Below are 72,089 nucleotides of genomic sequence, written 5' to 3' on the forward strand. Positions count from 1 at the left end.
AAGCAAAATTGAAGAGTAATTCTAGGATGGAAGTTTGACCTTAGGGTTGACTTCCAAATATGTAGGCTAGATTGGTGATTCAAGAGTTGGAAGCCCCCAAGAACACTAAAAGGGATTGGAATATAGCGAAATTGTCATGAAATCAACACTCATTCCACCAAACATAGTTAGTTTAGTTAGCTTGTGGTATTGACTCTTGGGTATTTTTAACTAGAGTACCTAGTTAACATAGTTCTTTTTTCGCAATTGAATTTGGCTCTAAAGAATGGTATTAGCTTTGAGAGCTTGTTCAATTTAACAATCCACACTAGCTTTAAGACACAAACCAAAGACATCAAGGCTTCTTCAAAACAATAAGTTCAGAGCTCATATCAGAATCACCAAAATTGAATTACCTAGACTGTCCAATTGAAGTCCAATTCAAGAATAGTCTTTCTCCAATTAATCACAATCAAATTGGCACCTAGCAAATCAAATAAACCAAAATTTCTCAACTAGGCACAACATTTCTAAGACCAAAGTTCAATTAGAAACAAACATAATTAATAAGTAAGTAAATCTGCAACAGTTCATACGAAGTAACAAACATGTGAGAATTTATGTGCAGCAAGTTTCCATAAAGCTGCCAAAATAGGGAATAGAGAACTCCATAAATCTGCCAAAATCACTTTATAAATCTTCAAACAAGTTAGAACAAGTTGATTAAATTATGTGCAACAAAAGTTAATCAAGCCTTGCTATAAATCTGCCCCAAGCCCCAAGTCCATAAATTTGCCCTAAGTCCATCTCAAACACTAACACTTGAAATGCATGGCCACCTTAATAAACCCCCTGCATTAAACACTACCAGGCAGGTTCGTGAACCATTCCCACTACACCGTAGAAAAATTGCGAAAAGGACAAACACAACCATAGAAACTCTTGGCAGCACTCACGTGAAATAAAACTGAATTTGAGTACTCAAACCAAAGACCAAACAAAACGTGAAACCAAAAACAACTATAGAACATGAAAACATTGATTTTAACTTAGTGCAACTACCTTTAGACAAACCAATCATGCGGAAAAAACCCAAAAGGACACATGCACAAATTTGTAAACATCAATACACAAATTTAACTATGTTCATGTAATAAGAGTAAAAGAGAAAAAGAAAGCCCATTCATTTCAAGAAAAAAATACATTCACAACCAACTACTCATTACATTAAGGCTACCAAGTGTTATTTATGAATCACAAAACATCAACATGTTACAACTCAATAAATACATGGAAACTAGAGCAATGCATAATCTAAAGTGAGTGAGTGTGATGCAGATGAGCCAAAAACAACCATAATAGAACCTATATGAATTAGTAGCCTATATGAATTATCTAGAAGCCAGATGCAACCATAACAATACATTCATAAGCAGCAAACAACCATTAGACAAGAAACACAAGCTAACCATGGGGTACAATATCAAAATTTAATAACAAAACACAAATTTGGCAGGGGGTACATTCTTAGACATTGCCATTTACCTTCCTTGACAGTACAACCACAAATTTAGCAGCCTCCCTCTCGCGAATATCTCTGCCAATGAATGGGGTTCCTTATGCCTCCCTCGCAGCATCTATGATGTTCTTAACCTACAAAACACTATATAATTCAGAACACATGGATGGGATGGCAAAAAGAAGACGAAAAACCCATACTCACCAACAACTTCTTCGTCAACGATGTGCCGACATGAGGATTACAACGATGCAGGGATTACTCTCAGGCAACAACGTGAGCAACGTTGAAGGCGTTGGCACCGACGACACTATTGTTCTTATCGGTTCTCTGGTGCTAGGGGATCTTCATCTAGGTGATAGAGATTTGAGGATGGAGTAGTTTTGATTTTGGGGGAAACGTTCTGATTTGGGGGAGGGAGTCTAAAATGTTTAAGTTTTGTAGTCGACTAACATACCAAAGAATTTACCGACAGATACAACTGTTGGTAAAGGTCATACAACCTACCGACATCATTATCGACGGATCAATGGTCTATTATGTTTTATCACCGAATTATCGACGGATACATCCGTCGGTAAATTCAACATTTACATCCGCTAGTAAATCCGTCGATAAAACAAATTTTCAAAGGCATTTATTTTGTCGGTAAATATCTGCCAGTAATACTAAAAAGTTTTTTTTGTAGTGATTCACCAACAAAATCCACACCAGCGTGCATCCAATTCTACTACATTGTTTTCGCTACTCATCCATGGAGCTTCCTTCTTTCATCAATCTCGCAAATGGAGGCTCATCAATTCTTATCTACGTCCAAAATTTGTAGGTAATGAAAAATTTTCGTAAGTAATTTGATGTTTTCTACAAACTACCTATGAAATCTATTTCGTTGGTAATAAGCTCATAGGTAATTTTATCTATGAAAATATGCATTCATAGGTAACTTACCAATGAATTACCTACAAAATTATTCATTAGTAATTACCTACAAAACTAAAGCGTTAAAAATTATCTATGAATATTACCTACAAAATATAGTGCAGAAAAATTATCTATGAATAGGAAAGGTACATGTCTAAGTACTCAAGTTACGTACGAAAATCTCCATAGGTAACTTACGAAAATCTTTGCATGTAATTTAGATATGAAAGCTTTCGTAGGAAACTTACATACAAACATTTTCGTGGGTAACTTGCTTACGAAATTTTTACACACTTATGAGTAGGTTATAAGTTAACATGCATCAATCACAATAAATGATTTATAACTTACATTTATAATTTACAATCCACCTACATTTATAATTTCTTAATTAATTTTGTAATTTAATAAAATATCTTTTATAATGATAAATAAAGAAACAGAAAAGTTATAACACTACAAAAAAATTAACCGACTTATAATTTCCTTCATGATGTAAGATAGCATGGTATATTTGTTCAAAAAGTATTGATACTTCTAATTCTACATCTAACTATCCAAAAATAAAAAAAAAATACACACTTAACTCGTTTTACTTCTTCTACTTGATCGTTTTATATTATTTGGAGATAGCATACCACTTCCAACATCCAGTGCATAAAATAAATAAAAAATATGAGTAATATTTTATTAAAATAAATTTACTGATAAAGGTATGAAAAGCGGTATCCATATTGTCCAACATCATATGCCAATGAAGAATAAGGAAACGATAGTCATATGACTGATCACCATAGTCATATGGTCTATATCCAATGAAGAATAAGGAAACCATTACATATATATTATATAAAACTATTGTACCATGAAATTATACTTCAAACAAACAAAAGGTAGTGACAATACCATCAAAAAATATGCAATCAGAAATTTAACATATCCCCACATGATTATTATAAAAATGTTGAGCCAGTAGCTAAATTATGGAAGAAGGATATACTCAATGGAAATTGTTGCAAAAGATGTGACACCAATATCATAGCCAAATAGTAGGCCACCAACAACTGGGAAGAGAAACCTGGAAATTTTTAAACGCATTTTAGGTAAGACTATAAGCATAGATCTCTTAAATTTCTTCTTCTCTTCCTCTCGAAGGAAAAATCACATAATTCGATATAACCATGACAAATATTCATATTATTCACTTTCTAGATTATGAATGAAAAGACATGAAGAAATTGAACGTGTGTATGTAGGATCATCATGGATTAAAAGACATGAATTCTTCACATATCCCTCAGTAGACATATATAGAAATATACACACTACTATACCTAATAGTAATTCCAGAATATTAGTATAATTGATGAATTCATTAAAGACAAATCACTTCAATTTGTATGATTTCAAATAAAAATAACAGACAACATAGAATACAGTGCATGGGTATATATACATTTATACACATGCCAAGAAGCATAAACACAATGTACGAGAGGAATTCCTAGTCCCTGTTAAAGGAAATATAATAAAGTGAACGTGAGAGAGAGATATTTGAACGAATGGACTGTTGTATTATTGAATGGAAGGCACCAGGCTATTAAATAGCTCGTACACAACTAAGAAAAACAAAAAAAAAGCCTACATTTAAAGGGCACACTTGAAACTGAATAAAAACTATCCCTAATAAAGTGGGATTTTATTGGACCAGTTCCTGATATTCTTTTAATTCGTTTGTTGTTGATTAAGGGGTACACCTGTAGGCCCATAGCACTTCCACTAGTTCTTCTGGCCATTGGCTCCAATCGCTTACGTAGTTCCACTAGTATAACCTTGTTTGCTGTCTCGGCTTGTCCATTGGTCTGTGGGTGTTCAACAGAGCTGGTTACATGTTTGATGCCAAGACTGGTATAGAATTTAGCGCGTTCTTTGTCTATAAACTGTCGGCCATTGTCGGTGATGATTGTATGTGGGACGCCATATCAGCATATAATATCCTTCCAAACAAATTGCTGGACTTGTTGGGCTGTAATAGTGGCTAAGGGTTTGGTCTCTATCCACTTGGTGAAGTAGTCGACGACTACTATTAAGAACTTTACTTAACCTTTGCCGGGGGAGAAAGGGCTGAGGATGTCCATTCCCCACTTTGCGAAGGGCCACAGGGATAGTATAGAGTGAAGCTGCTCTTATTTCTGGTGGATAAGGTTGCCATGCTTCTGGCATGGTATGCATTTTTTGACGAAGTCTTGGCAGTCTGCCTCTATGGTTGGCCAGAAGTAACCGATGCGAAGGATTCGGGTAGTCATGGTGCGTGCGCTGGAATGGTAGCCACATATGCCCTCATGTAATTCTTTAATTATGTACTGAGCTTGTTCTACCGTGATGCATTTGAGAAGTGGTTGGCCATATCCGCGTTCGTACAGGTCATTACCTATCATCGTGTACCTGGCGGCTTTAATTATCCAAGTTCTGTTAGCGTTAGGTGGAGGGTTACCGGTTTAGAGGTACTGGATGTAAGGAGTTGTCCAATTGTCGGCTTGGTGTTGGGTTAGGTTATGGCAAGTATTTGTGATGGAAGGGGCGGACAGTGTTTGCTACAATAGTGATCGGTGACGGGTTTTTAACTTGGTGCTGGCTAGTTTGGATAATATGTCGGCTATAACATTTTCGGATCTGGGAATGTGTTGGATGCAAACTTGTTCGAAGGCGGACTGGACGACTTTCCGGACCAAATGGTAATATTGTAGGATGGTAGGGTCTTTGATCTGGAACTTATCATTTAAATGGCCTACAATAAGCTTGGAATCGGTTTTGCATGTTAGCGACTTGACACAACCTCGTGGGCCAGTGATAAGCCGGCGAGGATGGCTTCATACTCGGCTTGGTTGTTAGATGTCTTGAAGGCGAAGTGGAGGAATTTTTCGATGAGGATGTCGTTGGGGCCTTCTAGCACGATGTCAGCACCTGCCCCCTTCGGGTTTAACGAACCATCAACATAAAGTGTCCATTGGTCCTCTTCAGGAGTTTGTTGGAGATCGTGGACAAAGTCTAGAAGGCATTGAGCTTTGATGGGACCGTGAGGTTCGTAGCAGATGTTGAATTTGGATAACTTAACGACCCAGGACGACATCTGCCCCGCAAGGTCTGGTTTCTGCAATATCTTCTGAATTGGGTAGTCAGTTTTGACGATGATGTTATGATTTTGGAAGTATGGGCGTAGGCGGCAGGCTGCGTGTGCCAAGGATAGGGCCAACTTTTCCAACATCTAGTACCAAGTTTCGGGGTCTTGCAGGGTTCTACTGACGAAGTAAACGGAATGTTGGATGTCGCCGAGATCTTGAACCAGCACGGCGCTTATGGTGTGATCTATGGCGGTGATATAGACCAATAAGGGTTGATGAGTATCCGATTTATGGAGGATGAGTGGTGAGGTGAGGGTGGTTTTGAGCTTTTGGAATATTTGTTCACAATCATCATTCCACGTGAACTTGGCGGATTTTTTGAGCAGCTGTATGATGGGTTGGGTTTGTTCGGCTAGTTTGGGAAGAAAGCGGAAAATGGACGTGAGGCGGCCTGTGAGACGTTGTACTTATTTGATGTGGTGGGGCTTCGCATTTCAATGATCGCGTTGCACTTTTCAAGGTTAGCCTCTATGTCGCGCTAGGTCAGCATGAATCCAAGGAATTTGCCATAGTCGACACCGAAAACGCATTTGTCGGGGTTCAGGAGGAGGTTGTATTGCCTTAACGCGGAGAAGACTGCCGACAAGTCCTAAGTGCTCTGGTGATGGCTTGGGGATTTGACAACCATGTCATCAACGTATACTTCAACACATTTGCCCATTAAATGGCTGAAGACTTTGTCCATCAATCGTTGGTAGGTTGCTCCTGCATTTTTAAGACCAAATGGCATGACCTTGTAGAAGTAGTTGGCGTCGTCTATAATTAAGGTGGTTTTGTTCATGTCGGATGCGGCCATGGGAATTTGGTTATAACCGGAGTATGCATCAAGAAAACTGAGGACTTTGTTACCGGCTGCGCCGTCGACAAGTCGGTCAATATTGGGTAAGGGGTAGGCATCTCTAGGACATGCTTTGTTGAGATCCGTGTAGTCAACACACATCCGCCACTTATCGTTGGCTTTCTTAACTAGGACCACGTTTTAGAGACCCAAGTGGTATAGTGGGCTTCTTCGATAAACCCCGCGCTTAGCAACTTATCGGCCTCGGCCTTGGCTGCTAGGCGTCACTCATCGCCAAGTTTGCGTTTTTTCTAGGAGACATAACAGGCCTTCTTGTAAATGGATAACTTGTGGGATGCCACTTAAGGGTCAACTCCAGGTAAGCCAACAGCTGACCAAGCAAAGAGGTCCGTGTTACCGACAAGGGTGGGTGTTATGATGTCACGTTGTTCAGATTCTAGCCTAGTACCAAGTTTGATGGTGTGGCCATTAGGGAGCTCCAAGGGGGTGGTTTCTTCAACAGGTTCAAGGCGGACATCCTGGCCTACTCTAGGGTCTAGATCATCACCAAACAAAGAGATCTCGGAGTCGGATGGTCACTCAATATGATTGGTTTGCAGGATGGGAAGCTGTGGACGTAGGCTGGCCATGTAGCATTCGCGTGCGAGGTGTTGGTCGCCATGAATGGTGAGGATGTCGCCAGATGGGGAAGGGAATTTCATAGCCAGATGAGGTGTGGAAATAACAACGCCAAGGGTGTTGAGTGAAGGTCGGCCAAGGAGGACATTATAAGATGTAGGTGCATTGACGATAAGGAAGCAGATAGGAATTGTCTTTGTTTGGGCGCCATCGTGAAAGACGGTGTGGAGGTCAATGTAGCTGCGGGTGGAAAATTTTTCCCTAGAAAAGCCATAAATCGGTTCATCATAGGGGACCATGGTGATGTCTGAGAGTTGAAGTTTCTGGTACGTAGCCCAATAGAGGATGTCGACGGAGCTGCCTTGGTCGACGAGGACTTTCTTAACTGCATAGTTTTCTATTTCAACGGTGATGGTTATGGGGGCATGCGGCGTTTGTGATGAGAATGTGTTATGTGGTTGATGGATTGGATATGGCAGAGGTGTCTCTTCCTGGTGGAGGAGGTGGATCCTCCACTAGCAAAACCACCAGAGATGGTGTTGATAATGCCGTGTAGGGAGGGTCGGCGGGGGTGACATCGGTGCGAGCTGGTTGGGGGTCAGGGTTTGCGGGTTGGTTTGGGCGTTTATCATGGCGAGGGTCGCGGGGAGGGCGTCGGTGGTCAGAACGAGGAGGATGTTGGGATCGAGGGGAGTGGTCATCTTTTCGGACAAAGCGGCGGAAATGGCCAGTACGAACCAATTCTTCAATTTTATCTTGGAGTGCTTTACATTCCTTTGTGGTATGGTCGTGGTTTTGGTGATAGCGGCAGTATTTAGTCATGTCCGTGTTGGGGGCGTAGTTGTCTTGCATGGTGGTGGGATGAGGTCGGCGTGTAAGGCTTCATCAAGGAGGTGGGATCTGGGAATATTTAGAGGGGCGTATCTGGTGAAGCGCGGTTGTCGGGGTTCCCGAGGTCTCGGATCAGGGCGGGGAGGTTGTGGAGTGGGGTTGGCAGTAGATGGGGCGTAATCATTGCAAAAATTTTTACTGAGAGTTTGCATTTCCTCCATACAAACGTAATCGACCGCACATAGTTTCAGCTCATGCATGGAGGCAGGTGGGTGCAGGTAGACGTTGGCGAAGGGGCCGGGTTGAAGAGTCGGGGCCATGCACTGAAGTATCATTTCTTGGTTGAGGTGTGGTGTGCGAAGGGCAGCCTTGCTGAAATGATCAATAAATGCCCGGAGCGTCTCGTCTCTTTCTTGTCTGACGTCGAGTAGTGAGATTGTTGTAGTTTGATGCAGGTGACTGCCAACAAAGGTGAGTGGTAAACATGTAGGAGAGGGTGTCGAAGCTATCAACGGAGTATGGGGGAAGGGTGGTAAACCATTCGAGGGCAGGGCCCTTGAGGGTGGTAGGAAAGGCTTTGCAAAAAACGGCATCATGGGAGGTGTAGAAGGCGACGTGGGTTGAGGTGTTCATCGGGGTCGATTTCACCAGTGTAACGCTCCAGCGTGAAGGGTTCCCACTGGGTGGGAAGGGGGGTGTTGGCGATGAAGTCAGTGAAAGGGTGACGGCGCCTGGGTTGGTGATATGGGAGCGGGTGAGGAGGGATGGGATGGTGGACGAGGGTGGGAAAAGTGGAGGTGAAGTTGTGAGGAGGGGTGTGGGTAATAGGGAGGTTGTGAGGGTTGTAGGGTGGGATATGAGTGGTGTGTAGGGTGGTGGGCATGTTGTAGGGCGGGATGTGTGTGGTGGGCAGGGTGGCGGCGGGGGTGGGAGCCACAGTATTTCCTAGGAGGGTGGAGTGGAAGTGAGTAGGGTGGGTTGAGAGGATGAGAGTTTGTTGGGTGGTGGTGAAGGTGTGCGAGGTAGGATTGTACTCATTTTCCTTTTCAGTAGGCTGGAAAGCTAGGGACCCTGCAGCATCAGATGTTTCTTTGGCCTTTCCCTTTTGAGTGGGATCGACTTCGATCTTTCGCCTTAGGCGAGAATTCTCCTGTTGCAATGCTTCCATCTCATCAGCATTGCGCTTCTTCAAGTCAGCCAGCTCCTGTTGCATCTTGGCTTGACCGTCTAGGATGGCGGCCAGATCCGGAGTGATGTTAGCAGGTCATGAGGGGTCTGCTTCAACTTGCTTGTTAACTCCTGGTCTGCTGCGGGTAGAAACCATTTTCGGAGAAAGCGGGTGGTAAAGTACTATCTCGTGCCCCATAGTGGGCGCCAATTGTTCCTGCAGAGAACAAAAAAGGTATGTCAGACACAAGTATTACCTTACTCTGGATCGCCATCTCCTCAGTAGGCTCCTTCCCGGTTGATATATATCGCTTATGTGTATCTCGGTGTGATCGATTTGGACTCGGGAGGGGTTACTTGTAGAAGGGACTCCGAAGTTCAAGTCAGCGAAATCTCTCAAAAAGTCAAATTTGGTGATTAGGGAAGTAATGAATGTGTATCTTTAATTCGTGGGGTCCATGCATATTTATAGATTATTAATGATGTCTGGCCACGTCATGGGTTGGGCCCTTGTTTGGGCTGTAGGTGGGCCTGGGCCCTAGCCTAGGCCCTTAGTTCGATTATTGTGGGACTGGTGAATCTTATTGAAATGTTCTGCTTTTGCCAAGTCTTTGGTTGTTTTCGTAGAGTTATCGGCCTAAGCCGGTTACCCTTTAGCGGCTTAGGCAACTATTGTTGTTTTGGTTTGTTTGATCAATGTCGCTTCTTAGCGGTTTAGTCCGGGTACCCTAGCATGTATATGGTGACTGTTATTATTCGGCTAGGCCGACTAGGTGTGGTACAAAAATAATGTTGTTTTTCATCAAATTTGTGTGCATACTCTCTGAAACAAAATATGACTATTCAACCCTAAAGACATGCCAAATTTACCATGAAAAGGTGCAACTCAATTACTTCTTAAAAGTAACTTTTTGTTTTTAATATTACTTGAATGACTAGAAAAAATCAATTTAGCCTTCGACAAAATTGGTGACCAAATGGGTAAAATCGGTAACTAACATCCTTAGTCACTGAAAATAAATAGTGATGAAAATCCTGATCATAAAACAGTTAGACACCAATTTTAAAATTGGTATTACAGTCGCTAATTGTTCAGTATAAATTTGGTCACTTTAGTATTAGAGACCAATTTAACCACACAAATTCTAGTTGTTAATTCGGTGGCTAATAGGTTGTGGTGGTGGTGGTGGATGTGGTGCTAATGTTGATGTTGGTGTTGGTGGTGGTTGTGATGGTGGTGATGTTGGTTATGGTGGTGGTTGTGAATGTGGTGGTAATGATGGTGTTGGTGGTGGTTGTGGTGGTAGTGGTGGAGGTGGGAGGAAACAAACTTATGAGTAGCAACAAATTGTAAAAGTAAATAATTTAGTTATTTTATAATTTATATTAAATATTACTTAAAACTTTTATCATGTTAGTTTACTCTAATTAAATAATTTTATGAAAAATATTATGTATATGGTTTAGCAACCAAAAATATTTGGTGGCTAAATACCATAGTAAATATATGTTATAAAATAATATTATTATCGGTTGCTAAATCAGTAGCTAAAACATTACATATTAAATAATACTTTAGCAACCTAAAATATTCGGTGAATAATTACCATATTAAACAGTGGCAAATCTTGACCAAAAGTGTCGGAGGGGCCAAAGTAATATAATTTTGAGATCATTAGATTCAATTATTAGTATAATGTTTCAAAAAATGACTTCTCTAACTGAACATTTTTTATCATTAGTATAATGTTTCAAAATAGGTGAAGAGGTAGAATCTATCTTGTTTTAGTCAATAATTTTCTTTTCATCACTCTTAAACGATTAATGTATTCTTCCATTCTTTATCAATATACTTTTTTTTTGTAAATAATACTAAAAAATAATTGATCATAATCTAATAAAAAATTAAGACACGTAATTATTAAAAGAAAAATATATTCATTATTATTAATACATAATACATCATTATTATTTTCTATATTCATAAAAAAAATATACAAAAAGCTCATGAGATAAAAAAAATAATGTTTTTGTTCCTGCAGAGAACAAACAAGATAAGTTAGGCACAAGCGTCACCTTACCCATGTAGTCCGCTATGTCCTCAGTTGGTCTCGTCCCGGTTGATACATGTCGGCTTGGACCTAGGAGGGGTTACCTGCAGAAGGGACTCCGAAGCTCAAGTAAGTAAAAGCTTTCAGAAGGTCATATCAGTGATTAATGGAGAAATGAATGCGTACCTTAAATTACTAGGGTCCACGTGTATTTATAGAGTATTAATCATGTTTGGTTATGCCATGGGCTAGGCCCTGACTTGGGCTTCAGTTTGGGCTGTAAATGGGTTGGGCCCTAGCCCAGGCCCTTAAGAGGACTCACTGAACACTAGGGGGACCTTAGTTTTACTAAGTATATTGGAGTAGTCAGCCTAGGCCGACTACTTTCCTTGGCGGTTTATGTTGGTTATGTGTTGCCTTGTGCAAGTTGTTTCTCTGGACGTTTAGGTTACCGGTTTAGTCTGGTAAGGCTTAGGCCAACTCGGCTTAGGCTGACTACTTGATTGCTTTGGCATATACGTATCGTTTTATTACTACTTTGTCGAGTTGGCTAGGTGTGGTACAATTTTCATTATCAAGTAAGACAAGAGACGGGAAAGGAAGAGGATAAATGAGAAATATAATGAGTTTATGTCTAACTTTTTTTCTTTAAAAACAAAAAGAAGACATATGAGAGTGAGAGATTATTACAATTTGTGAAAAACTAAAAAGACAATGAAAAGGAAAATAAAAATTATTTTAATAAATATTTGGTTTAATTACTTTTTTGATTCATGCTTTCCTTTAAAAATTTTAAGTTGGTCCTCCAATTTTATTTTTTAATCTCAATTTGATCTTGATTTTTGAAAAACTAATGTAATTCAATCTTTTACGATAAATTTTGTTAAATTTCTTGAAACAGATCAATGATTTTTTTATTAAAATTGTGACTCTAAATATAGATGATTTGCTTTGTTGATGTAATTAACCTAATCCTAGTGTCAATTTTTAAATAAAAACAGAAACCAAAAGAAAAATTAAACCTAAATATTTTTATTTTTTATTATATTTAATTTTATGTTTTTATTATGTATTTACATTAAATATTATGTTTAAATAAAAGAAATAAAAAATAAAAAAATTAATTTTTATTAATTTCTAATATATATTACCTATAATTTAAAAAATTTAATATATATATATATACATATATATATATATATATATATATATATATATATATATATATATATATATAACTCAAAAAAAATTCAAAATTTGGGGGGGGGGGGGCTGCCCCCAAAGAGGTCCGCCACTGATATTAAATATATTTTACAAAATAAAATTTATTTTGGTTATTAGATTGGTGACTAAAACATTACATATTAAATAATGTTTAGTGACCAAAAATATTCGATAACTAATTATCATATTGAATATATTTTACAAAAAATAAAATTTATTTTGCTATCTAAATCGGTGGTTAAAACATAATATTTAGAGATTAAAAATTTTCGATCGCTATTTTAGTTGCTATAGTAATGAATATTATTATACATTTATTCAATCGCTAGATCGATGGCTATTTGTAATTACTATGATTTAATGGTTATTTCGATCACAATTTGTGACTAATATTGGTGACTAAATTGCATTTTTAGTAGGGTGATGAGATTATTTGTATTGTTTGGACAACACAAATTAATCATTCAACTTATTATCACATTCTAGAGAAAACAAAAACATATTAACACCGGATTCAAACTAGACATTTCACGGTACGAACTTGAAAGTTCCGGTGCCAATGTGCATGTTAAAACCAAAACAAACACATATCAACAAGTTTATTATCATTTTTTTCAAAAACAAAATAAAATTCACTTATAATTTAAATGATTTTTCTTATTTGATAGTTTTTGTATTCCAAACAAAAGACGAAAGAGATAAAAACCCCAAACATACCAAAACATTTTTAAGAGAATGAACTAGTTGAAAAAAAAATTATTTGATAATACCAATAAAATTTTGAAATAATCACAAAAACTGTAAAATAATCATGGTTAAAGAAACTTTAGAGTGAATAAAAGTGTAATTGTTTAACTACTTTGTAGATGGTAGGATCTCTTGGTAGAAAAGGTGGAAAACAACATTAGAAATTAAAAGGGAAAATAAAAGATATAGAGAGAGGGATTGTGTACGAGATCGAAGAAGAAAAATAAAATGAAAGGAAAAAAAATGGGATAAAGTAGACATAGATCTTATCACAAGAAAAGAAGTTAAAATCTGGAAAGCTACAGGATGACAAAAAAAAAGGACGTTTTCCTGTGTTGCACTGAAAAAAAAGAAATCTAAGAGAAGACGCTCTTCTCTTAGGTTTCTTCCTCCCGCGCCCCCTAACTACTTAAGCGCCCGGCCCGCATCAGAAGGAAAGATTAGCAAAGCGAGAAAAGACAGAAGGAGGGGGAGCAGCATCTTATTCTCTTCACAAGAACTTCCGGATCGGAGATAAGTATAAATAGAAACGTGAAAGACTTTAATAAGTTTAGGTTTGTTTACGGTTAAAAAATAAAAAAATTGAATCCAAATTCTCTATCTGTTATAAGTTTTTTTTCTTTTTCCAATTCAGACTTACGTAAAAGTCTACTATTGCTTCCAAACATGCTCAAAACTGGTTTTCGTAATACTTTAAAATGATTAGTGAATTTATTGTACAGTTAACCAAAATAAAATCAGTACATAGTTATTATGTTATATATCCATGGTATACCATGATCAATTATTTATTTGCAAATTATTCTGTAATAAGTTTCTTAAATTATATATAAATCTATCTTTTAATAATTTTATAAATTTGACATTTTAATATTTAAAAAAATTAATGAATATATAATTTTACTAAATTGCAAAACACTAGTGCAGAAATATCATATTACAACAAGATATTACAACATTTACACGAAAACCGATGTTGCACAGTGCGCGATGGCATTTTTGAAATTTCTGCGAACTGTATTACATCAGTTGCCTCTTAAAACCGATGTAATACCCATTTTTCAAAAAAAAAAAAGAAAAAAAGCTACCTATTCTGCACAGAACTCATATACTACATCGGTTGCTCCAGAGAACCGATGTAGTAAAACCCTTTTTTCCAGTTGGGGTTTCCCCTCGTTTTCTCAATTTTTCTTCGCGCTTCTTTCTTCTTTCTCTCTTCTCAGCGTTTTCTTCTTCGCACTGCGTTCCACCCCACTCCACCGTCGTCCACTGCGCTCTTCCGCACGGCCACCGCAACTACTCGCCGTTCTCCGCGCAGCCGCACCTCCGCGCAGTCGTTCATCGTTCTTCGCTCCTCCGCGCAACCGTTCGCTGTTCGCCATTCACCTTTCTCTGCTCCGTTCGAACTGCCACGCCGCTGTTGGGCCACCTTCTCCGTCCGCCGGTAGTGGCCTCCCAAAGCCCTAGCAGTTGCGCGGGGGAGCATTAGCGTGGTGGCTTGGTGAGAGTGTCGCGTCCCTTCCTCCAGTCGCTTTTCCTCGCACTGCCTTCCTTCCACCGCACCGTCGCTTTTCCTTCCACTGCACCGCCGCGTCGTCGAGGGTTCTCCGACGTTGGTGGTTCCCGTTTATTGCTGGTGCCGCTGCTGCCACCCGCTGCTGCCATCGCTTCCCGCTGCTGCCACCCCTTCCCATTGCTGCCGCCGCTGGTCCCCTCATCTCGTCTGTTGTTGCTGCCCTCTATTGGGTTGTTTAGGGATCCTCTAACTGTTGCATTACTGGTCTGAAGGTTCAAACACAGTACGCAAAAATTTTCAGCTTCTAACGGTTAGTTTTTTAAAATTTGATATAATTTTAATTTCTTATATTTATTAGAATTAAAATTAAATTTAAATTTGAATTGAATACTTAATTAATATGTATTTGCTGTTGTATGTTTACGATTATTATTGAACGTGTTGGTTGAGTCCGAAGGTGTCCGACCCTCGGCAATGTTTTTAGAAATTAGTTTTAGTGGTTTCAATCAATGATTTAAAGAATCAAATGATTTAAAGAATCAAATGATTTAAAGATGTTTTCAATCATCAAGAAAATCATTCTTATAAACTTCAACTGTTCATTTGGACAGTTGGAGAATATTGAATGCAAGTAAACGAGCTTTTTATGTTGTGTAGTAATGGATCGGAGTTGGGTGCATGCTAGTCGAATCACTGATGTGTATGAGAATGGTGTTGAAGAGTTTCTTCAATTTGCTCAGCGAAATGCAACACTCGTGAATGGAAAATATTACTGCCCTTGTGTTAATTGTTTGAATGTGAGATGACAATCAATTGAGTTGATACGAGAACATCTCCTTTGTGACGGTTTCTTAAAGAGTTATAGAACGTGGACCTGGCATGGTGAAGTTGTAAACCTCTCAAGCATACCTCAATCTCAAGAGTCGAATGTATATCATGAAGATCGCATGGAGGATATAATTGATGATATTGAAGAAGACAATTTTAAAAGCGCACAAGTGTATGATTCATTGAAAGATGATTCAGAAAGATCTTTATATCCCGGTTGTACAAGATTCACGCGTTTGTCAGCAATACTAAAATTATTTAACATCAAGGCAAGAAATGGGTGGACCGATAGAAGTTTCACTGAATTGCTTGAATTATTGCATGAAATGCTCCCAGAGGGGAATATGTTGTCGACCCGGCACTATGAGGCAAAGAAGATACTATGTCCGATGGGTATGGAGTACCAGAAAATACATGCTTGTCCAAATGATTGTATATTATATAGAAAGGAGTTTGAAACATTGACTAAGTGTCCAAGATGCGGGGTATCACGATTCAAAGTGAAGGATGATGACATGGATGAAGATAACATGAAGAAGGGTCCTCCTGCAAAAGTGTTATGGTATCTTCCAATCATACCACGATTTAAACGTTTATTTGCCAATGTTAATGATGCAAGAAACCTTGTTTGGCATGCAAATGGAAGAAAGAGTGATGGATTGTTACGACATGCAGCTGACTCACCTCAATGGAAGAAAATTGATACTCTTTATCCACAGTTTGGGAGTGATCCAAGAAATTTGAGGCTTGGTCTTGCAACAGATGGGATGAATCCTTACGGTAATTTAAGTAGCAAGCATAGTTCGTGGCCTGTTTTGTTGATCATTTACAACTTGCCTTATTGGTTGTCTATGAAGAGAAAATACATGATGTTATCAATGATGATATCAGGACCAAAGCAACCAGGAAATTATATTGATGTTTACCTAACTCCATTGATAGAAGATTTGAGATTGTTGTGGGATGAAGGAGTGGAGGTGTTTCATGCACATGGAAATGACAATTTCAATCTGCGAGCTTTGTTATTTTGCACAATTAATGACTTTCCGGCATATGGAAACTTGAGCGGTTATAGTGTGAAGGGACATTATGCTTGTCCGATATGTGAAGAAAACACAAGTTATCATCAACTAAAACATGGCAGGAAGACATGTTACATTGGTCATCGAAAATTTCTAAGACGTAATCACCCATATCGTAGGTTGAAAAAAGCTTTCAATGGATGCCAAGAGGATAAAATTGCACCTCCACCTTTAACTGGAGAAGAAGTTTATGAGCGAGTGTGTCAAGTCAATGTCACATTTGGAAAAATACTCAAGAAACCTATCATGAAAAACATATGGAAGAAAAACTCAATATTCTTTCAACTTCCATATTGGGCCAAATTAGATGTCAGGCATTGTATTGATGTAATGCATGTGGAAAAGAATGTTTGTGATAGTATAATTGGGACATTGCTTAACATTAAAGGGAAAACAAAGGATGATGTAAATTCTCGTAAAGATTTAGTTGAGATGGGTCTTCGCTTGGAGTTACAACCACAAGCTTATGGTAAAAGGACTTATTTGCCTCCAGCATGTCATACTTTGTCAAAAGTCGAGAAGAAAAGTTTTGTGCATGCCTCCGCGAAATTAAAGTACCACAAGGATACTCTTCAAATATTAAGAGTCTTGTCTCAATGGAAGATTTGAAACTTGTTGGCTTGAAATCTCACGATTGCCATGTTCTCATGCAACAGCTTCTCCCAGTGGCTATTCGTGGCATCTTACCTAAGAATGTAAGAGAAGTCATCACTCGTCTTTGCATATTTTTTAATAGTATTTGTCAGAAAGTAATTGAGCCAAACACATTAAATGATTTGGAAAATGAAGCTGTCATTATCTTATGTCAACTAGAAATGTATTTTCCTCCTTCATTTTTTGACATCATGGTCCACTTAATAGTCCATCTAGTAAGGGAGATTAAAATATGTGGCCCTGTGTTTTTAAGATGGATGTACCCAGTTGAGCGATATATGAAGATATTGAAAGGGTATGTGAAGAATCCTTATCGACCAGAAGCATCTATTATTGAGAGATATATTGCCGAGGAAGCAATTGAGTTTTGTACAGAATATTTGTCAGATGTCGAAGTCATTGGCATTCCAAAGTCAAGACATGAAGGAAGAAATGAAGGTAAAGGCACACGGGGTGTAAAGGTTGTTCGAAAAGATCAACATGAAGTCCTCCAGGCACATTTCTATATATTGAATAATACTAATGATGTTATCCCTTACATTGACTCACATAAAAGCTTGTTGAAGTCAACAAATCCTCGGGCAAATGAAAAGTGGTTGTTGATTGAACATAACAAGACTTTTATGAAATGGTTTAAAGAAAAAATTAGTCAAGAAGATTGTGATGTTGAGCATTTAAAATGGTTAGCTAGAGGACCGAACTTTGATGTTATAACATGGACCGGATATGACATTAATATGTTGTCTTTTTATACAAAGGCGGAAGATGACAAAAGTACTATGCAAAATAGTGGTGTGACCCTTGAAGTAGAATCAATGCACTTTTCTAGTTCAAAAGACAATAATCCTGTTATGGCTTCTATAAGTTACTATGGTGTCATTGAAGAAATCTGGGAAGTGGATTATATCAAATTTAGAGTACCTGTATTTAAGTGCAAATGGGTTGACATCAATACAGGAGTACATGTTGATGAGTTGGGATTTACTCTAGTTGATCTTAAGAAGGTTTCTTATAAGGAAGATCCTTTTATTATGGCATACCAAGCAAAACAAGTTTTTTATGTTAATGATCCTTCAAATGAGAGATGGTCAATTGTTCTTCAAGGAAAAGTTAAGCATGATGGTCATGATCATGATGAGTCAACACTGAATCTCATAGATACTCCTTCATTGTTAAGACGAATACCTCCAATGAATGATGAAGTTGATAATGATGAAGTTCATGCTACACGTAATGATCATAATGAAGGAATATGGGAGAACATTCTAACTCTTCCACAATAGAAATAGGTTAGGTTTTGAGGTTTATATATTAAAGTTTGTTGTATTTGTTATAGTATTGTCTATTTTTTAATACAATGTTTAAAATTAATAGTTCCATTTTGCAGTTGACATGGCTGAGTCATCCAAGAAGAGTCGAGAAGCTACACGTATGAAACATCTAGCTCTTAAACGATTGACTAAGGGTAAAGTTCATGTTGAAATAGACCCTCACACAGGAAGAGCTAAAGGACCCAATCGAAATGATTTTGTTAGTTATTTGGGTGTCTTAGCTCGATCAAAGGTGTCCATTTTAGAACGTAGCTGGGATCATGTGATAGAAGCAGATAAAAACATGATTTGGCAGGATATTTGTGTAAGTTAGTTGTTCAACTTATATATATTAACTCATTAATTATATGATTTTGAATATTGATTACTTATGACCAATCTCTTATTTTGTAGTCAAACTTTGAGTTTGAAACTTCTAATTCCATAAGGAGTAAGATAATGTCATAAGTAGCCTCAAAATGGAGACAATTCAAGACTAATTTGACTAGCTTTTACGTCTTTGGAAAATATAAAGACAAAAGCCCTTGTGAAATGTATGGCATAGATGAGGAGACATGGCAATTGTTTGTTCGGACTCGATTGGATTCTTCTTGGCAGGTATATTTTTTGTTGATGGTACACTTTGATAAAGTCATAGTGCCATCCATTATCTATGAATATTGTCTATTTAACAGGAAAAGAGAAAGAAAGCTCAAGCTATCCAAAAAAAAAATGCTACTCCTCACAGACTTTCTCGAGGAGGATATGACTTATTAGAAATGAGAATGATGGAAGAGAAGTTAAAGAAACAAATGGAAATAGCTGGTGTTGAAGAAGTTCCTTCTCCTCCATCTCCTCCTAGCCGACATGAGAAATGGAAGATGGCTCGTACAAAAGCTGGAGGACAAATGACATCTGAGAAATCAATGATGATTGCTAAAAGAATTGTAAGTTACAATGATGATGTAGCAATTATTTATTGTAATTTGTATTATAAGTGACAATGTATTCTTTTTTACAGGATGAACTTGTGGAACAAAGTTCACAAGGTAATTTTGTCTCTCAGGGTCGTCGTGACATATTGACCACTGCTATTGGCACTGAAGAACACCCTGGTCGTGTGCGTACTGCTGGTTTTGGTGTGGGTGTGAGACAATATTTTGGATCATGTCCTCGACCCAACACTTCTGCGGCACCTATGACTCAAGAGATGATGGAGCAATTTTCTCAGCAAATAAGGAGACAAGTTACTGAACATTTAAGGCGTGAGTGAGAGCAACGATGGGAGTCCATGTCCACCAACCATAATGTGATGAATCCAAATGAAGATGAGGACATAGAGACTGATATCTCCTATCGTTGTAAGTTGTTTGTTGAAGGTGTTCCTCATTTTGTGGCCATTGGGAGAGTCTATCCAGGTGGGTCCACCATGCACACTGTGCCAATGCTAGATGATTTGGTTAGAGTGGTGGTTGAAGACATTAGAGATGCCACTGCTCCAGTACCAGTGCCCACAGGAGAGGTGCAAGTAGTAGGAGACGCAATTGGAACATTTATCTCATGGCCAAAAGAATTAATCAAGTTAATTTCAACAAAAAAGGTATGTGTTTCTATATTGGTACATAACTTTTAACACACCTCATATTTAAGTTTCTTAGTATGTTTTACAGGACCCTAGGATTAGACAAAAGTCCCCAATTGTATCTCATGCAAGTCTTCAGCCCGATTTGAGCCCGAGGATGAGCATGAGCCTGAGGATGAGCTTGAGCTCGAGCCCGGGCCCCTATCTCACCACAATGGTAATCCAATTCAGGGGTTGATTATGGCTTCTTCTGATTTGTATCAAGAACCTTTTCCCATTCCTTGGGATGCAACAATATTTGGCGTTGACAATGGCAATATACCTTTGTATGTGAACATGTCAGATTTGTGGGAAATAATACAGGGTAATCAGATGTTCAACATTGCAGTCATTCAACTTTGGATTATGTGAGTGCACTCTAAATTTAGATTTTGCATTTATCTTTTGTGTTTTGTGAAATCAACCTTAGCCTTCTGAATTTGTATGAATGTAGGTATCTAAATGAATTAATTGTCAATGCGGGGCACAATGATATTTATGGTTTCCTTGAGCCTCAAATTATACAAAAGTCTGGGAATAAATCAATGCACACTCAAAGATATATTCAACGATGGATTCATGAATCCAAGAAAAGAATTTACATCGCCCCTTATATTGAAGGGTAAGTTGGACTCTTACTTTAGTTATTATCTAACTAATTTCATATCACTAACTAAAATTCTTATTTACCAGATGTCATTGGCAATTGATTATTATTTGCCCCATAGACCGTATTGTCGTATGGTTTTGTTCATTGCACAAGAAGCCAAGCAAAGAAATGAAAACTTTAATACAAAGGTATGTGTTCATTACAAATGTAATGTGTTTTATCATGATTATATTGTAAATTACTAATGCCTTTTATTTTAGTGCTATTAATGTAAGTGGTGTCTTGGATGGTAAATCCACTGCATCTTCATCTCATCTTGATTGGATTTATCCTAAGGTATGTACTTTGCATTGAATCTACATATTATCAACTAAAATGTCTTAGTTCTTCATATATTAATTGCATAAATTTCATATATTAGTACAATAGGCAACGTGGAAGCTTTGAGTGTGGATACTACGTTATGCATTGGATGTGGACTATAGTTCGTGCTACCATTGTTGATTCATGGGCCGATGTAAGAGTTAATTCAATTATTGATGTTTAACTTTGTTTCCTATGATACACCATAATTAATATATTCCATATTTCAGGTTTTTGATGGAGTCGAGCCACTAGGTAAAGATAAAGTTGAAGAAATTCGCAAGGAATGGGCAAGTTATTTTTTGAGGCTAAAACATTAGTTTTGATAGCCATTATAAATGTTTTATTTTGGATATTTTAGGTATTTTGTGGCCTTAACATTTAGCCTAAAGTTTTGATAGGCTTTAGTAAATGATTGTATCTTAGGTATTTTGTGGCCTTAACATTTAGCCTAATAGTTTTGATAGGCTTTAGTAAATGGTTGTATCTTAGGAAACCAAAATTTGAATTGTCTGGAATCTGGATTTTTTGTCACTTTTGTAGGTTATTGGATAGTTCCCAAAACAGACCAAATTTTCAAAAAAAAACACGTACATATTACATCGGTTGTGACCTTAACCGATGTAATAGGACCCATATTACAACGGTTTTTGCAATAACTGATGTAATAGCTATTCAGACTCTGTTTTCCTTTCGTTCAAGGCTTACAGCGGTTACTGTGACCGAGGTTGTATGTTGTAGATATTACATCGGGTCTTTGGACCGATGTAATATGTGAAACACCTATTACAACGGGTACTACTACATCGGTCTTTAGACCGATGTAATAAGCCCAAAATAACCGATGTAATATGCCTTTTCTGCACTAGTGAAAGAATCAAAATAAAAGAATAATATAAAAAAATTATTTAAATTTACTTTAAATAGACTCGTATGCAAGGTTTAGAAGATTTTTAAGTGGCCGAATATGACCCTTTTAATCAAATAAGCTTTCATAAAAGTCTAAAGTTGACTTATTTCATATAAAAAAATTATAGAAACATACGAAAACTCAGAGATTATCAAAAACGTGAATATATATATATATATATATATATATATATATATATATATATATATATATATATATATCACACTTAACATTTATAGAAATTGACTCAACTTTTATACTACTGGTCAAACCACACACACAACTAAAACGGTAATAATGGTCACACATACAATTGGCTACTTTGATTTATTATTTAACACACCTCCCTAAGTCAAAGTGCCTTACCATATTCTTATATATTCCAGGATCAACCGGTTCTTCATCGATATTTTGCTTGAGATGCAAACCAACTTCTAATGGTGAGCATGCAAAATTGCTCTGCATCATGTTAAATCTCTTGAGCAAGTCATACAAATACTTCGATCGGTAACCACTCCAAACTTCGTTCGTCTGAACTCAATGTAAAGAAATAATCAAGCTCTCCAACGTCACTCATCTCAAACTCACAACATCCAAGACATGAACTAACTAATCAAATTCTCATTCCTTCGTATTACAAGCAGATCATCCACCAGTATAGGAAATACAGTATTTATTGATGTATATAAATCGACAGATCTTTTTTCGTAGGTAATACTTTAATTTCCGACAGACTTACCGACATAATGTTTTGGTCAAAATTAACGACAAACATTTTTGTCGGTAATGTCATTCATTGAAGTTATGGTTATCGGTAAGCCATTAATAATATCGCCGGTATAGTTAATTGTGATTTACCGAAGGATATCGTCCGCCGGTAATGAGATTGATAACATCATAATTCATTTTTAGTTTCCCTCCACTTTTCATTTTATCCCAAAAATTAGAGCTCGCAGGTTTCCCTCACACACATAGAGCCCCATATCGAAAGTTGCCTGTGGTCCACCGTGTCCTCCATTGGTCGTTGCCATTATCCACCGTGTTGTTGCCAGTACTCACCGTAGCATCTTCGCTTCCTGCCGTCAAGCAAATCTGGGTTAGCGCAATCCAATTTCGTAAGGGAGGCTTGCTGTCAAGGGAGATTGCCGCCTTTTTGTCGCTTCGGCCGTCGAGGGAACTTGCCGTGGTAGTTGTTGGACCAACTATCAAGGTAAACAGCCTGATTAATGGTTAATTGCTTAGGTTTTTTCAGGTTTAGCTTATGTGAATAATTGTGAATTAGTTGGGGTTTGACGGGTTTATGATTGGCTATGATTGCATTTTGTTTCACTGTGTGTTTGGTGATGGTGTAGTGGCATTTGGGGTATGATTTTAGCTTTGGTTTTGATTACTAAATTATGTTTTGGTTATTGGAAATGTGATGTGAATCGTATGTTTCTATTATTTCTAAGCTATATAGAGTGAATCTCCCTATTAAGCAATGCTAATTACCTAGTTAGGCCAAAATTTACATGATTGTGGCTGAATATTTTCTAAGCCAAAGTTAGAATATATGGGAAACCAATGTGTATCCCATCATCATGATTGTGGCTATTGATTAGGCTCAGTCCTCACATGCATAAAGTACAAAGTTGTTAGTGTTTACAAATTAATCAAAATATTAAAAATGTAGAAATCACACTCGTGGATTCGCTTCTCATTCACCAAGGTAGATATAAATTTCATTCATTAACAATTTAAAATTATGAGTTTATTGAAACATGGTGGCTAAAGGGGTCTAATAGTGTTGATGATTCAATTAAAATGAGTTAACTATAGGACATAATAAGAATTGGTACAAAATTTGAGCACTCCCAACTACTAAAAGGAGTGGTGAAATTAGCTTGCCAAACAATGCAAATTGAAGCAGGGACCAGAATAACGTCTTATTTATGGGGACCATATGTGACATATGGGACATTAACTTTCATTTGCCTTTATTTTTGGAAAATAAAAGATAACCAAATCAAAAACCTCACTCCAAAAGTGGCATCAATTAAAGCATTCTACAGTTCTTCAATATTAGACCCCATATCTATATCATTCACATCACAAAACACTAAAGAAAAAATAAGAGCTAAAAATTCTGTATTGGTCAATCATGCTAGACTACTTACATACATTAATACATCACTTTTGTAGAGATTAGAGGAAGTGATAGAGAGATGAACAAAGAGGCAAACAAAGTGGGTTACAACCTAATTAGGAATTTTAAACCCTTTACTTGAAGCTGAAGCTGAAACTAAAACATTACAACTTCAAATAATTCGGTTTGAAAGAATTACATGTGCACAAAGACCAACACAGAATATGCCTTATCTAAAAAAACAAGACTACTTATTAAGAGCAATACAATAATGTAAGAGTAATGCTTTGATGAAGGATTATCTTGTTCCTTTTTAAGATTATTGAATATGGTGTGAGTTGATTAAGAAAGCTAAGTGAAATCCCCACTGGACATTAAGATAGCAAGCTATCTAGATGTGAAGGTTCCTTTCACAAAACTCAAGAGAAGAATATAATGGATTGATTCAAAACAAAAAGGAAATGGAAAGCACATAAACTATAGAAAACCAAGAACAATTCAAGGAAGAAGAAAACATAAAATGGAAAGGAAAGAAATGGTAAAAATGTGAGAAGCACGCCACTACAAGGTTAGGCTAGAAGCCATGACAACCTTGAAGATGAGTGGATGTGTGCCGCCACTTGCTATGCAAGATAAGGCTTAAAAGTATTCACTCCCTAGGGAGGAAACTCTCACAAATGGTTGAGACACAAGAGTGTTTTTACTTCAAAATGTTCAACCCTTTTACATGTCTAGGCGCACCCCTTATATAGAAGAGTTTAGGGGCCTCTAAGCAAATAAAAGATACCTAAGGATGTCTCTACAAAAACCTAACCCTATGGTGTGTGCAAGACTAATTTCGTTCTAGCACAAAAGGAGACAAAGAATGTGTCTCATATGTCTCCAAAAAGTGGCCAAAGTGTGCTAAAAACAAAGGAGACCAAAGGTACATAGGTACACTTGCTTCATGCCTTTTACTTTATGCTTTATGCCTTTGCTTTACTCTCTCTTCCACATCATTTATGCTCCCCAATCACCATGCGCCACCTAGCATTGCTTTCTTACTCCTAATTAACCTACAAAGCAAATAAACATAGATTAGCATGTTGGCTTAAGTCAAGTCAAATATAGTCAACAAGTCAAACCTAGTCAAAGGTCAACAAGTCAACTAAAGTTGATTCAACTAAGTCAACTTAGGGAATCAAAAATAGCAAACACAAATGAAAGGGATGAAGGATTAGTGAACTTCCTTTCTAAACATGCTTAGTCTTCTTAAGCATTTGCCTCCATCCTTGGTTGGGGTCAATCCTTCATCATGCTTGCTCCCAAGTTAGAAAGAAGAGAATGATTGTTGATGTTTTCAGCACTTCCTAAGTTAGACTTGGCCTCATAGATAGTTGTTGGTTCAATGTGGTAAGGATCATTAGTATCAAAGCCACAAGATAGACTTGACCCCATAGACTAACCATTCAAATCTGATACAAGCTAGAAAGAGTTGTTTAAACTAGGGAGGCCAATATCTATCAATTTAAATCTGATTTTTCATTTCCTTGCTTATTTACATTCATTATGCTCCATTTCAACTAAAACCTAGTCTCCACAAGGAGTGTTCCTCCTTGAGCTTTATTGTTTAAACTAGGAAGGCCATAATCTATCAATTTAAATTTGATTGTTCATTTCATTGCTTATTTAATATATCAGAACATAAATAATTGAATAAATTAGCATTTTGATTATTATTGGTACAGTTCTTGCATTTCACCTTAGATGAGCATGGATATTGGGTTATAGGTGGTAAGATTTTTAGTTTGTGATAGAATATGAACTTGTCTACTTTCTTAGTTTGTTTTAATCTCTTTAAATCTATTTGGATAGCCTCTATACTTGTACATACAAGTGATTAGTACAATTTTCATTTCTTAAGGTAGTGTAGGATAGATTTTTAGGTTTCTTTAGGTGCAAATTTGAAATTTGTATAGTTTTTGTTAATTTTCTCTTTTGCTAATCTTAGTTAGTTGTTTAAAACTTGTAGGAATAAGTTTAATTGGTTTTCAGTTGTTTTTATATGATTTGCTAGCTTTATGTCCTGTTTCTACTAAGTTTTGAGTTTTTTCTTGGGTTCATGTAGTCACATTCAGTAGTTTTCGTTTTCTTGATCAAAATATTACAGAGTTATTACATTTAAACTCTCTTTTTTATCATGTACTAGCTTGTGTGTTCATCAAATCTTTCTATATACACGATAGCATCAATCAAAACAAGCTTTTCCACATAAAACAATGAAAATTAAATTATACAATAAAAAAATAATTTTGATTTATTAAAATTTAAATTGAGATTAAGTATATATGATTGATGATGTGTGATGAGTTTTGATTTAAACAATGAATATGTGGAATGTGTAATGACTTGAAATTCATATAAGAATTATGAAACCTATATGAATTTGTGGTCACATATATGGGGTGATATGTTATTTTTTTTTTTATTTGAGTCTTTAGTATTGACATCTATGTTGTGACAGAGATCTCCTTACTTCACTAATGATCTAAGTCATATAGATTAACATATAAAGATGCGAGAAGCAAATGTGGTAGTTCTTACACATAGTGACATGTGTGGCTTGGTTTATATTGGATCAGATGCTAGTCTCTAGTAGCATATACTTAATACGTGTCTTCCGAAAAGCGACAATTGATATTTCGTTTCTTGAATATCCTTCATGAAAATATCTTTGTGTTGTTTATGTAGTTATTATATGTGTTGGATTTTGAATAACAGTGAATTATTGTGTCTTGTTAATTAAAACATATCCTTTTTTTATATATCATTTTTTCTTTTTGTGATTATTTTTTGTAAAAAATATTTTAATTAATATTTAGAATAGTAAATGGGCAAGTATGGGTGCAAAAGGTTCCTTGATTAGAATGGAGATGAAACGAAAATTTCATACTTATAAGGTATGGGGATGAAGATGTGGATGAATTTTTACTTTAGGATTAGGATGGGATAATCCAACCTATACATACCCCGCCTCGTTGTTATTCCTAAAACCAATACTTATACTTAGAAACGAACCTAAGAATATTGGATGACGATAATTTCTTTCATTACAACACAAGTCACACATCTACACATCATACAAATTCCCAATCTTAATAACCATTATCATATAATATAACTAATAAAACTATTTTAGTCGTATTAGGTTAACAAAAATTCTAAATTTTCCCCTAATAAATTATAGGGAAAAAGACTAAGATAATCCAAGGAAATGGTGATTGTAACATTCCTAAGGAATATTACTTACTTAAATAAATAAATATAGAAAATGAAGTTCAAACGTCTCAATATTATTATTCCCAAACACGGGAAATACAAAAATATGTTCAAAGCGCCAATATTTAAATGAAATTAAATATTAATATCCTTACAAAATTCAAAATTTCAAAAACATAATGAAAGCATAGTAAGAAAAATTCCCAGCTCTAATCCCAAGCTAGCCCTTACTCCGTCGTCTGCGCATCCACAACATCACCTGTATCATCATCTACTCCCGTATAACGAATCACACAATCATCGCAAATCACAAATAGAAAGGGTGAGCTGATCAAAATAAAATTAACATATATGATCGCAGAATATAAGTAATGCACCCATCTTATTTATCCTAAATAGTTCTTGGCCAAGACCTCAAACCCCCAAAGGTTTTCAGCCTTCATAACACACAAGTAGTTAGCCTTGGACTCAAGATTTATGATGCTCACACGAACCTGCCCACTTGTGGTCCTGCCTCTATGAACCTCCGCGCTTATAGTCCTACTCTATGAACCTCCCCGCTCGTAGTCCTGCTCTATGGACCTACTCGCCCGTAGTCCAACACATGTGATCCATCAGCTACGTACCTCCCCGCACGCAGCATCTCTTAAGTTTGAGCATGGAATATACGAACCTACCTCGCTTGTATCCCCACACGAGAGTAACTGGATATGAACCTCCCCGCTCATATCATCATATGTTCACCACCATCCATGAACCTACCCACTCATGGCACAACATCTCCCGATCCAAGTATAGTATCGTTGCGTTAAAACATCACACAATCAAGCCATGGACAACAGCATGATCGCCTGGCTTAGCCTAAGCGTCGCCATGCGAAATCTACCCAGACCGCCTAGCGGTACATGCCCCGTCGCCAGGCGCCACGCTCCATACAGACCCACTGTTTCAGGGTTCGTCACCTGGTGGAACACACTTTGCCCCAAGGCCACGCGATGCAGGAATGTCCCTGGAGCGCCATGACAGTAACGCATTTTGCTGGTTTTTGGCACCCCAAACTGTCTTATTCTCCAATCTTGTTTTTGGCACGTTTGTCTTTCAGAACCTGCTAGTTTCCAACCATCCCACTATCACTTTAATTCCCTACATTTCATTCATAAGTCCATTTATTCTAACCATTTGATTCCCTATGTTCTCCTTCCAAGCTAAATGGTTCAATCAAGCTTAAGAAAATTGCTTATTCCAACCAAATGTAATTACTCCAATCTCAAGGACATAATTCAGTCACCACTTTATGCTAAGCGAGCACAATCAGAAAATTCTCTAACTCCACTATCACACAATTCCATTCACTTATGCTTAACCACTTTAATACATTCTTTTATCCTTCAACCATTATCAATTTTCCTACCAAGACCCAAGGTCATCTACTCACTATTTAAATCAATTTATCCTCTCTTGCCACCATTCTCTTATATCAGAATTAATGTCAGCGCTAAAGTTTTCATTACTTATTTGACATCACTGCTTCACAATACTCTTCCCACATCAAGTCCCATTTACGTCATCGCTAGGTTCCTATTCCTCTACTCATATTATCTAATTGAACTGAAATTCATCCCATTTTGGATTTACCATATTCCTCTCTGCTAGTCACCACAACAAGCTTCTTAAAACAACCCTGATTACTCACTATCGCCTGGCGGACAATCTCATTGGTCACCAGGCGGTACATTAGATCATGGGTACGATACCCAGATTTTTGCACCCGCGTATAACACCAAAATCCCAAAATTCGATCCAGCATTTACTTTTAACAGAATACCACCAATTTTACATGGTTTACTAGACTCCCTCTCGATCTTATTACCCATTATGTGCCATGAGATTCCTAGATACATCATTATATATTAAAGATAAAACATTCATTGAATTCCTTCATTTGACTCATAATTCCTCTCATCTCCATACCCAATGGTAATTCAAATCACGCCAACTACAGGAATATCATGGTCTTTTACAACCCCACAGATATAGAAGTTAATGGAAAATTAGCACAACACAAATTACACAAAATGGCAATCAAATAATGACAAAGCAGCACACATCAGTCTTACCGCCAGGCAGTTCATAGCAGAACCCGGAATTTGGGGTAAAACTGGTGTGCCACTTGGCGACACTTTCATGCCCGCCAGGCAGTTTCTGGGCGAGAACCCAAAATTCACAAAAAATAGCGTGATTCAGCAACTTTCATGGAATTCAGTTCATCCAAGTCACAATACATTATTCACGAATCAAAACAATTAAAAACAACTTCCCTTACCTGGATTCTTTACTGAATTTGATGTGTCTATAACCCAAAAACTCTCTCAACCTTTAGTTATCCTCCAACAATGGCTTTCCCTCTCAATTCTCTCTACAACTAGCACAATTTTCGATTGGAAAAACCTTTGCCAACGACTCTCACGAATTGCAGTGTCTCCCCCTTTGAAAAATACCTCTCTCTCTAATTTACTACCACTCTAATTACTCTTTACTCCACCCAAAACGAAAATTAATTAGAATGTGGGTTAATGATTATTCAATATCCATCAATAGAATATTTTCAGCTCTCTAGGCTGCCTATCTTTGCTGCTAGGGTTCCTCAACCCTTTCATATCCATGCCAAAAGAAAATTTGGCAAAAAGAGAGTTAATTTGTTCTCTGCAAGGGTTGAACCCACAACCACTTGTTGGCAAAAGCAATAAAAGCAATACAAGCCTAAATGCTGAAGCAAGATTTTGATGATGATAAAAGAAGCCTGAAAGCCATCTGGAAGACAATATGAAGACTACATGTTATTATGTTTAAAGCTATCGTGTAAAATGTAATTGGATTAAGTTAGAAGCAGTATTGTACAAGAAAATTTTAGTATTTCTCGAAATATCAAAATGATAATCGATTATCTCTTGGAATAATCGATTATCCTGAGCTGAACAAATTTTTTCAAGAAAGCACTGGAATAATCGATTATTACTTCTGATAATCGATTATCTGCTCAAAAATTTGTTTTCCATAAACCACACTAGAATAATCGATTATCACTAGTGATAATCGATTATCCTGGTCTGTTGGGCGCGACTGTTCAGCTTTTTGACCTAATTTCTGGAACCCCTATTTAAGGAACTTCAGAGTTACTTCTCAATTACCTTTTTGAGAAGCTAGAGTACTAGTGTTGTGACTGCAAGAGAGTTCTCTAAAGTGTTCTCAATTGAAGCTTTGAAAAACCTAGTGTGGGTAGAGCGATAACTTTTCCTAAGAGGTGTTCTAGGAGATTGAGTGCTGCTGCTGTTGCTAGGAAAGCTAAGGTCAAGGTTCTCTGTGTGATTCAGAGAAAGGTGTTCATCTCTTGTGTGATTCAAGAGAGGTGTTTTCTTTCCTTACACTCTAAATATCTGATTGTAAATCTGTTACTTGTTAGTGATTTAGTTAATCTCGTTTTTAAGAGATTAACAACTGGACGTAGGGTCTTTTGATCCGAACCAGTATAAATACTTGTGTTCAATCTTCTTCTCTTTCTCTTTATTTTATCTATTATTGTGTTATAAAGAAATTATTTATTGATCTACTTGATAAATTTTGGAAAAATTTTAAAGTGTTAATTTATTATTCAAAAACCAATTCACCCCCCCTCTTATTTTTTGTCCGCACGCTCAAACATTCCGCTGCGCGATACCAACAATTGGTATCAGAGCTTGCTTTGATAGTTATTCAAATTTTCGAAAATGGTTGGACAAAATCAAACCTTTGCCGAGGGCGCATCTATCAACAGACCTCCTCTATTTACTGGTGAAAATTATCCTTTCTGGAAAGTTAGGATGCAAATTTTTTTGGAATCTGTTGATAGGGGTATTTGGGATGCTGTTTTAAATGGTCCATTTGTTCCTGTTAATATTGTAAATGATGTGCAGGAACCAAAGCCATTCTCGCAATGGACAGCAGATGAAAATAGAAAAGCCCAATATGATGTAAAAGCTAGAAATATAATTTCATCTGCCTTAACTCTAGATGAGTTTTACAGGATCTCAGTATGCACCAGTGCACAAGAAATGTGGGAAATATTGCGTGTAACCCATGAAGGAACAGACGATGTAAAAAGAGCACGCAAGAACTCCTTGATCCAAGAATACGAAATGTTTCGGATGCAGCAAGGAGAAACTATATACGATGTGCAGAAACGATTCACACATATCGTCAATCATCTCAAAGGTCTAGGTAAAACTTTTGACACTGATGAATTAAATATAAAAATTCTTAAATCCTTGAACAGGACTTGGCAGCCTAAGGTGACAACCATCACGGAGTCACAAAATCTTGCGATAATGACGATGGCGGCTCTGTTTGGAAAGCTGAGAGAACATGAGCTTAAACTAGGCAGATTAAATGATGAAGAAGATATTGGAATAAAGAAGAACATAGCCTTTAAAACCGAAGTGGTTAAAGGCAAACGACAAAAGAAAGAAGAAGATTCAGATGATGATGAAAATCTGAGTCTCATGATTAAGAAGTTTACAAAATTCATGAAGGCCAAAGGTAAAAATCAATTCAAGAGCAACAAGAAGGATAATCAAGGATCATCCTCAAATTTCAAATGCTATGGATGTGGAGAATCTGGACACGTCAAAGCTGACTGCCCAAATTCAAAGAAAAGTGAAGAAAAGAAGGGTAGAAAATTCTTCAAAAAGAATGCATATATAGCTTGGGAAGACAATGCCTCAAGTTCATTAAATTCTAGCAATTCTGAAATTGAAAAAGCAAATCTATGTTTGATGGCCAATCATGATGATTCCGATAGTGAGGTAAATTCTACTTACCACGAAAATGATTATGATGATTTATATGACGCCTTTCAACAATTGCTTATTAAATCTAGTAAATTGGATACTGCTCATAAAAAGTTGAAATCTGATTTTAAAGATTTGCAAAGTAAATTTGAAAAATCTCTTGAAGAAGAAGAATTTTTGAAAGATAAAATTTCAAATTTAGAAAATAAAGAAACTGTTGAATGTGCTTCATGCAAAAGTTACATGTTTGATATATGTATTTTGGAAAAACATCTCGCAGATGCTTTAGAAAATAAAAATTGTGAAAAGTTTAAAATCAAGAAAAATCCAAATAAGACCAAGCATGCTCATAACCATAGTTTTAAAAATAAAACTAAAAGAACTCGTAGAGTTTGGGTAGAAAAAGGAACATATCATTCTAGAAATACATATGCATGTACTACTACATGTTTTTATTGCATGAAAAAGGGTCATACTTCAAACAAATGCAATATCAAACATCTTGGTGTTCCTAATAAGAAATATATTTGGGTTCCTGTTCATAAGTAGATATTTTTTTTCTAACCCCAAGGACCCAAACAAGTTGTTGGGGACCTAAATGAATTGTTTCCTTATTTTGCAGATGACTTCTAAATCCAGAAGATCACTGTGGTATCTTGACAGTGGTTGTTCAAGACACATGACTGGAGATAAAAAGAAGTTTAAGAACTTTAAAAAGAAGGAACAAGGATTTGTCACTTATGGGGATAACAACAAAGGAAAAATACTTGGAACGGGTGATGTAGGTGGAGGAAATACTTTGGAGATCAAGGATGTACTGTATGTGGAAGGACTAAAACACAATCTTCTCAGTATAAGCCAATTATGTGATAAAGGACTCAAAGTAATATTTGAGAGTGACTACTGCACTATTCATCAAAAGGACTCCAAAGAAGTAGCATTAAAAGGTATGAGACACAATAATATTTACTTGATTGATCTTGATACTGCATCATCTAGTGATATAACTTGTTTGGTTGTTAAAGAAGAAAATCCTTGGTTATGGCATAAACGAGCTGCTCATATTAACATGCAACAATTAAACAAACTAATTTCCAAAGAATTAGTAATTGGATTACCAAAAATAAAGTTTGAAAAAGATAAACTATGTGATGCATGTCAAAAAGGAAAACAAGTAAAATCTTCATTTCATTCAAAAAATGTAATTTCTACATCAAAACCATTAGAACTTTTGCATATGGATTTATTTGGCCCTTCAAGGACAAAAAGCTTTGGAGGAAACTATTATGCTCTTGTTATTGTTGATGATTACTCACGATATACATGGACTTTCTTTCTCAAACTAAAAAGTGAGGCATTCAAAGCTTTTAAAAATTTGCAAAAGCTGTTCAAAATGAAAAAGATTTGAAAATTAAAGTTTTAAGAAGCGACCATGGTGGAGAATTTCAAAATGAATTATTTGAAAACTTTTGTGAAGAAAACGGAATTATGCATAATTTTTCTGCACCTAGAACTCCTCAACAAAATGGAGTTGTAGAAAGGAAAAATAGATCTTTAGAAGAATTAGCTCGCACCATGTTGAACGAATATGATGTGTCTAAATATTTTTGGGCTGATGTTGTGAGCACTGCTTGTTATGTATTAAATAAGAATGCTCATTAGACCAATTTTAAAAGTTACCCCCTATGAATTGTTTAAAGGAAGAAAGCCTAATGTAGCACATTTAAAAATATTTGGATGCAAATGCTTTGTTCTGAATAACGGAAAAGAAAATTTGGGTAAATTTGATTCTAAAGCTGATGAAGCTATTTTCTTAGGTTATTCATTAACTAGTAAAGCCTATAGGATTTTTAATAGAAGAACCTTAAATATGGAAGAATCTGTGCATGTTGTTTTTGATGAAATTGTGGACCTTGAGGAGAACCCTCTTAAGTCAAATAAAACAAATGCAGGTGATGAAGAATATTTCAAAGAAGCCCTTGATGAGATGTATCTAAATGAAAATCCACTGACTGAACCTGAAGATCTTGCCAAAAGTTGGAAATCACCTAGAGGATTATCTCTGGAAAATGTCATTGGAGATATATCAAAGGGAGTTGTTACTAGAAATATGTCAAATTTCTGTATGACTGTTGCTTTTGTTTCACAGATAGAACCCAAAAGTGTAGACGAAGCTCTTCAAGATGATCAATGGTGCATTTCAATGCAAGAAGAGCTGAATCAATTTGAAAGGAATGAAGTTTGGGAACTCATTCCTAGGGATGATTCACACCAAGTAATAGGAACAAAATGGGTGTTCAGAAACAAGCTGGATGAGGATGGAAACATCACTAAAAACAAAGCCAGACTTGTACAAAGGGATACAGACAAGAAGAAGGTATAGACTATGATGAGACGTATGCTCCAGTTGCCAGGTTAGAAGCTATACATTTACTTCTTGCCTATGCTTCTCTCATGAAATTCAAACTATATCAGATGGATGTCAAAAGTGCTTTTTTAAATGGATTTATAAAAGAAAATGTGTATGTTGAATAACCACCTGGCTTTGAAGACTATAAGTTTCCTAATCACATTTATAAATTAAAGAAAGCATTGTATGGATTAAAACAAGCACCTAGATCTTGGTATGAACGATTAAGTACATTTTTTGTTAGAAAATAATTTTGAAAGAGGTAAAATTGATTTAACTCTGTTTATCAAAAGAGTAAATAAACATATTTTGTTAGTTCAGATTTATGTAGATGACATAATATTTGGGTCTACTGATAGTTCACTATGTAAAGGCTTTGCAAGCATAATGCAGGGAGAGTTTGAAATGTCAATGATGGGAGAGTTGACATTCTTTTTGGGTCTTCAAATTAAGCAAATGGAAAATGGAACTTTCATTTCTCAATCTATGTACTGCAAAGAAGTACTTAAGAAATTTGGAATGGATACTGCTAAGGAAGCAAGTACTCCTATGGGAACCTCCCGCTACTTAGATAAAGATGAATCAGGAATAGAGGTAAATCAAACTATGTTTAGAGGCATGATAGGTTCTTTGTTGTATCTTACTGCTAGTAGGCCCGACATTATGCAATCTGTATGTGTGTGTGCTCGTTTTCAAGCCAATCCAAAAGAATCACATCTTACTACAGTAAAAAGAATTCTAAAATACTTAAAAGGTACTGCATGTTTTGGACTATGGTATCCTTCAGGAGCATCTCCTAATTTGATAGGCTATTCAGATGCTGATTATGGTGGTTGTAAAATAGATAGAAAAAGTACCAGTGGTACTTGTCACCTCTTAGGTAGTTCATTAGTCTCTTGGCACTCAAAGAAACAAGCTTGTGTGGCTTTGTCAACTACAGAGGCTGAATACATAGCAGCTGGAAATTGTTGTGCTCAAATTCTTTGGATGAAACAACAACTAGAAGACTATAATATCTTTTTAAATCACATACCTCTGAAATGTGATAATACTAGTGCTATTAATTTAACCAAAAATCTCATAATGCACTCTAGGACAAAGCATATTGAAATAAGACATCATTTCCTAAGAGATCACATTAATAAAGGAAATTGTGAAATAGAATATGTAGATACAAAGCATCAATTAGCTGATATCTTTACAAAACCTTTAGCTAAAGATAGGTTTAATGAACTAAGAAGAGACTTAGGCATATTAGAGATCTCTTAAAAATGCTGAAAATTCACAATCCTTAAAAATCTGAAAAATAGCGTAAATAATCGATTACAAGTGTTAATAATCGATTATCAGACTCTCTTCAAAAATTCCAAAACATACTGGAATAATCGATTATTTTGGGTAATAATCGATTATCCTTAAAATCTCTTCCTAAAAAATTCAAAAACATTTTGTAATAATCGATTATTCAGGGCCATAATCGATTATCCTTAATTCTGAGCCAAAAATCAAAACTCACTGGAATAATCGATTATCACTTAGGATAATCGATTATCAGCTCGTCAGACTTCATATTTTGCCCAGTTTATGAACCAATAATCGATTATCATCTTAGAATAATCGATTATTACATGTCGTTGGACCAACAAATTTCAAAAACTAGCCGTTGCAACGGCTAGATTTTCATCAAATCGCGTGTATATGGCCGTTGGAGTCTTCTCTCTATGAATATTAGCCATTTTTGTCACCAGAACACTCTTTTCTCTCCATCAACACTCAAGACCCTCTCCTTTTCTCATTTTCTCACAAAACTCTCAAAGGCTTCCCTCTCTTTTACCTAAACCATGGCTGAATCCTCTCGTAGAAAAATTCCTTACGCAGAAGGACTGCATCTCATGCCTCTCATCCCTCAACTGCACCAAGAACAGCCTCCATTGAAGGATGGATTTCGGATGAAGAGAGACGTTCTGAATTCATCACACTATGGAAAGACAAACCCCTCATCACTCCAAAATTCATCCAGTCTCAATGGTTTGTAAATCGCCATTTCACCATTCAAAACTTTCTGGCTGAACAAGGTGTGAAATACTTCACAGAGATGCAAGGCACTTACTATCCAGATTTGGTTCGAGCCTTTTATTTCAACTACAAATTCAGAGATGGAGTTGGGTTCACAAAAGTGAAAGGTATCGACATCATTTTAGATGATGATATTTGGGAAAATGTTGCACAATTTCCCATTCATGATGGCACATCTCCCATTCTCACGGCTGGCATAGAAGGGTTCAACAGAATTTTTGCATATAGATCCTTTATGCGACGCCCAGATCAAGAAATTGGCCGTCAATTACTAGCTGGACCTCTCAAAATCAATGAGCGTCTACTTCACTATCTCATTGTTTGGATTTTATGTCCACGTGGTACAAATCACGCACAGTGCAGTGAAGCCGATCTTATGATAATATATGCCATGCTCAACCACATCCCCATCTATTGGCCAAGCATCATTCTTGACACCATGCTAAAAGCCAAACGATTGCCTCAATATCCTCTTCCGTATTCCTTGCTCATCTCTCGTATTTGTGAGTATAAAAGGGTAAATGTCTCTGATGAACAGTCTCATAAGACAATTGCAGCAAACAAAATTGCAGAAAACTCCTTGAAGCAGATGAAATTTATTCCTTTTGGGAATACCTACATTCACAAGGATGATATGCCTTCTTCGGACAATGAAGAAGAAGAAAATCCTCCCACTGCTCCTATTCCTCCTATTGACACACATATTGGATCATCCAGTGGTGTTGGTGGCTCATCCTCTTCTTTAGAGGATCACATTTTAAATCTCAATCAGAGGCTTGAAGAATTCTTTCTTCTCTCCACTCACAGACATGAAGAAGTCACTGGCTTAATTAGAGGATTAGATTCTAGGATCTCTAACTTAGAACATAAATTTGATAAATATGAGGATGATGATGACATGAGTCAAGACTTTTAACAGTCTACATCATTGTCTCATTGTTTGCAATTGTAATATGTTTTCCAGTTTTATTTTTAATATAAGTATATTTGTCTTGTTATTCTTTACCTATGCCAAATTGAGGGGGAGTTTCTTTGTTAAAACCTTTTTCATATGATCAAAACAGGGGGAGAAAAAGTTTAAACATTTAAACCAAACAGTGCTACTAACAAATCTCCTTGTAAGATATTTTGATTACAGATACTTTAAACATATTGTTTTGATCATCATCAAAAAGGGGGAGATTGTTGGCAAAAGCAATAAAAGCAATACAAGTCTAAATGCTGAAGCAAGATTTTGATGATGATAAAAGAAGCATGAAAGCCATCTGGAAGACAATATGAAGACTACATGTTATTATGTTTAAAGCTATCGTGTAAAATGTAATTGGATTAAGTTAGAAGCAGTATTGTACAAGAAAATTTTAGTATTTCTCGAAATATCAAAATGATAATCGATTATCTCTTGGAATAATCGATTATCCTGAGCTGAACAAATTTTTTCAAGAAAGCACTGGAATAATCGATTATTACTTCTGATAATTGATTATCTGCTCAAAAATTTGTTTTCCATAAACCACACTGGAATAATCGATTATCACTAGTGATAATCGATTATCCTGGTCTGTTGGGCGCGACTGTTCAACTTTTTGACCTAATTTCTGGAACCCCTATTTAAGGAACTTCAGAGTTACTTCTCAATTACCTTTTTGAGAAGCTAGAGTACTAGTGCTGTGACTGCAAGAGAGTTCTCTAAAGTGTTCTCAATTGAAGCTTTGAAAAACCTAGTGTGGGTAGAGCGATAACTTTTCCTGAGAGGTGTTCTAGGAGATTGAGTGCTGCTGCTGTTGCTAGGAAAGCTAAGGTCAAGGTTCTCTGTGTGATTCAGAGAAAGGTGTTCATCTCTTGTGTGATTCAAGAGAGGTGTTTTCTTTCCTTACACTCTAAATATCTGATTGTAAATCTGTTACTTGTTAGTGATTTAGTTAATCTCGTTTTTAAGAGATTAACAACTGGACGTAGGGTCTTTTGATCCGAACCAGTATAAATACTTGTGTTCAATCTTCTTCTCTATCTCTTTATTTTATCTATTATTGTGTTATAAAGAAATTATTTATTGATTTACTTGATAAATTTTGGAAAAATTTTAAAGTGTTAATTTATTATTCAAAAACCAATTCATCCCCCCTCTTGTTTTTGTCCGCACGCTCAAACATTCCGCTGCGCGATACCAACACCACTCACTCACAAGGCAATTGCATAACCAATTCAACCAATTCACATTTGTGATAATTCCTATAATCTTAGGATTTCATTATCACCACTCACATTATAATATATCAATAAAATAATGCACAAATTAAAATAACACACAAATAGCATACATAAGACTCGAAACCAAGTCCTTTCACACAATTTAGTACTCTCAACCACACTAGCTAGTACTTTTCCACATCACACCATTCCGCATTAAATGCCTTAAAGGCTTCTACTACCCGCATTTATTAAATAATTATTTAATTAACTATTTAATTTTCTTGGGTCTTACAGTGATTTCAAGTGAGTTTGTACTATCATAACATAAAAAAAATGCAAGAAATGTTTAGGGGAATGTTTAACTAAAGGAATCTATATACCTAATATTGAATCAATGTAGAATATACAAGTGCTTAATGAAATACATATTAATTCAAAGATGTTGGGGCAAAACATAATGAGTGTTTGTTGAAATTTAAGGGAAAATATGCAAATGTAATGAGAAAAGGTATTAAAATGATGGAAGAAAGTTATGGTTTAACTAAAACACTTTGGATGATGTATTGAAAGATGTTATGACAATTAAAACTAAGAAAAATAATAAAGCAAAATTATAAAATCCAAAATTGTTCGATGAAAGTCCTTATTGAACTCAAGATGAAGATTTTAATGATTTAGTGCATGTAACAAGTCTACTATACCTTAGTAATGGTAAACATGTAACTAGGATGAAAAAAAGGATGTAAGAAACGAAAGTTGTGCATGAAACCTAAGATGACATATTTGATTGCACTAGAAAACAAGTTCAATGTAGTTTCTAGGAATGTTGATATATATGAATGCCTTGAAACAAGTTTAAAATGATGTTTAGGAATGCAAGATGCAAGTTATATACAGGATTGCATGCAGAGCTAAAAATTATAGTTGTAAGCCTCATTTTGTAGCAAATAACACATTGATGCTTATGTAGTCTATTTAAATGTGAATTATGTAGGTTATGTATGTTGGATTGATGCAACCATGCAAAGCAAAATTCAAACGTAGCAAAATTTTATATATGAATGCCTTGAAACAAGTTTAAAATGATGTTTAGGAATGCAAGATGCAAGTTATATACAGGATTGCATGCAGAGCTAAAAATTATAGTTGTGAGCCTCATTTTGTAGCAAATAATACATTGATGCTTATGTAGTCTATTTAAATGTGAATTATGTAGGTTATGTATGTTCGATTGATGCAACCATGCAAAGCAAAATTCAAACGTAGCAATTGGCCTGAGATTAAATTGTTGAGAATGAATTAAAGTTACAATATGTTCTTGCATGGACAATATTAAGTTATTATGAGCTTCAAACCTTATCTTACTACAATCTTGGGATTCCTTGGATGGAAAGTCCACGATCTTGTCCGTTAAGTCTTTGTTCTCAGTCTTTTTGCACAGACTATGGAACGAGGGGGGTGTACGTGCGGAAAAGGGTTCCAACGATCAAGTTAGTAAAAAGCTCTCAAAGTCAAAACTCATATTAGGATGTTAATAAATTGCGTACCTCTAATTACCTGGGTCCATATTTATTATAAAGAATTAATTGTCCTTGTAGCATATTACCAGTTAATTGTGGGGCTATATTTTGGGCTTTGACTAGGTTTAATTGGCTTCGACTAAGCCTGATTGGGTTTGACTAGACTTAATTGGGCTTGCGTTGCACAAGACTTAATCGCCAACTTAATGAAGGTTTAATTGGCTTCTGTTCTATATTTGCCTAACTTAAAAGAGGTTCGCCAACATACCGGCATATTACATTTCTTTGTCTACTTTCTTGTTATCCATTGGTGTATTTGGCTGGACATTCGTATCTTTTTCCTTTTAGCTGACGGTTCCAGAGTGTTGATTGGTTTTGCCGCTATATAGGCGACCTTTAGTACATGTGAAATATACAATTAGCGTCTTGTGTTTTTACAGATCTAGAAAGTACCTAACTTTCATAGTCTTATGAGTACATATTTTAGTTATACCGCTATGTATCTAGTTAAGTTGTTGTTTACAAGTCTTTGGTTGGCGGTCTGGCTCTTATAGTACACCAACCCCCTATTCTTTTGCGTGTTCTTTACGCTAAAAGTTGTTTGAGTACTTGTCTAGTTCGTATAGAACACAATTCACAACTCTAATGCCAAAGTGTGACAACACTAATGCCAAGAACTGTAAATGCAAATTTTGTGCAATAAAATGGCCTAACATTCAATAGCATTAACCTGACATATACAAGATCAGTACACACTTAACTTGGGTCTTAGGGAATCAATGCCTCCATGAACTTTCCCGCTCGTGCTCTAACTCTATGAACCTCCCCGCTCGTGGTCCAACTCTACGGACCTCGCCGTCCGTAGTCCAACACGCGTGATCCATCGAGCTACGAACATCCTCGCTTGTAGTAACTCCAAGTGTGAGCACGAAACATACAAACCTCTCTACTCGTATCGTGATGAAGGATTATGTTATTTCTTTTTTAAGATTGTTGAATATGGTGTGAGTTGATTAAGAAAGCTAAGTGAAATCCCCACTGGACATTAAGATAGCAAGCTATCTAGATGTGAAGGTTCCTTTCACAAAGCTCAAGAGAAGAAGATGATGGATTGATTTAAAACCAAAAAGGAAATGGAAAGCACATAAACCAGAGAAAACCAAGAACAATTAAAGGAAGAAGAAAACATAAAATGGAAAGGAAAGAAATGGTAAAAATGTGAGAAGCACGCCACTACAAGGCTAGGCTAGAAGCCATGGCAACCTTGAAGATGAGTATATGTGTGCCGCCACTTGCTATGCAAGATAAGGCTTAAAAGTATTCACTCCCTAGGGAGGAAACTCTCACAAATGGTTGAGACACAAGAGTGTTTTTACTTCAAAATTTTCAACCCTTTTACATGTCTAGGAGCACCCCTTATATAGAAGAGTTTAGGGGCCTCTAAGCGAATAAAAGATACCTAAGGATGTCTCTACAAAAACCTAACCCTAGCTTCTAGAAACTAGGTCAAATAAGGTTACAAAAATGAGAGACAAAAGAGCTAACTATGGTGTGTGCAAGGCTAATTTCGTTCTAGCACAAAAGGAGACAAACAATGTGTCTCATATGTCTCCAAAAAGTGGCCATAGTGTGCTAAAAACAAAGGAGACCAAAGGTACATAGGTACACTTGCTTTATGCCTTTTTCTTTATGCTTTATGCCTTTGCTTTACTCTCTCCTCCACATCATTTATGCTCCCCAATCACCATGTGCCACCTAGCATTGATTTCTTACTCCTAATTAACCTACAAAGCAAATAAACATAAAGTAGCATGTTGGCTTAAGTTAAGTCAACTATAGTCAACAAGTCAAACCAAGTCAAAGGTCAACAAGTCAACTAAAGTTGATTCAACTAAGTCAACTTAGGGAATCAAAAATAACAAACACAAATGAAAGGGATGAAGGATTAGTGAACTTCCTTTCTAAACATGCTTAGTCTTCTTAAGCATGTGCCTCCATCCTTGGTTAGGGTCAATCCTTCATCATCCTCCCCTCTTTGGAGAGAATTTGACCATAAATTCTTTAAGCCTTTGTAGATGGAGCTTGACTTGATTTGTGGGTGGATTTGCACCTCCCTTTTATGATCTCTTGTTCCATCCTTTCTGAGAGTATTACCCCTAGCTTTGGTTAGGTCATCCCTCTTTTCTAGACCATTCTTCCTCTCATGCTTGGGCATTTAGTCTTCCTTTTGAGCTTTGGAAGAGAAGGAAGAATGGTGATGTCCATCTTGCTTTGGAAATCGTTTTTTGGAGTCAAGTAACACTTTGGAGGTAACTTGCTCTTTTTCATTTTCATATTTTCTCTTATCTTTCACTTTATTTTCGTCCTCATTTGCTTGATTGGGTGAGAGAGGTAGGAATGTGAACTTCTTGCCTTGGAAGGAGAAAGCATAGGTGTTAGCATGACCATCATAAAAGACTTTTCTATCAAATTGCCATGGCCTACCTAGCAAAATATGAGTTGCTTCCATAGGCACAACATCACATAACACCTCATCTTTAAAATTTCCAATTGAAAAGTTAATGAGGACTTGCTGAGTTACTTTAATGTCTTCTTCCTTAAGCCATGATAGCTTGTAGGGCTTGGCATGAGGGATAGTTTTCAAGCCAAGCTTGTCCACAACCCTTATGCTAGCCACATTTACACAACTTCCATTATCTATGAGGAGGGGACATAGTTTGTCATTGATATGACACCTTGAATGAAAAATGTTTTGTCTTTGAGAAGGGTCAAGTTCCTTGGAAACTTGTCTTAGTTGGTGCCTTATCATTAACAATCCACCTTCAAGGGGTTTAATCCTTTCACTTGAAGAAGAAGTGTAGGAAGAAGTACTTTTGGGGGAAGGGGGAGAAGAATGTTCACTCTTTTCTTCTCTTTTAAGGTTTAAGGCCATGGTTCTTTTGGTAGGACAATTTGAAGCTATGTGCCCATATCCCAAACACTTAAAACATTTTATAGAATTTATCCTTGTACCTTGAGAAGAATTAGGAGTTTCATTAGAAGGCCTAGATGAATTAGTACTAGGAGGTGGGTCTTGGGAACTCTTGAGTGGTAATTTATCATGTTTTCTTTCTTTATCTTTCCAAGTACTAGAATAGTAGTCATTGTATGAACCACTCCTCTTGGCCTCTTTTTTCTTTTGCAATTGAGTTTCAACTTTAATAGCCAAATGTAAAACTTTGTCAAGAGAGGAGTACTCATATAACTTTACTAAATCTTGTATGTCCATCCTTAACCCACTCACAAATCTAGCTACCTTTTCCTCTTCACTTTCAAATTGGAGTCCTACTTTTAGAAGCATGGACTCCATTAACTTGTAATATTCATCCACACACATGGACCCTTGTTGAAGCATTTGGAGCTTCAAAAGAGTCTCCCTCCTATAGTAGGAAGGAACAAATCTAGCGCACATCAAATTTTTAAGGTCCCTCCAAGAAGTCGCGAGTGACTCTTGGTTAATATTGTCCATACATAATTGATGCCACCAAGTCTTGGCATAATCCTCAAACTCTAAGACTACCAAATCTACTTGCTTTTGATCACTAACTACATGAATGGTAAAAATTTGGTCCATTTTTGGTTCCCACTCAATGTAGATGTTTGGGTCATTTTCTCCTTTGAACTTAGGAATCTTTAGAGTTTGCTTCTCTTGTGATGGATTGCGCCTAGAATGCCATCATTTCTTAGCCTCTCTTTCTTGCTCTTTAGCTTCAACCCTTTGAATGTGCTCTTGGATTCTTAGGTCACTTTGCTCCTTGTCCTTTCTCAATTGTTCAAAGGCCTCCTTCCTAGACAACTCCAAATCCCGAAGCAATCTCATCAATGTATTGTTTTTGTTTGGTGTAGGTGCATTTGATGAACTTGCCATGATTCCTACAACAAAAACACTCAAATTCTAGACAAAATAAATGGATTAGAGGTTAGATAACATGAAAATCGAGACCAAATCCAACCCAAAATGTAACCCAAGTGTTTAGATCACTCTCCCAAAGTAACAACGCAAGGCTACACTCAAAGCTCCTCCAAAGGAGTGAAGCAAACACTTTTAAACACTTGTTCAAAACCTTTCAAATGCAAGACAAGTTGATGAAGGACCGTCTCGGATTTGGGGAGGAATTCATCTAGAATGAAGATGGGTATGAACCTTAAAACGAAAAGGGGGAAAATGGAGGACGTCGATTGGGGGTTTTTGCGGGACGGAAGGAAATCACGCCACTTGGAGGAGATTCCAAGATAAGTGAGGAAGATCCGCCACTTTGAATCGGAGATTCAAAGATAAGGATCAGTGGTTCTGAGGAGAACCTAGAGACTTGAGAGAAAACTCAAATTTTCATAAAACTCAAATCTAATACAAATGTGTCTCACAAGGACTTATATACTATAGGCCGAAACACAAAAAGGCCTAACATAACTTAAGGTCCGAAAAAGCCCAAACAAAACATTACAAAAAAAAAATAAAAGAGTTCCTATTCTATGATCTGAAGCTAATCCGAGATCTCTTTAAAGGTCTTGGGCATGATCCCATCAACTGCTCTGAAAACTATGTGACGATCCCGAACCACGCCTCCATCATTGCCTCCAGGTTGGAGAAAATTCGACCTCGAATTTTAGCGCTTTATTACCTACAACCAAACACACAAACATAAGTGTGAAAGCACACAAAACCATAATAGTCTAAAGACAGAAATGAAAGGCTATATATAAAAAAAATGAGATTGAAATCATAAAAGAGGCCAATCTCTTATTATCAAGGTGTTTGGAGATTGTCCTCCAGGATCAAAGATAAACCTGTAGAATAAATCAAAGAGTTTAAACACAACTATATTATCCACAGTGAAACAAAAAGGAAAACAACCCATAGTAATCATAATAGAAAAAGAGTATCCTTGAAATCCCTTAGGATTTTCAGGACAGGACAAACACACAAGCAGATGATTAAAGGCAGGTTCATGTGTTGCCCATGTTGTTGTTGCCTTTTCTATCATCCTTTCCTCACCCCATTGCTTATGCCATTGCTCCTTAATGTATAAGTCTTCCCTAGGCATTAAGACAAAAAGAGAGGGGTTAGTAAGTGTTCCCAATGAAAAATCATGATGTGAATGGGAACAACAATTTAACACATTATCATCCCCCTTTAAGGATTTCATCTCAACCATGCATGCCACGGGTGTGAGGAGAGACTCATTCTCGTGTTTCTCTCTTTGTTCTTTCTCTTCTCGCTCTCTTAGCAGTTTTTCTTTTCTTTCTCTAAGCTCTTTCATCTTTTGTTCTCTTAGCTCTTGCTCCTTTCTCTCTTTTAGCTCTCTCTTTTGTCTTGCTTTTTCCCACATTTCCTTTAATGCTCTTTCCGCCTTTTCATGCTCCCTTTTTACTTGTTGCTCTTGCCTAACTTTGAGCTTTCGCCTAACACTCCTCTTTACCTCTTTCAAGTATACAATGTAATCCTGGAGTTCCTGAAGATTCATGTACTTTGCGTTCCAATTAGGACATTGATAATTTTCGTGTCCATAACCTTCACACTTGGTGCATCTAATAACACTTGTTTTGTCTTTTGGCAATGATCGTCTTTCTTCATGGTGCTCCCTTCTAAGATTCCCAAGTTTGCTATTCAACTTGATAATTCTGGACACAATGAAGTTGATATCTTCTATCAAGGTTGAACGTGTATGGAACATTCTGGAGTGCTCAGAATTCCTAATTCCTGCAGTGAAAGAGAGGAAACAAGAACTAACACAAAACACAGTAAGTGGTTAGCAAAAGTAATCGGGATAAAATTATTAAATGGGCCTCACCACTCCTTACGTGTTTACACTCAATTCCACTCGTGTTTCACTCTCAAAGTGTATTCACTCGCTCTCAAGTTCTTGTTCAGTTCTTCAAAAAACCTCCAATCAACCCATCTAGAATTCAACATCAAAGTGAAAGACGTAATGAATCTAAGCTCAACTTAGGAGGCCAAGGAAAGGAAAACTCCAAGACAAAACCAAGGAAATTTAGAGACAAACTAAAAAAAAAACACCAAAATCAAGAAAGGGCTAAACCAAAGGGAGTAAATATGTGACAAAACTAGGATTATGACAATGAGAAAAGCACTTTTAAAGACAAGAGTAATCTAAATAGTGTATTTAGAATTACTACTAGAAATGTGAAACAAAATACTCAAGCTAAAATGTGATAACAACCCAAAAATCAACTCAAAATCACACCCAAACATAGGGAAGGCAGCTGCAAAAGCTAAAACAGTCTCATGCTTGTTGTCTAAACCAGCCAAAAATGATGCCCAAACAGCAGCAAACACCATCTCAAAATCATGTCCAAACAGTTAAAGTTAAGTCCCAAACCTGCAGCAAAACTACCTCAAACGGAAGTCCGAACAACATTATACCATCATCACAACAACAACAACATCTTACTTTTCCATACCTCCACTATGCACTCCGTCGGGTTCTATCTAGGGAGCCTCTACTAGAGATATTTAATGCACATCAAGGTTTACAAAGGATAAGATGTCCTTTACTGAAAACACATTCAATGGCCACCACATGCTGATGCTCAAAATTTTTTAATGAAACAATAGTAACACTTGTACTCTTCAAAGTTAGCAAAAATGTGCACCGAAAGCACCACAAAGAAAACCCCAACACACCAACTCTACCAATACTTTTCACGTGGCAGGGCACTCCAACACAAACCAAATCACTAAGAGCAACCAGGTTTTTGGCACCTTCAATCACGCCACCAAAGAGAAGAAACTAGCAGCACTTGCCTCTTTTGGATTGGTCCAGCTGCTGCATCAAACCATTTATGTGACAAATCAAAAGAAGACTGCCACCGAGCCAATTCAAAATATTGCAGCTGCTTGTTCTATTTCGGTGGTTGTTCCAGCTATTTTCAAATTCCACCAATTCAATTCCTACAGCAAGATGTTAATTGCACCGAATAGATTAAAGATAAAGGCTGCCACCGAACAAGCACTAAGCAAATGGACTGCAACGTGCCAAAGGAAACCAGAAATGCTTGCTGCCAATGCTTGAGATTTCTGCACCAAAAACGATTAACTCACGTTTCTTCAAGACGCTGCACCGATGGAAAACTAGGAATTGTGGTTGTCAATTATTATTATTATTTTTTTACTGCATCAAATGTGTTGAATCGTGTGGCTGCCACAACAAGATTGCCACTGCAGTATGGAAATGTGGGGCTACCACTACAAGTTCTAAAAGAACACAACCACGTGAAGTGCTTTGTTTGTCAACCTTGATCACCCTTCAGAAATGGTCTTGTGCTAAGCCACTACTTGAATTGAAGAATTCCCCTTTGAACCAGCTTCTAGATGACAATTCACTGCACCAACACACTCTAAACAACCCTCACAAAAGTATAACAACAATCGTTTTTTTTTTGCTCTACAACTCTTCAAATTTTTTTTGCTGCTGCATTAGGAAAAGTCCACTTAAGCTTGGCAATTCTGCACCGAGTCGAGCAAGGAGCCAACCACAATGACCAAAAGAGTCACCACCTTTTAAAGAAAACCGCAGCACCAATTAAACCATAATTATTTGACCAAAAAACTGCCTCGCTTACATGAATCAGTTCTAGCTTCAACACATGCTTGCTGCACCAAAAACACATGATAAATCATCCCAAGTGCACCAACGATGCATGTTGTGAAGATTATTCCAACGCTTCAAGTAACAACACCTCAAGCTTGACGTTTGCTGCACTTCACTAGCTCACAAAAGGGGGGAGTGGACCAACCTACAAGTAACTCATAATTGAACCAAGGCAAACTGCAACTCCGCCTCCCTTAGTTCTACTGACTTTTGTTAATGGACCCATCATTGAATCATTTTGACAAACACTTGGGCCGCTTCAGACTAAAGGCACAAGCTAGCGTAGTTGGCAGTAACAAAACTTCCTTTTGCTGTTCTGATGAAGTTATAAGCTGCGCAACTTTACGATTACGAATTCCATGGATTAAACAAAGCCACTGGAATCGAAACACCTGCCATTATTGTCGCTTTTGCAAATGCTGGTGATAGAACTTTTCTGGTGTTCAACTCTTCGACTTTGCCAAGGAACGAGGTAGACGCTAAAATTGCCAAGGATTAGCGAAGCACACAGCTGCTGAAATCCCCTTCTTTGACCAGATGAGACGTGCACAAACGAACCACGACAAAACCAAAAAGCGAAGAAATTGAGAACGAAAACCCAAAACGAATTCGAAAGAGAAACAACCGAGCTCTGATTACCAGATGATGAAGGACCGTCTCGGATTTGGGGAGGAATTCATCTAGAATGAAGATGGGTATGAACCCTAAAACGAAAAGGGGAGAAATGGAGGACGTCGATTGGGGGTTTTTGCGAGACGGAAGGAAATCACGCCACTTGGAGGAGATTCCAAGATAAGTGATGAAGATCCGCCACTTTGAATCGGAGATTCAAAGATAAGGATCAGTGGTTCTGAGGAGAACCTAGAGACTTGAGAGAAAACTCAAATTTTCATAAAACTCATATCTAATACAAATGTGTCTCACAAGGGCTTATATACTATAGGCCGAAACACAAAAAGGCCTAACATAACTTAAGGTCCGAAAAAGCCCAAACAAAACATTACAAAAAAAAAATAAAAGAGTTCCTATTCTACGATCTGAAGCTAATCCGAGATCTCTTAAAGGTCTTGGGCATGATCCCATCAACTGCTCTGAAAACCATGTGACGATCCCGAACCACGCCTCCATCACAAGTGATTCGGCCACAACATCCTAAGAGTTTCAAGAAAAGAAAACTACTAAGACAAAACAAAGAACACCTAGTGACAAGCAAGAAAAGCACAAAAACAAGGAAAGCTAAACTCTAAAGAAGAAAAGTTTGAGACAAAACTTTTAACAAGACTAAAACAAGAAAAAGCACATTTTAAAGACTCTATGGAAAGCACTTAACAAACATCTTCAAGTCTTAAATCATGCATACACCAAGAAAAATCATAACCAAGTTAAAGCATGGAACTAATTAGCCAATATCACCCAATTCTCAAGTATGAAAAACTAGTAGCATAACACCTAGTGAAAAACACACTTTTAGTTCACTAAGGAGCAAGATTGCTCTCGGTTTTTAGGCAAATATTGGTACAAAATTTTCTTCTTTCCACAACTAGTTTCATAAAATGGTCAAAAAGAGTTTTAGGTGGCTTGGACACTTAGTTCCTCAAGTTTTAGGCCAAAATCAATTTCATGGAGCACACATCAAGCAAGACAAAGTGAATGCAAGATTCAAATACTTGGAAAAACAAGAATAAGAAAACTTCAAGTTAACATATGACTCAAGCAAAAGTTAGGCACATTTAAAGACTCAACATGACATACACAAGACACAAACATGTAGCTATCATGCATTTAAACTCATGGATTTGAGGCTCAAAGACTAAGCATCCAAAGACATGTTATCCAACCACATTTAAGAGCTTAAAGAGGTGCAAAAACCGTAGCCAAACTGCCACAAGAAAACCTGAAAACGTTGATTCACGTATTCTTGGCAGATCTGACCTTTGCTCATTAATTTGATCATAACTTTCTCCACAGAACTCCAAATGCGTTGGTTCTTTTTTTTTCTGGAAACTAGACTCAAAGAGCTTTCTTTTGACACCAAAAACGTAATTTTTGGACCGCTGAGCTGGTGCAGTTTAATGTTTTAAAATCGTCACGTTTTCTGCCACCACTATTTTTGTGTGTCATGGAAGCGGATTTGAACCATACCAAGATAGCTACAACAAAACAAGGTTAGCACATGAAAAACACCATATTCAAGATAACCTAGGCTCTAGATACCAAATGATGAAGGATTAACTTGTTCCTTTTTAAGATTATTGAATATGGTGTGAGTTGATTAAGAAAGCTAAGCGAAATCCCCACTAGACATTAAGATAGCAACCTATCTAGATGTGAAGGTTCCTTTCACAAAGCTAAAGAGAAGAAGATGATGGATTGATTCAAAAAAAAGGAAATGGAAAGCACATAAACATAGAAAACCAAGAACAATTAAAGGAAGAAGAAAACATAAAATGGAAAGGAAAGAAATGGTAAAAATGTGAGAAGCACGCCACTACAAGGCTAGGCTAGAAGCCATGGCAACCTTGAAGATGAGTGGATGTGTGCCGCCACTTGCTATGCAAGATAAGGCTTAAAAGTATTCAATCCCAAGGGAGGAAACTCTCACAAATGGTTGAGACACAAGAGTGTTTTTAGTTCAAAATGTTCAACCCTTTTACATGTCTAGGAGCACCCCGTATATAGAAGAGTTTAGGGGCCTCTAAGCAAATAAAAGATACCTAAGGATGTCTCTACAAAAACCTAACCCTAGCTTCTAGAAACTAGGTCAAATAAGGTTACAAAAATGAGAGACAAAAGAGCTAACTATGGTGTGTGCAAGGCTAATTTCGTTCTAGCACAAAAGGAGACAAACAATGTGTCTCATATGTCTCCAAAAAGTGGCCATAGTGTGCTAAAAACAAAGGAGACCAAAGGTACATAGGTACACTTGCTTTATGCCTTTTTCTTTATGCTTTATGTCTTTGCTTTACTCTCTCCTCCACGTCATTTATGCTCCCCAATCACCATGTGCCACCTAGCATTGATTTCTTACTCCTAATTAACCTACAAAGCAAATAAACATAAATTAGCATGTTGGCTTAAGTCAAGTCAACTATAGTCAACAAGTCAAACCTAGTCAAAGGTCAACAAGTCAACTAAAGTTGATTCAACTAAGTCAACTTAGTGAATCAAAAATAACAAACACAAATGAAAAGGATGAAGGATTAGTGAACTTCCTTTCTAAACATGCTTAGTCTTCTTAAGCATGTGCCTCCATCCTTGGTTGGGGTCAATCCTTCATCAAAGACCCTCTGCGAGACAATGGTCATTGATTTCTTATTACACATCGAGGCCCTCTGCGAGGCAATGGTAATTGATTTCTTTTTCACATCGAGGTCCTCTGCGAAGCAATGGTCATTGATCTATTTCCTTTTTATATAGACAATATCCTCGGGATTGGTCTAAACTATTTTTCAAAGAGTCAAAAAAGAAAATAATAAAACAAAGTGATTTGTCAGATCGTGACCCTCTACATGGTAATGGTCACTGAATCTTTAAATATAGACCCTCTCCTCAGGATTGGTCTAATCTTTTTTTCAAAAAGTAAAAATAAAAAAAGAATATGGTTTTTTGGATTGGGACCCTCTCAGTGGTAATGGTCGTTAAATCCTTTAGATATAGCCACTCTCCTTGGGATTGGTCTTTTTTTATTTCAAAAAGTAAAAAAAAATGTTGTGTCGAATTGGGACCCTCTACTTGGTAATCGTCTTCTAGTTCTTTTCTTTCAGATACATACCATCTCCTCTGGAATGGTCAAATCTATCTTCATATTTGTCTTCTTTTGAAACCCGAACGAAATTAGTGTCTTTATATTTACTTATCTTTTATTACGATAATACGAAAAAGTTAAATTTTCATATTATCTAGTAAAATCTAAGTAAAGAGGGGCAGTTGTCAACAACCAATTTCGTCCGGGTGAATAAATCTATTTTCAAAAAAAATAATAAGAAATAATAAAGTTTTTTAGTTAATGGAAAATAATAAAAAAATGTGAAACAAAATTTTCTTCAAAGATTTTCAAACTTTAATTTTAGAAGAAAAAAAAGAAAAAAAGAGAGATGAAAAAAAAAGAAAAAAAGGAAAAAAGAAGGAAGAGTCTAATTTGTTATCACACTCCTCTTCACGAGCCCAACAACTCACCATATCTTCTACCTTTGTTCTGATAGAGAAATTAGTGATATGATTCTAATAATTAAAAGCAATATCTCTTCATATAATTAGAATCAATATTACTAATTAGGATTGATTTTTGTGCTCTGATTGTTAATTGTTAGAATCAATATTACTGATCTTGATTGTGCTCTGATTGGATCTCCATAATGTGTTGCTATCATGACCAATTCCTTCCTTATATTGTTCATTACAATTAAGGTTGAGATTACATTGATATTGCAAGGTGTGAGTATAAATATGCACTTTGTCATCACCAAAGAAAGATATTCTCTACACTTCTCTAATTCTTTCCCATCACTACTCCCACACACACATTTTTATCTCTCTTCCAAAAAAATAATATTGAAGGAGGTAGAAAAAAAAGAGAAGAAAACATTCTCTACACTCTCTCTTTCTCTCTCATTACCACCCACACAGACCCATCTCATTTTTATCTCTCCTGAAAAATATACACAAAAATATTAAAAAAGGAGGGAAAGAATAAAAAAAGAGAAAAGGTGAGGAGATATTGAACATTTTTTAAGGTACATCACTGCCAGATGCTTTTTTTTTTCTTTTGATTTATTTTTATCAATTTTTATTATTATTTTTAAATCATTAAAAAATATTTTTTTTCCAATTTCTTTGGTATCTATTCGACCGCTCGCGTCGCATGATTCCATTTTATTTGAATCTTTTTTTCTAAAAAATTATGAATCTTTTTTTTTCTTGTCAGGCCTAAAAAATAAAAAAACATTTTTATTTCTTTTGTACATCTTTTATATTATTTTTTGGGAAAAGTAAATATTTTGAAAAACCACATAACTTTTGCACATTTAATTAAAGGTACCGTCTTAGGACGGGCGTTGTGGGGTGCTAATACCTTCCCCACCCTTAACCGACTTCCGGACCCAAAATATGGTTTTTTCGCAAACCTTGCTCTTTTTTTATGGTTTTCCATAATTTCCTATAATAACTATGGTGGCGACTCCAAAAACTCTGGTTTTGCAAATTTAATTTTTGATTCGTCGTTTCGTCGCGATTTCGGTTGCGACAGTATTTTAAATAATTTTGAAATTGTTTCTATTTATTATCCAAAATATATGATTTTATATATTAATGTAAGAATGTGTATACAAGCAAACTGACTAAGTTGTCCACTAACTAAGATGTCCTTAATCCTCATTCATTACCTATAAATGGGTAGGGTCATAAGCTACAAGTTGTCCTTAATCTTTATTTTCATTCATGGAACAACAAACCAAAAAATTGCACATGTATAAATGATAACACTGTTATTGACGTCATCAAATTAATACTACTAAACTATAATAACTTTGGTATTGGTAACATAGTAGTCAAGAAAATAGAAAAGGTAAAGTTAACCCTCATTCATCTCCCAACAAACACAAAATTAATTTCTAACAAATTAGCTCTTACAAAAACTATACAAAAGGGCTATCAAATAAAATAAGAAATAAAGAAATAAAGTTGAAAAAATATAAAAACAAATATAAAGAAAATAGATTGATTCCACTGCTTTTTCAAAATAGATTCATCATTGGTTATTTAAAGATTATTGCTCAATTAGTTATTGTTGTAGATTTGCAAATTAATTAAAGTAATCTCACTTTTAACCAAAGTACAGTCTCAATTAAAAGTGAGAACTTTAAAACTGTCCACAATAGATTCAACCAAAGTACAGTCTCAATCAAATTTTACTATGTCTAATCATGTCTATTATTTTCTCTCCTCACCAAATAAAAATCTTAATTAATCAAAGTAAAGTCTTGACTAATTTTAGTTAGAGTAAATACCTTTAACCAAATTAAAGACTCAATTATTGGTAAAAACTTATTTAATCACATGAAAGTTTCTAAATAAAATCAAAGTAAAGTCTCAATTAGATTTTAAAACCCTTCAACTCAAGTGATTAGCATGCATATAGATTTAAGCACTTCGCTAATTAGCTAGCATGTAAAAATCATTATTTTTTATGTAATTCAAAGACAAAAGACATACATGAATGAAAACCACAACAATAATAAAAAGAACAAACCAATTATTTCATTCTAGCCTCAGAATCCATGATGAAATTACAACGGAATCAACTTTGTAGTGCAAGGAATGATGCCACGCAGAATGTTTTAATTGGATAGATTTGAAAGTTGGGGATTGTCACATGGCATGATCTGGTTAAGCTGATTTAGTGAGTGGTAGGACGGGTGTAACTTAGTAGAAAATAGCTGTGCAGAATAGGTTTTTAGGTAGTCCACTTGAAAAAGAGTGTGTAAAATAGAAATTTGGGGTGTATTTAGCTCCTAAATTATTTCTTTCCAAAATTTACTAAATTTGGACTTAACTTGTAACTCATAACATTTTAATCTAACACTTTGAATTGCCCAAATTAAATTCCAATTGCATCAACAAACATTAGAATATCCAATAATATTTTATGCAACTAAAATCACTTTTTACGCTATTTTTATCTCATGAACTCAATAAGTCCAATAATCACAATTCCTGATTAAATCAATCCTTAAGCACGAAAATTCTATTAAATACCCAAAATTAAACATTAAATGAGGGAAAAAAATATTAACTCATCAATAATATAACAAGGAAACTACACAAGTTCACCAAAATATTATCAAATATTGAATATATCCACAAGTCAATAACGTTGGATACAAAACTAGACAGTTCAACAAGTTTGTTTACATTTTTAAAAATAGCAAATGAACCTAAAATATACAAATCATTCTTGTCCTCCAATGTCAATAATGTTAGACTCAACCTTGGATGAACCTTCATCTAACACATTTTAATAATTGATATCTTCTCCATCATCTGTATATATAAACAAAAAGAGGACTATGTAAGAATTTAAAATAAAATTGACAGAATAAAAAATAGGATCAAAGAAAGCAAGTTAATTATGCTCAACAACAAATTCATGCTTCCAACTTAAAGTACGTATAGTTGCTTCCACATTCTCAAACAAACGATGATTCCTATATTTGTTAAGGATCTAAGAACCAATACTAAATACATATTCAGATCCAGTTGTGGTTATTGGAATGCTTAATAGGTCTCTAGCCATTTAAGCAAGATAAAAAAAAATCTTTGACTATTATTCTTTTACAATTCCAACACATCCATGTGTTCCAAAAATTCAAAATCTAGAGTTTGTTCATCCAAATAAGTGTCAAGTTGTGTCCTTCTAGGTTTATTACTTAATTGAAGCTTGCACACTTTTAACTTCTATTATGATATAATAAGTTAGTAAAAAGCATAATGAACAAGGGCATGAAAAATGAATTCAAGTATATTAAAACTAAGCAACTTACATAAAATAAAGGCTTGGTTTGGAAGTGAATGAAGATGAAGATTGTTCATGCTTGCGCTTTCGAACATTTGATGATGCTGGCAAACCTTTACTAGTATATTCAGAAAAAAAAGCTTATATAATTTTCCTTGATTTTTCTAAATTTTAGTTCTCGAGTAAGTGGATAATTTTTTTCAAATAAAAAGGCCAATGTTTCTAACTTCATCCTTGGGTCTAAAGTTGCATCGAATGCAAGCACAACAATATATTCAACCCAATATTTCTCAAATTTGACAATCACTAATACAACGACATCCTTAATTGCTTCATCCCCATCTTTCACATTTTCCATAAACGAACATTGAATTTTCCAAACTTGTAAAACGTACAAATTGGAAGTAGGAATATCTTGTGAAAGAAATCAAGGTAATGATATCATAAAAAGGCAATAAGTGTTAGCACAAATGGATTTGAAGATCTAATCAATAGAGACTTGATGAAGGATTGAAAATTTGATCAAGCTTGAAGGATTAATTGAACTAGCTACATGAACATACATGGAGCTTCAAGATGTGCCTTAACTTGGAGACTTACTGACTTAGGAATGGAAATCTAATATGTGTTTGTAGTTATGCAATCTATTAAAATAGTTTTTAATAGGTCAAAGAACTTGAGATTATAATTTTACAAGTAACATATTTGATCGGTTGAAATATGAATCAATCAACTAATTTCACTTAAAGTAACTGAAATCAATCGATCGAGGAGAAATTTCAATTTGCTGAATATGCCAGCTAGCAAACTATATAGCTTGACTTTTTCAGTGAGAATTATAGTTTCACTTTTGCACGTCAAATCACTTTGGAAAATTAGGAATTCTCATTCTCTTTGAACAACTTAGTGTTGTTGTTGTTCAAGATCAACCTTGAAGTATTGGATTTATGGTTGCTCTTGGGGTGTGCATTGAGGAAGGTTATTGGTTGGCTAGGAGAGCCACCATTGAGGTTTAATCCTTCTTGTTCATTTGTTGTGTGTCTGGTGTGATTCTAGATCTGCAAGAAAGTTTCTTGTTGTATTATGTGGGCTTCTTGTGCGATTCAAGAGCCTTGGTGTGTTGAATCGTGTATTTCAAAAGTTGAATCTTGTAAGGATTGTGTAATCTTTTGAAATAGTGGAAAGTCAAACTAAGGTTGTCTTAACTAACTAGATATAGCTCTAGTAGAGTGAACCAGTATAAAAATTTTGTGTGAATTGGTTCACATTTTCTGGATTGTATTCTTCTAAATTTAAATTCATCAAGAAAAATCAACCTAAACAATCTTTTTTTTTAATTCGTATGTGTTTGCATAACCAATTGAGATAATGTTGCATTTTCTATTAATTGTAATTATTCTTGATTGATAAACTGTTCAAATTCGAAATTTGGTGTTCATTGATATTTTTGTACATTCACTACTAGTATTTTAATAAGTTGATCTTTTTTTTCAATAAGTTGAAATGTATTCTAAAGTGATAGCTTGTTGAAATATCTAGTCAATCAGATTTAAGTAAAGGGTTTTTATATGTTTAAACACTGAACATAATTTTTGAAAAGGCCAATTCAAACCCCCCTCCTGACTTAATACATCTTTTACTACATACAATAAAAACTTACAATTTTTTTCAACTCTCTCCCACTACTCATCTACAATGCAATATTTATAGGATTCATCAACCAATTGTAGCTCCCAACAAATGATGATATTTAAGAGCATTTTTCCAAACTTTTCAACATATGATAAAAGTTGAGAAGCTTGTTATTTAACTTCCAATTCAATTCAACAAAATGGCAGTCGAACATGTGAAACCCTTGATATTTTAGATGTCCATAAATATCCATGTCCTTAAGCATTATCTTTTCTTTCATATACATTCTCACAATATCAACCTTAATAGTTGTGAACACCTAGTTTTGCCAATTCATAACAATATATACATCACTTAATTTCTACAAAAAAAATCAAAGAATACTCCATTATAATATTATGGATTAGTAATTCTAAAAAATCAATACTACAATTAAATTACAAAAATATGATATCTAAAAATACACAAAATAGCATTTCCAAAGTAGTCCTTCAAGGAGTTGTCCAAAAAGCCACCATCAAATTTTACAGGCCATCATCAAAGTAGCCACCATGGCAGAAAGCTAAGGATACCAGCACAGGATAGAGTCACCAAAGTAGTCACAACTGTAAGACCTGCAAAATTTAATTAAATAAATAAATAATTACTTAATATACGGATAGTGAGAACCTTTATGACATTAAATGTTGACTAGTGTGATGTGGAATAGTACTAGTTTAAATGGTTGAGATTACTTGGTCAATTGAATAAGACTTGGGTTTGAGTCTTATGTATGCCAAATTGTGTGTTATTTTAATTGTGAATTATTTTAATAATATAATTGTAGGAATTATCACAAAACATGAATTGGTTGAATGGTTGTGCATTGATTTGGCATTGGCATGGTTATGGGTTCAAACCTTGGTAGAACCAAATTAAACTTTCTTTTTTTTGCCAAAATTCTTTTTTGGCATGGAAGGGAAAGGTCAGAAACCCTAGTCGATAGAGGGGGCAGCCAAGAGGGCTGGAAAATTCCCTAGTAATGGCTCTTGAATAGCCATTAATCCTTCCTTTAACTAATTTTCGTTTTACTAGGCCATTAATCTTAGTTAAGGTAATTAAAGGCATTGTGAGAGAGGAGAAAGGATTTTCTAAAGCTAGCAAAGGGTGAGTACTGTGGAGAGTGTGTTGAGTGCGTGCAAGGAGATAAAAGTGAGAGTTAAGAAGGAATCTTGAAGGAGGAATCATGACCCTCAGGCTAATTGAGATCAAGGACTCAAAGATTTGTGCACATTTGAGCAAGGAATTCAGGTTAGGGATGTTGAACCCATAATTCTGTTTGGATTGGTTAATTGTTTGTTGTATGAAATGAGTGTGCATTATTTCTTTTTGCTAAACATCACGAGTTTCTGAATTTCTGGAAAATTTCCAGAAATTGCCTAGCAGCTCATTCAAAGCCCCTAGGCGACATGAATGGTCTGCTAAGCGACACACCATGTTCAACCCAAATTTCTAGGTTTTTGGATGAATTGCTTGGCGGAGATGAACAACTTCCAGGCGACGTAGGCAGTTTTGGCTCGATTATTGGGTTTTCTGTGTTCTAGGTTGGTTCTGATTGGGAAAGCAGGACCTTTATGCTTTGGTTGATGATTAAATATCGTTAATTGTTGAAATACACTATGACAGAAGCTATTTGGAGGGGATTGGATGAAAAATGCTTTAGGGTTAGAAATTTGGGGGTTTGATGGTCTAAGATTAACTGTTGTTTAATTACACTGTAAAATGATATTGGATATAGTTTAAGTGAACCAATTGTACATTATGATCATAGGAGTTGCAGAATTGCTTAAATAGACCAAACAAAGAATTTGGGGAAAATGGGAGGGTCTTTAAAGGTGTTGGAAAATTCTAGGAATTTCCCAGAATGCTATGCACTGCCTAGCGGTACTAATTGAGTTGACAAGCGCCAGCGCAAGGATAGTGTTTTGCGTGGTTGTGGGGAGTGATGATGGGTTCAGGATTCTTGTGATTCAGGTTATTGCTAACTCTGGATTTGAGAGGATTAGTTGGACATAGGTCTATGTGGATGATATGTATAAATTAGTAGTATGAATTTTTGTGATGATTAATGGAAAAGGGAGTACCACGACAACATATTAGAGGTTACATTTTAAACAAGGAATAACTGGACTGGGCATAATACAATATAAGAATGGAAATTTTCTCCATAGAGTTGGCTAAGTGTATATGAGGTATAATTATAGCCTTGAGTGTGACGGACTTGTTACTAGAAATTGGTTGAAGAGTGAAGCAATATAGGGGAATATGTTGGAATGCAAGTAGTATGATTTGGTGATGGCACACTGTACATAAGAAAAGTTGAACTCATGCAAGTCTTGTTATTGATGCAATTGTATTAGTGAATCTAAAAAGAGTAATAGGAACATTGATGAGAAGCCAAATCTGTGAGAAATAGTGCAACTAACTTAGTAGATAATACTACAGGGTGGATGCCTTGATTGCTATGGGGTGAAATCTGCTTTGGGTGCTTAAAAACCAGTATTGCGCAAGTACTAGTGTAGCGCCTGGTGGTGGGGTACTGGAGCATGTGGCGCTTGGCGGTCAAGGTTGTCCCGCCAAGCAATACCTACAAAAACAGTGGCATCAGAGGCGCTTGGCGCCTGGTGGCATGTGTCCCCCGCCAAGCAGTCTGGAAGCGAGTTCGCCTGGCATCTCTAGAGCAACGCCAGGCAATAACGCAGAGGCAGGCGACTTGGTGTTTTTATGTGCATGGTCTACAAGGCTTTGGTGATACCTTAAAGGTCGGCTTGTTGGGTATTCCTTAAGTTGTGGCTCGAAACGTATCCTTTGAGTTGTGGCTCGAGATAGGGGTTAAACATGTGGCATTCCTTGAGTTGTGGCTCAGAATGCCATCTCTTGAGTTCTGGCTCGGAATGGCGGATGAACACGAGGAACTCTTGAGTTGTGGCTCGGGTTGGCGAGTGTTGTCGGTATGAGTGTGCGAGTTGTGGCTTGTACGGATGGGTCCAGATAGATTGCCCTCCTTAGTATTAGTTGACGAGTTTGGTAATCTTGGGACATTATGAATGTAACATCATGGTCGGATATTACTAATTTTAAATAATATAAAATAAAAGAAATAATAAAGTCACATTTATTTAAATGTCTTTCCCAAAATGCGGGAAATTTAAAACATTTATTAAACTTATCAAATTAAAACACGATGTTCCAATAATCCATGCTAGTTCATATTCTAGTAAAAATACGGTTTAAAAAAATCTGAAAATAAAATGATAGTAAACTTCCATAAAAAACTTCCATAAAATTTTTTTACACGATCATCGCCAAACACACACAAAAAGGGTGAGCTCACAAACAGTTAACATATAAGTTAATAAAATTAAGATACACCAAACTATTTTATTCTTGTTAATTCTTGGCCAATACCTTAATACCCCAAGGCTTTTCAACCTACAAGTCACACAAATAATTGACCATGGACTTAGGATATATGATGCTTCTACAAACATGTCCGCTCGTGGTCCTGCCTCTACGAACCTCCCCTCTCGTAGTCCAATTCTACAGACCTCTCCACCTGTAGTCCAACACACGTGATCCACCAGCTACAAACCTCCCCAATCACAGCATCTCTCAAGTGTGAGCACGGAACATACGAACCTAACCGCTTGTATCCCTACACGAGAGTTTCTAGATATGAACCTCCTCACTCATATCATCGTGTGTTCACCACCAACCATGAACCTACCTGCTCATGGTATAGCATCTCCTGATCCAATTCTCACATCACAACATCAAAACAAAATTAAGAAAAGTAGTCTACACTATACGAGGTACATACTTAAGTTGGTCTTAGGGATTCCAATGCTTCCACCAATTTGCCCGCTCATGGTCCTGCCTCTACGAACCTCCCCGCTCGTAGTCCAACTCCACGGACCTCCCCGCTCGTAATCAACACACGTGATCCACCAGCCATAAACCTCCTTGCTCACAACATCTCTCAAGTGTGAGCACGGAACATAGAAACCTACTCGCTCGTATCCCCACATGAGAGTATCAAGATATGAACCTCCTCGCTCATATCATCACGTATTCACCACCAGCCATGAACCTACCCGCTCATGACAATATCAAGCATATCCCAGACCAAGACAAACACAACAAGCAATGCAAAACGTATCACGAATACACCTTGCCACTGCACCACCACTTGGCACAGCCTAAGCGCCGCCAGGCGAAATGGCAGTGCAGACCGCCTAGTGGTTCCACATCACTATCGGGCGCCACAACACACAAGACTTCCCTATTTCCTACTATCGCCTAGCGGTCCACTCTGCACCGCCAGGCGCTACACCAGTAATGTGACAATACTAGTTTTAGGTACACTAATTCAGTTCCTAGCATTCAACCATTCAATTCTCAAACATGCAAAAATCAACATAATATTTATATACTCCAAATTACAACATCACAGCACATATGCATCTTTCAAGTATAAGCACATATTCCTCTCTTTTATAATTCATACATACTCACACCTTAAATCAATGCCAACATTCAATTTGAACCTAAGAGTAATGCTCATATCAAATATAAAGCAACAACCCTCTAACAACTTAAGCACATGATTCTATGCACCAATGCAAATTAATATAGTACTTCGCACCTCCTATGCAACAATTTAATTTATATTGATACACATGCATTCACCAATAAACCAATTCTCAACATGTGACTAACCCAAAGGAACATTCAAATTCATAGGGACTTACAACATAACCCAATCATGCTTCCAACTCATGCCACATTAGTAGTTACTTGAAATTATCAAGAGTTTATTCATGCATTTTAAAGACTTCAAAACTAGCAATCATGAGTAACATATATCTCTAGCTATTGACCTCCAAATCACATGTTATGAAAGTGAAGAACTACATGTTGAGACGACATGTTATGGACCACTTGTAAAAATTTCACCTAAATCGAACGGTTAGCGAACCGGGAAATGTAGTTTTACGAAAACTACGCAGACTAGAAAAATGGTGGCGCCTAGCGCCCAAAAGTCAGGAGCTTGGCGCCTAACGCCCAAAAGTCAGGAATTTGGCACCTGGCGGTACAAAACCAACGCCTGCTGATACCTACTCCGTGAAAACATGAAAAACAACGTTTTTCGTGAACAAAACACCACGCGCATTGCTTGGTGGCAGCTCTTCACTGCCAGGTGTCAACACCCAATTTCGCCCGGGTAAATAAATTTATTTTTAAAAAAAATGTGAAACATTATTTTCTTCAAAGATTTTCAAACTTTAATTTTAGAAAAAAAAAAGAAAAAAAGAGAGATGAAAAAAAAAGGAATAAAGAGGGAAGAGCCCAATTTGTTATTAATTATTGCACTTCTTCTCATGACACAATGACATCCACAACTACTTTTAAATAACTTTAAAAAAATATGAAAAATTATAAAAGATTAAAAAGATAAAAAAGATCAAAGATTAAAAAAAAGAATTTATTTCAAGTGTCTATCCGGCCGCTCGCCAATTTTAAAATAATACTAAAATTTAAATAAAAAGGTTTTCAAAATTCTAAAACAAATTAAATCATTTTTCAAATATTTTTCCAAATAGCTTTTTCAAAAAGAACTACGTAACCATGATTCTCCATTCACATGGAGATACGTAGGAGTGAGGATTAATCCTCGTCGGGCCCAAAAAATAAAAAAAATAGTTTTGTTTTTTGTACATTCTTTTATTACTAATTTTGGGAAAACTTAAATATTTTGAAAAACCACAAAACTTTTGCACATTTAATTAAAGGTACCATCTTAGGACGGGCGTTGTGGGGTGCTAATACCTTCCCCACGCGTAACCGACTCCCGGACCCAAATTCTGGTTTTTCGCAAACCTTGCTTTTTTTATGGTTTTCCATAGTTTCCTATAATAACTATGGTGGCGACTCGAAACTCTTTTTTTACAAATAATTATCTTGGTTCGTCGTCCCGTCGCGATTTCAGTTGCGACAGATGGCGACTCCACTGGGGACTCTAAAGAGTCAGACCATTTATTTGGATGTGCAAAATTGATGTGGTTTTTCTTCATATTTTTTCTTTCTCCTTTTTTTTGGGTATATGTTTTTTATTTTTTTTATTTAGAATAATTGTATATGTATATTCTTCTTTATTTTTGTATTTGGAATAATTGTCAGGTGTGAGTTTAGGTATACATTGTGTTCTCCCTTCACACACACACATTTTATTCATTACATGAGTGGAGCACTATACCTGGGTCTAAGTTGCTTAGAATTAGAGGGGATTATGTAGCAGTGTCACAGTGGATGTACTTCCCAAGTGGTCATTGTGAGAACCCCAGCTAGAGTTTATTTGCTTCATTGGTACTCCCACTTCTTGTTGTTTACCAACTGTCGTGGGAAATGCCATGAAGTGGGCCATAGCTCTAGTGACCTTGATATTTAGGTATTAGGGAACTATCCTTGTGAGCACATATACTTTCCTTAGAACTTTAAGCATCAAACCCATGTTAAATAAAGGCACTAAAGGGAGACTATTGACGTGCTTTACCCTCACCTTTCCTTGTATATAATAATAAATGCATCACAATAACACCATTATTAGCCATAAAAATACATTTCATTAACATATCATGTGAATAAGTGCCCCTGTGAGGCACAACAAACATGCATTGCATCCAATTTTGTGGTCATTCATGATATGTTATCCAAAGATTCAAACACATAGCATGCATCAACATAAATTTAAAAAAAAACAAAAAAAAATTTACACTACAATAAGTTCAAATTGTTTCCCACTTCTCTTATCACCAAATTCTTGGAATCTTTCTTGTGAAAAATGATGAAAAATAATAAAACATTCTTTGGTCAAATCAGTCTATTGAATAAAGAAATAAAATTTTGTTTGTTGTCATGTCTTTTGAAGCATCATATAGTCTTGCATACATGAAATTGCTCAAATCTATCTTCCTTTCCATCTCTCTTCCACCATAAACCTTGTTTTCTATTCCATGGAGAATTATCATAAAGGGGACACATATCTTAAAAAGGATTACCATAAATTCTCTGAACACACCGAAAAACAAAAGGAAGAAAAGTTCGCTAGACTAACAACTTTGAAGGACAGTCTAGGCAAAAAAATAAGACAAGAAAAAAGTGAAAAAAGAGAACCAAACAAGAGGCATCCTGTAAGATGAAATCAATTATTTTCCTGTGAATTAAATTTTTTTTAGAAAAAACAATCATGTTTTGAAAAGATGTGTGGCCATGTTTCTTTATCTAAAAAAACTAAAGTGATTATCCTTTGCTATCCAATTTGAGTCTTCCAAAAAATTTCTTTCAAATTACCCTAAACAAGGATCACACTCCCACTGAGGGTTGACATAATATTTGCATTTGTTTCATCTGACTAGCAGTTCACCAATACAAAAATATATAAAAAAAAAGAAATATCATTGGTCATATCAAGAAAGATATAAAAAAAAGGTGAACAAAAAGAAGTCAAACAAATTTTGAATGAAACATTATTCAAAGATCCTTGTTTGAAACAACCCTCACATCACTTGTTTGGGCCTTTACTATCATTCACTTCCATACCCCTAGCCTTGGCCACGATACAAGCCTAATAAAGTCTACACAGATCAAAGATTGGTTGTTATCTTTCGAAGGTTTTAATTTAGAAGAAAAATTTGATTTGTTAACAGGTTTGTTCTATAAAAAAGGTAAAAAGAAAAGATTGAAAAAGTGTGTTCAGAGATTTTCTTTTAAACACCGGGGCAGTTTATGTTGGGTTGACATGTTTTCAAATCTCCAAAATCAATACATGTAATCAAGCAATCTGGTTAAAATTGGGTTGTCCCCTTTCAATTCATTCTTCATGAAACTTCATCTTTGCTCTTACAGTATCCTCCGCTCTAAGCCTAAACCTTGACCAACCTTGACATAGTCCATCTTTATCAATCCCAAACCCAAACTGGGGCAGTCATTTTGTTTTTGATTCATATATTCTCATCATTCATTTTGAATTGGGGCATTTATTTATATTGAAGATTGTGATCACATTAGGGGCAACTTGTGAAGACCCTATCATTTTTCCACCTCCTCAACTGGGAAAAACCAAACACGCTTTTGCACCATAAGACCATCCTAGGCTCTCATACTAGGGGCAAATTTTTGAAGTCCCCATCATTTTCTTCATACCATCAGTAACTGGGGAAAGCCCAAACACATTTTGTGCCCCGAGACCAATTCAAATTGGGGCAACTCCCTAGTTAATCTTCATCACCTCATCCAAACCTTTTCAAGCCCTTGGCACAATTTCATGCATGTCATTCAAGTAATGTTTCAAAGAAATGATTAAAAAAGTGTTTGTTAGTAAATTGATTAGACCAAGGAAATGATTTAGAAAAGTAAAAAAAAATCAAAGTAGAATGACTCCATGAATTAGAAATAATAATGAAATGAGAATCAATTCGAATATTGTTTTCAAAAAAATGCAAAAGAAAAATTCATACATCATACCAAGTCATGCATACATGAGTAATTCATCTTTTTTAATAAAGTAAAATTCACCCATGCATCCATGCATCCACGCATCCACTAAGTTTAAAAAGAAAATCATAGCATGTCATACATCATCAATGATTCATAACGTCTGCATATGCATAACTCCTCCAACATTTCTTAGATTTATGAAAAAATGAAAAATAGAGCAAATTCCACTCATGCATTCACGCATCCATGCAAGCATATCATATAGTTTAAAAAATAAAATCATAACATTTCATGCATCATCAAATCATTCATCATACTCCACAAAATCATTGAAAATCATTTACAGAAAAAAGAAAAAGTCAGAAACGATATTTTTTATTTAAGTCTCAAAAACGTTAGGCATTCACTTGGTGTTTGTCGACAGTTCAAAAGAAAAATTAAAGTTCTCCTTTTATATATATCAAGACCCTTTGCGAGGCAATGGTCATTGATTTCCTTTTCTTTACATGAAGACTCTCTGCGAGGCAATGGTCATCGATCTCTTTACATCGAGGCCCTCTGTGAGGCAATGGTCATCGATCTCTTTACATCAAGACCCTCTCCAAAGCAATGGTCATTGATTTCTTGTGTCACATCAAGACCCTCTGCGAGGCAATGGTCATCGATCTCTTTACATCAAGACCCTCTGCGAGGCAATGGTCATTAATTTCTTATGTCACATTGAGGCCATCTGCGAGGCAATGGTCATTGTTTTTTTTTCGGATCGGGACCCTCTACATGGTAATGGTCATCGAATCCTTTAGATATAGACCCTCTCATCGGGATTGCTCTAATCTCTTTTTCAAAAAGTCAAAGTACAAAAAGAATATGGTTTGTCAAATCGTGACCATCTACATGGCAATGGTCACTGAATCTTTTGGATATAGACCCTCTCCTCGGGATTGGTCTAATCTTTTCTCAAAAAACAAAAAAAAAAAGAAAATTTTCAAATCGAGGCCCTCTACATGGTAATGGTCACCGAATCTTTTGAATAAACCCTCTCAACGGGATTGGTCTAATTTGGTTTTTTCAAAAAGTTAAAAAAAAACAAAAAGAATTAGTGTGCCAAACTGAGACCCTCTGGAATGGTCAAATTTGTGTTCTTTTGAAACCCAAACGAAATTAGTGTTTTTATCTTTACTTATCTTTTATTACGATAATATGAAAATTAAATTCAAATTTTCATATTATCTAGTAAAATCTAAGTAAAGAGGGGCAGCTGTCAATACCCAATTTCGTTCGGGTAAATAAATTTATTTTCAAAAAAAAATAAAAAAAATGTGAAACATTATTTTCTTCAAAGATTTTCAAACTTTAATTTTAGAAAAAAAAAGAGAGATGAAAAAAAAAGGAATAAAGAAGGAAGAGCCCAATTCGTTATTAATTATTGCACTTCTTCTCATGAACCCAACAACTCAACCTGCTTTCTACCCTTGTTCCTAGAAGAGAAATTAGTGATATGATTCTAATAATTAGAAGAAATATTTCTTCAAATGGTTCTAATCAATATTACTAATTGGGATTGATTTTGTGCTCTTATTTGTTAATCGTTAGAATCAATATTACTAATTTGGGATTGATTTTGTGCTCTGATTTACCATAATGTGTTGTTATCATAACCAATTCCTTCCTTATATTGTTCATTACAATTAAGGCTGAGATTGCATTGAGATTGCAATATGTGAATATAAATTACGTACTCTGTCATATGAAAAAGGGACCGAAAAAAAAATCTTTATATTTCTCTAATTCTTTCCCATCACCACTCCCACACACACCTTCTCTTTTATCTCTCTTTTAAAAAAAATATTGAAGGACGTAAAAAAAAAAGAGAAAAAAACATTCTCTACACTCTCTCTTTCTCTCATTACCACCCACATAGACACCTCTCATCTTTATCTCTATTGGAAAAAACAAACAAACAAAAAAATATTAGAAAAGGAAGAAAAAAAAAGAAAAAAGGTGAGGAGATATTGAAATTGTTTTAAGGTACGTCACTCTCAATTCTTTCATCTTTTGATTTAGTTTTTTTTCAATTTTCATTCTTTTTTTTAATCATAAAAATATATTTTCCCCTTTCTTTATTGTCTGACCGGCCGCTCGCGTCGCATGACATCTAATTTAGACTTTTGTTTTTTCTAAAAATATATACAGATGATCTAAAAATAAAATATAACTTTCTTTGTTTACTCTTTTATATCTATTTGGTTGCTCACGACGCAATGACATCCACAACTACTTTTGAATAACTTTAAAAAAATATGAAAAATTATAAAAGATAAAAAAAGATCAAAGATTAAAAAAAAGAATTTATTTCAAGTGTCTATCCAGCCGCTCGCGTCGCGTGACACCAATTTTAAAATAATACTAAAATTTAAATAAAAAGGTTTTCAAAATTATAAAACAAATTAAATCATTTTTCAAATATTTTTCCAAATAGCTTTTTCAAAAAGAATTACGTAACCTTGATTCTCCATTCACATGGAGATACGTAGGAGCGAGGATTAATCCTCGTCGGGCCCAAAAAATAAAAAAAAAATAGTTTTGTTTTTTGTACATTCTTTTATTACTAATTTTGGGAAAACTTAAATATTTTGAAAAACCACAAAACTTTTGCACATTTAATTAAAGGTACCGTCTTAGGACGGGCATTGTGGGGTGCTAATACCTTCCCCACGCGTAACCGACTCCCAAACCCAAATTCTGGTTTTTCGCAGACCTTGCTTTTTTTTTATGGTTTTCCATAGTTTCCTATAATAACTATGGTGGCGACTCCAAACTCTTTTTTTACAAATAATTATCTTGGTTCGTCGTCCCGTCGCGATTTCGGTTGCGACACCAGGCAAAGGCATTATGTTCACGCATTATACGACGAAAAACATCACATAATTAATATATCTTCAAAGCAAGAGCATGATAATTTAATTTCTATTAACCCACATAAACATCTCCCTAAAATTGTTTTTCCACCTTCATCATTCATTTTAAACACTTCAAAAGAATTTCCAAAAATCTTTTTTGACTTAGAGTTACCTTTTAGGTATCAATTAAGTCAAAGTGACAAGCAGTATTTTTGTGAAGTAGGCTATGTACCAAATCCTTCCAAAATTAAAAGGCCTTCTTCATATAGCCCTTACAAATATATTCTCCTTCCATTTCAAAAAGTAACAAAATAATTGTTTGATGATTACTGCATACATATTTTTTATCTTGGAGGAATCAAGCTTTCAAAGCTGTGGGCCTTAAAGAATCCTCTACATCTGAGGACAGATCCTCTTCAAGAGGGAAGGAATGATGAATATCACCCTAAAGGGCTTTTTAGCTTGGGCCAATGGCCTGGCCCATTTAGTTTTTCTTTGTCATTAAATAAATAATCATTTTGGGCCTTATACTTTTATTAGGCCATTCTTTTGTGCTATCTTTAATTGTCTTGATTCTTTTTATGGCTAGGAGAATACAAGAGGAATGGGCCCTAAATGCGCATGCAAGGCCCAAGATGAACTTCACATAGGCCAAGGAAGATGTGAAGACCTAGCCTAGGACACTTTGCTTGTAAATACTAGATTAGGATTTTATTTTGGGTTTTGTATTTTGGGCCCAATAGAATAGGGTTTTCTTTGGGCCATGTATTGGGCCTTAGAGGAAATTGGGCTTTAGAAGTAATTTTGGACCAAAAAGGGGAATTGGGCCAAATGGGCCAAGAGTAGTGTGTCTACTCTAGAAAAGCCTAGAAGCTTCTCAAACTTGCTCTCCAAAGATGAGAGTTAGCTTCCTATGGCAAGACAAGTGTGACTTGCTTAGGTGGCAAGTCACACCTCCCACATGCTCCTTTTTGGCTCCAAAATTCAACTTTATAGACTCCTTTTTCCCTCCACTTTTTCTAGACCATTTGGCTCTCCTTTTCTACTATAAATAGAGAGCTTAGGACCCTTGTATTTTCATTCATGAATATAGTAGAGAAATTCTGTCGAGATGACTCCAGACTCCTCTCTTTTTGTGAATCAACTTAGGCTAGAGTTCTCCTTCTTGGTTTCCTCTAGCCCCCTTCCTTGAGTGTTGGCCCAACCTCACTTGAGAGCTTCTCCAAACACCATTGTCGCATCATTTCTCCTCTCATCTTCTAGCTTCCACACCTTCATCCTTCTCCATGGAAGCTTCATCAATTCCGCATGACTTCTCCTTGGCTTCCTTACTCTTGAAGATGGACTCATCATGTGGTATCTAGAGCCTTGGTTGATCAAGCTTGACGTCAAGAGATAAGTTCATCTTCCTTGTGGTTTTTCTTTCAATTTTCGTGTTGTTCATCCATTTTTCTTTGTATTCTTTCATTTTTTGTGTTGTTCTTCCATTTTCTTTGAGTTTTCTTCAAGTTTCCTTCAAATCAACCGAACATCTATGAGTCTACATGAATTCTATGGATTCAAATGGTAGATCTCCATGATTTTTGGTTCACATTTGTTCTTAAGTTCCATATATTTTTCCAGCAACATTTTCTTTGATTCCTAGTGTGTGTTCTTCATTTTCATTCGGTGGTTTCCATTTATTTTCAATTTATCATCTTGTGTTTTGTCTTAAGTCATGTTTAAGTGTTTTGTTTCATCTCCATTTTCGTTTCATTTGCTATTTTCTGCATTTTCTTGATGAGAACCAAGTCCTACATCACACAAAAGAGCAATGAACATCAAAGTGATGCTTATGGATGTGTAAGGCATGTTCTCACTATTTTTGATCCATTTCACCGATTAGATTCTTGCTTTTGTGTGTTCTAGATGTTCTTCTATGATTCATGCTTGATTCTAGATCATAATCAAGTTCATTCTACTTGAATTTCATAGAACATCTTCTCAATTTTCGTGAGCAACTATGCTCTAGTCTCTATTTTCAGTTTTCACTGCACGCACACCTATTGTTTGTGATTTATCCTGAACACATGGTTCGACAAAACTTTTTTCTGATTTTTTCCTATTAAAGAAGAGAGATAGACGAAAATAACAAAAAAAGAATGACTAAAAAATGTTGAGTACAAAAAATATGAAAAATTTATGAAGTTGGGGCATCAATCAGCATTTTCTGGACTGCCAGTTTCTGAAAAATTCATTTTCAGTGCTATTTTGTGTGCGTTTTGCTGTGTTTTAAGTGCTCTTTGTTGATATAATTCTTGGCTTAGGTGTGTGCTCTATATTGCCTTGAGTTTCCTTAATTTCAAGTGGATTCTTCCCTTCATTTGGCATTGTTGCAATGAGTACTATAAGCTTCATGTTTGAGCACTTCTTTTTTAGATTTTCTCTTCAATTCTAGTGCCATTCTTTAGGTAATTCATTTGAGTGCTTAACTTGTTTGTTTGCCTTATTTCTAGTTTGTCTTTCTTTGTTAAATCTTTGAGTATGTTTCAGCTATATTCCACTTGAGTTTAGCTCTTCTTTCATTTAAGCTTTTCTTGTTTTTCCTTATTGGCTTCTTTGGTTTGGTGTTACATTCTTGGTGGAAGATTTCTTTGGAGGTAACCAAATACTCAAGGTAGCATCCTAGGAGGTGGAAACCAAAGTGGAACTCCAAGCTACAAGTGAAGTTCACAAAGGAGAAAATTCAAAGCAAACACTTGAGGGAGACACACTTTGGAGGCTGGACCGAGAGCTTGAGAGACATAGCTTGGCATAGCATAGTTTTATTTTGGTTTTTGCTGTTTTGATGTCATGGATTTTGTGTAATTTTCTTTCAGTTTTCTCCTTTTATTTGGCTTAGGTGGGAAAATGCTTTAGAGCAATCTCATCCTTAGCATTTAATTGTAATAGTTTAAGATGTAGTGTGAGGTTCAAGGGGTTCCAAAGGCCACTTGAATTTTCACTTAGGATTTTCATCTAGTTTATGTTTTCATTTTTTATGTTTTTTGCCTTTATGTTTTAAATGTCAAGGTTTTGTGTAATTTGTATGATTGCTTCTATGTTTTAGGTCACCGTGATATCTAGGTGCAAATCTTTAAACACTTAGTTGACCTTTCTTTGGTCATAAGATTTCACACACTTTGGAAGTTGTTTTTCACAATTAAGATCTGTCTTATTGGGAAATTTTATTGAGAATTTTTGTGAAAGAAATTTAGAGATTTCTGCTAGGAAAGGTTTGGTTTCTAAGCCTGTCCATGAGACAAGAATTGAGAGAAGAAGAGGAGAAGTTGAGAAAACAAAAGGAGGAAGAAAAGAGAATAGAATATGAAGAGGAAAAGAGAGTAAGACAAGAGGCAGAGTTTAAAAGAAAAGAGGAAGAGATTGAGAGAAAAGAAATAATGCTTAGGGAAGTAGAGATACAACATCCTACAAATCCTTGCATAGACCTCAAGGGAGTAATTCCATCTTTCAACTCTTCTTTATTTGTTGTTAATACTTTTGT

At 35.9% G+C, this 72,089-nt stretch overlaps 4 protein-coding genes across 4 annotated transcripts; all 4 read left to right on the plus strand.

The window, feature by feature from the left end:
- Window positions 1-15,501: 15,501 nt before the first annotated feature.
- On the plus strand, window positions 15,502-16,873 carry LOC146883819 (uncharacterized). The gene is made up of 2 exons (XM_085666721.1): window positions 15,502-16,662; window positions 16,853-16,873. Exons 1-2 carry the CDS (start codon window positions 15,502-15,504, stop codon window positions 16,871-16,873), a joined length of 1,182 nt encoding a protein of 393 aa, XP_085522847.1.
- On the plus strand, window positions 16,653-18,401 carry LOC146883820 (uncharacterized). Its single transcript, XM_085666722.1, has one exon. The coding sequence runs from the start codon at window positions 16,959-16,961 to the stop codon at window positions 18,399-18,401; it is 1,443 nt and encodes a 480-aa protein (XP_085522848.1). The 5' UTR covers window positions 16,653-16,958.
- Window positions 18,402-19,393: 992 nt separating this feature from the next.
- On the plus strand, window positions 19,394-21,577 carry LOC146883821 (uncharacterized). The gene is made up of 8 exons (XM_085666723.1): window positions 19,394-20,028; window positions 20,143-20,417; window positions 20,504-20,671; window positions 20,743-20,847; window positions 20,920-20,995; window positions 21,081-21,176; window positions 21,253-21,312; window positions 21,566-21,577. Exons 1-8 carry the CDS (start codon window positions 19,720-19,722, stop codon window positions 21,575-21,577), a joined length of 1,101 nt encoding a protein of 366 aa, XP_085522849.1. The 5' UTR covers window positions 19,394-19,719.
- Window positions 21,578-31,079: 9,502 nt separating this feature from the next.
- LOC146883822 (uncharacterized) lies at window positions 31,080-37,170 on the plus strand. Its single transcript, XM_085666724.1, has 3 exons — window positions 31,080-32,153; window positions 36,410-36,731; window positions 37,163-37,170. Exons 1-3 carry the CDS (start codon window positions 31,080-31,082, stop codon window positions 37,168-37,170), a joined length of 1,404 nt encoding a protein of 467 aa, XP_085522850.1.
- The last annotated feature ends 34,919 nt before the right edge of the window (window positions 37,171-72,089 follow it).

The sequence above is a fragment of the Vigna unguiculata genome, chromosome 9 (genome assembly GCF_037176805.1).
Source record: "Vigna unguiculata cultivar grain cowpea cultivar isolate G323 ecotype 2 chromosome 9, ASM3717680v1, whole genome shotgun sequence".
In the NCBI taxonomy this organism is placed as follows: domain Eukaryota; kingdom Viridiplantae; phylum Streptophyta; class Magnoliopsida; order Fabales; family Fabaceae; genus Vigna; species Vigna unguiculata.

Excerpts from the sequence above, each read along its gene's own strand:
- LOC146883821 (XM_085666723.1), top strand. The coding sequence starts at position 19,720 with ATGTCCACCAACCATAATGTGATGAATCCAAATGAAGATGAGGACATA. Across the intron at positions 20,672-20,742 it reads ATCGCCCCTTATATTGAAGG|ATGTCATTGGCAATTGATTA; the intron begins GTAAGTTGGACT and ends CTTATTTACCAG. Across the intron at positions 20,996-21,080 it reads TTGATTGGATTTATCCTAAG|TACAATAGGCAACGTGGAAG; the intron begins GTATGTACTTTG and ends TTCATATATTAG.
- LOC146883822 (XM_085666724.1), top strand. The coding sequence starts at position 31,080 with ATGGTTGGACAAAATCAAACCTTTGCCGAGGGCGCATCTATCAACAGA. Across the intron at positions 32,154-36,409 it reads ATGATGATTCCGATAGTGAG|AAAAATTCCTTACGCAGAAG; the intron begins GTAAATTCTACT and ends ATCCTCTCGTAG.
- LOC146883820 (XM_085666722.1), top strand. The coding sequence starts at position 16,959 with ATGTCATACTTTGTCAAAAGTCGAGAAGAAAAGTTTTGTGCATGCCTC.
- LOC146883819 (XM_085666721.1), top strand. The coding sequence starts at position 15,502 with ATGGAGGATATAATTGATGATATTGAAGAAGACAATTTTAAAAGCGCA. Across the intron at positions 16,663-16,852 it reads GAGAAGAAGTTTATGAGCGA|GGAAAACAAAGGATGATGTA; the intron begins GTGTGTCAAGTC and ends TTAACATTAAAG.